This window comes from Arachis stenosperma, chromosome 9 (assembly GCF_014773155.1).
Source record: "Arachis stenosperma cultivar V10309 chromosome 9, arast.V10309.gnm1.PFL2, whole genome shotgun sequence".
Lineage (NCBI taxonomy): Eukaryota > Viridiplantae > Streptophyta > Magnoliopsida > Fabales > Fabaceae > Arachis > Arachis stenosperma.
In genome coordinates, this window is record NC_080385.1 from 128,812,167 (window position 1) to 128,873,114 (window position 60,948).

A 60,948-nucleotide genomic window follows, 5' to 3' on the forward strand; every position below is an offset into this window, starting at 1 on the left:
CCCAGAAAGGAACAAAGCTGGCGCTGAACGCCCAGACCATGCTCATTCCTGGCGTTCAACGCCAGAAACAAGCATGAATCCGGCGTTGAACGCCCAAAGGGAGCATGGTTCTGGCGTTCAAACGCCAGTAACAAACAAGGAAGTGGCGTCTAACGCCACTCCAGCTCCCACCACTGGCATTCAAATACCAGTGGGAAATCAGTCACATACAAGTGCTGATAACAACCTTTCTAAAAAGGCTTCCCAACCCATTTCTGTAGGTAATAAACCTGCAGCAACTAAGGTTGAGGAATACAAAGCCAAAATGCCTTATCCTCAAAAACTCCGCCAAGCGGAACAGGATAAGCAATTTGCCCGCTTTGCAGACTATCTCAGGACTCTTGAAATAAAGATTCCGTTTGCAGAAGCACTTGAGCAAATACCCTCTTATGCTAAGTTCATGAAAGAGATCTTAAGTCATAAGAAGGATTGGAGGGAAACTGAAAAAGTTTACCTCACTGAAGAATGCAGTGCAGTCATTCTGAAAAGCTTATCTGAGAAGCTTAAAGATCCTGGGAGCTTTATGATACCATGCACATTAGAGGGTACTTGTACCAAGCAAGCTTTATGTGATCTTGGGGCAAGTATCAACCTAATACCTGCATCTACTATCAGAAAGCTTGGCTTAACTGAAGAAATCAAACCAACCAGGATATGTCTTCAACTTGCTGATGGCTCCATTAAATACCCATCAGGAGTGATTGAAGACATGATTGTCAAGGTTGGGCCATTCGCCTTTCCTACTGACTTTGTGGTGCTGGAAATGGAGGAGCACAAGAGTGCAACTCTCATTCTAGGAAGACCTTTCCTAGCAACTGGCCGAACCCTCATTGATGTCCAAAAAGGGGAGGTAACCTTGAGAGTCAATGAGGAGGAGTTCAAATTGAATGTTGTCAAAGCCATGCAACATCCAGACACCCCAAATGACTGCATGAGTGTTGATATTATTGACTCTCTGGTAAGAGAGGTCAATATGGCTGAGAGTCCCGAATCAGAGCTAGAGGACATCTTTAAAGACGTCCAGCCTGATCTGGAGGAGTCAGAGAAAATAGTAGAACCTCTGAAAATCCCTCAGGAAGAGGAGAAACCTCCTAAACCCGAGCTCAAACCATTACCACCTTCCCTAAAATATGCATTTCTGGGAGAAGGTGATACCTTTCCTGTAATCATAAGCTCTACCTTAGAGCCACAGGAAGAGGAAGCACTAATTCAAGTGCTAAGGACACACAAGACAGCTCTTGGGTGGTCCATCAGTGATCTTAAGGGCATTAGCCCAGCTAGATGCATGCACAAGATCTTACTGGAGGGTGATGCCAAGCCAGTGGTTCAACCACAAAGGCGGCTGAACCCAGCCATGAAGGAAGTAGTGCAGAAAGAGGTCACTAAATTACTAGAGACTGGGATTATTTATCCTATTTCTGACAGCCCCTGGGTGAGCCCTGTCCAGGTCGTCCCTAAGAAAGGTGGCATGACAGTGGTTCATAATGAAAAAAATGAACTGGTTCCTACAAGAACAGTTACAGGGTGGCGTATGTGCATTGATTATAGAAGGCTTAATACAGCCACCAGAAAGGATCATTTTCCTTTACCATTCATAGACCAGATGCTAGAAAGACTAGCAGGTCATGAATACTACTGCTTCCTGGATGGATATTCAGGTTATAATCAAATTGCAGTAGACCCCCAGGATCAGGAGAAAACGGCGTTCACATGCCCATCTGGAGTATTTGCATACAGAAGGATGCCATTTGGCCTGTGCAATGCACCTGCAACCTTTCAGAGGTGCATGCTCTCAATTTTCTCTGATATGGTGGAAAAATTTCTGGAAGTCTTCATGGATGACTTTTCAGTGTTTGGAGACTCATTCAGCTCCTGCCTTAACCATTTAGCACTTGTTCTAAAGAGATGCCAAGAGACTAACCTGGTTTTAAACTGGGAGAAGTGTCACTTTATGGTGACTGAAGGAATTGTCCTTGGGCACAAAATCTCGAACAAGGGGATAGAGGTGGATCAAGCTAAGGTAGAGGTAATTGAAAAATTACCACCACCCACCAATGTTAAGGCAATCAGAAGCTTTCTGGGGCATGCAGGATTCTATAGGAGGTTTATAAAGGATTTTTCAAAAATTGCCAAACCTCTGAGCAACCTGCTAGCTGCTGACACGCCATTTATCTTTGATAAAGAGTGTCTGCAGGCATTTGAGACTCTGAAAGCTAAATTGGTTACAGCACCAATAATCTCTGCACCAGACTGGACATTACCATTTGAACTGATGTGTGATGCCAGTGACCATGCCATTGGTGCAGTGTTGGGACAAAGGCATGACAAGCTTCTGCACGTCATTTACTATGCCAGCCGTGTTCTAAATGATGCACAGAAGAATTACACAACCACAGAAAAAGAGCTACTTGCAGTGGTTTACGCCATTGACAAATTCAGATTTTATTTAGTAGGATCAAAAGTGATTGTATACACTGATCATGCTGCTCTTAAATATCTACTCACAAAGCAGGATTCAAAACCCAGACTCATCAGATGGGTGTTGCTTCTGCAAGAGTTTGATATAGAAATAAGAGACAGAAAAGGAACAGAGAATCAAGTGGCAGATCACCTGTCCCGAATAGAACCAGTGGAAGGGGCGTCCCTCCCTCTCACTGAGATCTCTGAAACTTTTCCGGATGAGCAACTCTTTGCCATCCAGGAAGTGCCATGGTTTGCAGACATTGCAAACTACAAGGCAGTGAGATTCATACCCAAAGAATACAGTAGGGTGCAATCAAAGAAATTAATCACAGATGCAAAGTACTATCTTTGGGATGAACCATATCTCTTCAAGAGATGTGCAGACGGAGTAATCCGTAGATGTGTGCCTAAGGAAGAAGCGCAAAAGATTTTATGGCACTGCCATGGATCACAGTATGGAGGACATTTTGGAAGTGAGCGAACAGCCACAAGGGTCCTACAAAGTGGCTTCTACTGGCCCACTCTCTATAAAGATTCCCGAGCATTTGTGCTTAATTGTGACAGTTGCCAAAGATCAGGCAACTTACCTCACAGTTATGCCATGCCTCAATAAGGAATCTTGGAGATTGAGTTGTTTGATGTATGGGGTATTGACTTCATGGGACCTTTCCCACCATCATACTCAAACACTTATATTCTGGTGGCAGTGGATTATGTATCCAAATGGGTGGAGGCTATTGCAACACCCACCAATGACACTAAAATAGTGTTAAAATTCCTCCAGAAACATATCTTTAGCAGATTTGGTATCCCTAGAGTGTTAATTAGTGATGGGGGCACTCATTTCTGCAATAAACAGCTTTATGCTGCTCTGGTCCGTTATGGAGTCAGCCACAGGGTAGCTACTCCATATCATCCACAAACTAATGGGCAAGCTGAAGTCTCAAATAGAGAACTCAAAAGAATCCTGGAACGTACTGTAATTAACCGTAGAAAGGACTGGGCAAGAAGCTTGGATGATGCTCTGTGGGCATACAGAACAGCATTCAAGACCCCTATAGGGACCTCTCCATACCAACTTGTGTATGTAAAGGCATGTCACTTGCCAGTGGAACTGGAACACAAGGCCTATTGGGCAACCAGATTCCTAAACCTTGACGCCAAGTTAGCCGGAGAAAAACGATTGCTCCAGTTAAATGAGCTAGAGGAATTTAGACTCAATGCTTTCGAAAATGCAAAGATCTACAAAGAGAAAGCGAAAAGATGGCATGATAAGAAATTGTCATCCAGAGTCTTTGAGCCGGGGCAGAAAGTTCTGCTATTTAATTCTAGGCTCAAATTATTTCCCGGGAAATTAAAATCCCGGTGGAGAGGTCCATATGTCATTACAAACGTGTCACCATATGGATACATAGAGCTTCAGGATAATGACTCTAACAAAAAGTTCATTGTTAATGGACAAAGAGTCAAACACTATCTTGAAGGAAATTTTGAGCAAGAGTGCTCAAAACTGAGACTTAATTAAAACTCAGTAATAGTCCAGCTAATGACATTAAAGAAGCGCTTGCTGGGAGGCAACCCAGCCAATCACAAAATCTAATTTTATTCGTATTAATTAATTAATTGAATTTTTTTTTCAGGTATATGTCAAGGTATCTTCAAGGTAAAATAGCAATTGGTTGGATTCACAGAGTTATAAAGGAAATTGGAAGCTCACTGGCGTGAAAAAGCCAGTAAGAAACATTTTGGGCGTTGAACGCCCAAAAGAAGCACCCACTGGGCGTTCAACGCCAGTAAGGGTAGCCTTCTGGGCGTTAAACGCCAGAAAGGAGCATCTTCTGGGCGTTAAATGCCAGAAAGAAGCACCTTCTGGGCGTTTAACGCCAGTTTGGCAGCATCCTGGGCGTTTAGAAAAACGCCCAGTAACAAAGGACTTCCTGGCGTTCAACGCGAGAAAGATGCATCAACTGGGCGTTGAACGCCCAGGAGAAGCAACATGTGGGCGTTCAACGCCAGGATGGTGGGGAGGAGGTAAAATTCGTTTTTCCTTACAAATTTTCTAATTTTTTATGTTCCAATTCATGATTTCTTGCATAAACACATTTTAAATCATCATCCCTCAATTCAAATTAGTGTTCTAAAAATCCTAATTTCTAAAATCCCTTTTTTTCAATTATATCAATTGTATCTTAATCCATAAAAACAAAATCTTTTCAATCCAATCCAACTCTTTTAAAATTTGTCTTCAAAACTCAATTATCTCTTTAAAAATATCTTTTTCAAAATTTAAAATTCAAATCTATCTTTTTAAATATGATTCATATCTTTCTCTTTTCAACTATATCTTTTTCTTATCATATCTATCTTTTATAAATCATATCTTCCATCTTATCTTTTTCTTATTTTCGAAAGTTCCCCACCCCCCTCCCCATATATTGTTCGGCGTCCCACTCTTCATCACATTGCCACACTTGCTCTCTTCCTATCCCTCTTCTTTCTTCTCTTTTGCTTGAGGACAAGCAAAGCTCTAAGTTTGGTGTGGTTATCCGTGATCACAAAAACATACTCATCAAATTCATGGCCCCTAGAGGAAAGCAACCCACCCAAAAGGGCAAGAAAGAAAGCAATCCAAAGCCACTTTGGAATCAAGGGAAGTTCTTAACTAAAGAACATTCAGACCATTACTACAAGATAATGAGTCACAGATCAGTGATCCCGGAAGTCAGATTTGATCTGAAAGAAGATGAATATCCAGAGATCCAAGAGCAAATCTGAAACAGGCATTGGGAAATTCTGGCCAATCCTGAAACAAAAGTGGGAAGAAATATGATCCAAGAGTTCTATGCTAATCTATGGCAGACAGACAGGCAAAGAATAATTGGAGCTGCTCTCTTTGACCATCGGACCTTAGTCAGAGGAAAGATCATTCATACCAATTCTGACAAGATCAGGGAGATATTTAAGCTTCCCCAACTGAAAGATGACCCAGACTCCTTCAATAGGAGAATGATGAGGGTCAATAAAGGGCTGGACAAAGTTCTGGAGGACATATGCATCCCTGGAGTCAAGTGGACTACCAGCACGACTGGCGTCCCGGTTCAACTCAAAAGGGAAGATCTAAAACCAGTAGCCAGAGGCTGGCTGGATTTCATTGGGCGTTCCATATTGCCCACCAGCAACCGTTCTGAAGTAACCATCAAAAGAGCTGTCATGATTCACTGCATCATGTTGGAAAAAGAGGTAGAAGTCCATCAGCTGATCTCATGTGAGCTATACAAAATAGCAAACAGGAATTCTAAGGACGCCAGATTGGCCTACCCAAGCTTAATTTCTATGCTCTGCAAAGATGCTGGAGTAAAGATGGGAATAACAGAATATATCCTAATTGAAAAGCCCATTACTGGAATATCAATGGTCAGACAACAGCAACAAGATGATCCAACCAAGAAGAGAGCACAAGAAGCACTCCCAGAACTACCTCAATTCGAATATTGGAAACATCTTGAGGCTTCTATTTCCAGATTGCAAGAGGCTATGGACCAAATAAAGGAAGAACAGAATAACCAAGGTAGCATGCTTTGCAAACTGCTTAAGGAACAAGAAGAGCAAGGGCGTGATCTAAGGGAGCTGAAGCGCCAGAAATTAATCCTTGAACAACACCCCAAGGATTAGAAGAGCATGCCCTCCTCAAAACAAAAGGTTGTTGAGTTCCAATTTTTTCTGCTTTAACTTAGTGATAGCGTTTTTTTTTAGGAATTCACCTTAGGAGATATATAGTAGTAGTAGTAATTAGTATGTCTATTTTGATTTTATTTCCAATTAAGCTATAATTTATTTTTCTCATCATCATCAGGCATGAATAAAGTAGTAGATTTTTTTTAGAATAAAGAAGTAATTTATATTTTCGAGTTCTTAATAATAAAAATTATAATTAATTATGTGGTGGCAATACTTTTTGTTCTCTGAATGAATGTTTGAACAGTGCATAAATTGTACTTTGAATTTGATGAATATTGGCTCCTGAAAGGATGAGGAACACGAAAAATATTATTGATGATCTGAAAAATCATGAAATTGATTCTTGAAGCAAGAAAAAGCAGTTCAAAAAAAAAAAAAAAACACAAGCCATGAGCCCTAGATAAGAGTAAAAAGGATCCAAGGCTTTGAGCATCACTGGATAGGAGGGCCCAAGGAAATAAAATCCAGGCCTAAGCGGCTAAACCAAGCTGTCCCTAACCATATGCTTGTGGCATGCAGGTCCAAGTTACAAACTTGAGACTGAGTGGTTAAAGTCGTGATCCAAGGCAAACAGAGTGTGCTTAAGAGCTCTGGACACCTCTGACTGGGGACTTTAGCAAAGCTAAGTCACAATCTGAAAAGGTTCACCTAGTCATGTGTCTGTGGCATTTGTGTATCTGGTGGTAATACTGGAAAACAAAGTGCTTAGGGCCACGGCCAAGACTCATAAAATAACTGTGTTCAAGAATCAACATACTACACTAGGAGAGTCAATAATACTATCTGAATTCTGAGTTCCTAAGGATGCCAATCATTCTGAAATTCAAAAGATACAGGGAGATGCCAAAACTGTTCAGAAACAAAAAGCTACAAGCCCCGCTCATCTAATAAGAATCTGAGCTTCATTTAAAACTCTAAAATATTATTACTTCTTAATTTCTGTTAGAACCTATTTTATTCATCTAGTTGCTTGAGGACAAGCAACAGTTTAAGTTTGGTGTTGTGATGAGCGGATATTTTATACGCTTTTTGGGGGTAATTTCTTGTAGATTTTAGTATGTTTCAATTAGTTTTTAATAGAATTTTATTAGTTTTTAAGCAAAAATCATATTTCTAGACTTTACTATGAGTGTGTGTATTTTTCTGTGATTTCAGGTATTTTCTGACTAAAATTGAGCGAGCTGAGCAAAAATCTGAGTTAGGCTGAAAAAGGACTGCTGATGCTGTTGGATCCTAACCTCCCTGTACTCAAAATGGATTTTCTGGAGCTACAGGAGTCCAATTGGCGCGCTCTCAACGGCGTTGGAAAGTAGACATCCAGGGCTTTCCAGCAATATATAATAGTCCATACTTTGCGCGAAGATAGACGACGTAACTTGGCGTTGAACGCCAAGTTCATGCTGCTGTCTGGAGTTAAACGCCAGAAAAACGTCATGATCCGGAGTTGAACGCCCAAAACACGTCATAACCTGGAGTTTAACGCCAAGAAAGGCCTCTACTCGTGGATAGCTTTAGTCTCAGCCCCAGCACACACCAAGTGGGCCCCAGAAGTGGATTTCTGCACCAATTATCTCTGTTTACTCATTTTCTGTAAACCTAGGTTACTAGTTTACTATTTAAACAACTTTTAGAGACATTTTCTTGTATCTCATGACATTTTCAGATCTGAATTACATACTTTTTGACGGCATGAGTCTCTAAACTCCATTGTTGGGGGTGAGGAGCTCTGCAGCGTCTCGATGATTTAATACAATTCCTTTGTTTTCCATTCAAACACGCTTGTTCTTATCTAAGATGTTTATTCGCGCTTAATTATGAAGAAGGTGATGATCCGTGATACTCATCACCTTCCTCAATCCATGAACGTGTGCCTGACAACCACCTCCGTTCTACATCAGATTGAATGAATATCTCTTAGATTCCTTCATCAGAATCTTCGTGGTATAAGCCGGATTGATGGCGGCATTCATGAGAATCCGGAAAGTCTAAATCTTGTCTATGGTATTCCGAGTAGGATTCCGGGATTGAATGACTGTGACGTGCTTCAAACTCCTGAGGGCTGGGCGTTAGTGACAGACGCAAAAGAATCAATGGATTCTATTCCAACCTGATTGAGAACCGACAGATGATTAGCCGTGCTGTGACAGAGCATAGGAACGTTTTCACTGAGAGGATGGGAAGTAGCCACTGACAACGGTGACACCCTACATAGAGCTTGCCATGGAAGGAGCCTTGCGTGTGTTGAAGGATTTCAAGGATGAGTTGAAGTCAAAGGATAAAGCATCTCCAAAACTCCAACATATTCCCCAGTACTGCACAACAAGTAACGCTATTATTCTCGTTTATCTTTCCAATCAAATCTAATAATTCCAACTTACAATTTTAAACACTTTGACTTCTTACAATTAAATCCAAATAACCTTGTTGACATCCTAACTAAGATTAATAAAATAAATATTGATTGCTTCAAACCAATAATCTCCGTGGGATCGACCCTTACTCACGTAAGGTATTACTTGGACGACCCAGTGCACTTGCTGGTTAGTTGTGCGAATCACAAATTCGTGCACCACTTTGTCAACCTCTGAGGTGGGAAGAACTTGTTTAGAAACTTAGTGACAAAGTCCTCTTATGTGGCTATTCTCTCCTTGTGTTAATTGTCTAGCCATTGCTTAGCCCGATTCCTTATAGCAAAAAGGAATAATAACAAATGATAAACTTCAGCTGGGACGCTAATGGTCTTGATAGTGTCACAGATTTGTAGAAAGTTAGAGATAAACAAGTTAGGATCTTCCTGCGGGCTTCCACTGAACTGATAGTTTTGTTGAACCCATGTGACAAGTTGAGGCTTTAGTTCAATATTGTTGGCATTAACAGTAGGTATCACAATGCTACTTCCACAACTTCCTGAATTGAGGATAGTGAAAGATCTAAGAGGAGCATTAGCATTGTTGTTTGCATTATCAGTAATGGTGTATTCAGGTTCTTCTTCAACGACCTCTTCAATTTCTTCAACTCTTTGATCTCTAGCTTGTTTCCTTTGTCGCCAAAGAGTTCTTCAATCCTAGGATTGTAGTGAAGAGGTTCTTTATCCCTGTTATTTTGCATAGACAAAAATAGAAAGAATATTAAATTGGAATTCCCTCCTTTACAGTGACGAAGGGAACTCCCAGGGAGGATGAATAATAAAAAGTAAATAACTAAAAGCTAAAAAGGTATAATTAAGGTAATCAACTGATTGGTAGTTTGTTAACCAATGGCACCAAAAACTTAATGCAAATTTTACAAAGCACAAACTATCTGCAAGTGCACCAGATCGTATCAAGTAATACTATGGGAGTGGATTATCGTTCCCATGAGGATTAACTGATTAAGCAAGTAATAGTCAATTGATTATTATTCTAGTTAGACAATTACAATTTAGGGTTTTAAAAAGCTTTAACAAAAACAATAAAGTAAATAAACGTAAACAGTGAGTATTGAAAATATGATATGATTCAAAGAGTCACGGTATTAGAGTTGTTGAGACTTCCGAACCAATATTTTCACTTTTCACCCTGATCATGCAAAGATATATCCATGGCAAATCAATAATAATCAAACCCCAATCTCTTGGTAATTCAATTTCTCTTTAACCTAATTAATCGCTAATTCCTTAGTCAATTACTTAAGAAAAGAGTTAAGGCACGTTCACTGATTAATAAGTTTTCAAGCTTAATTCAACTAATTAACTTTTTCAAGAAATTAAAGAAATTCAAGTTAGAGAGGAATTATTTTCCAACACATTCAAACCCTTTGGATGAAGAACGAAAACTTTTTCTTAAGAAGATATCAATGCATAAATCAATGGTGGAAAAACTAGAGTATTAGTTCATAGGAATACACAGAGCTCCTAACCTTAACCATGGAGATTAGTTGTTCATGTCTTTAGAGAAAACCTAAAATTATGAAAAGTGAAAAGTGCCGAAGAAGGGAGAGGAAGAGAAGTTGTCAGTGAATTCTCCCTTTAAATCCTAATCCTAAACAACTTGAAATTCAAAACCTAAAACAGAATCAAAATTCAAATAAATCAAATGTTCTTCATAATTGTTTTCCTTTAGCAAAGCTCTCAATCTTATCTCCTTGTAATCCTCAATTAATTAGGGAGTGTCTGCACATGCTTGTGTGTTTGCACCCCAGCCTTTTTCGCCCCCTATGCGTGCGCACACCCATGTGCACACGCTCATGTGATCCTTTTTCATGTTAAAAAAAATCTTAGTGTGCGTACGCACAAACCGATTTTCACCCTCTGCCGGGAGCGTCCACACATGCTTGTGCGTGTGTACAACCCTTGTTTTACACCTTTTGTGCATATGCACAACCTTGTATGCGTATGCACAATTGCTTTCTTACCACCACCCCACTTCTTCTCTTCTTCTTCCTTTTCTATTCTTTTTCTCCCATATTTCTCCTTCTCTTTTCTCCCACTTAATCATCACTCACCACCCACCACCCTCTCCATTTATTAGTTAGTTAGTTTAAATTTTTTATTTTTGGTAGATTAGGTTATTATTATAGGTTAGATTTTGGTGATAAGTGTTAGATTATTGATTTGATTTGTTGATTATGCTGAGATATTGCTGCTGATTACTGACATGATGCTATTTTAGCATCGTTGTTGTGAATGTTCATTGTTGGATATCCTTATTGAGGTCATACTTTGTTGCTTGGTATTGAGTTTTGAATGTTGGACATTGCTACATACCAAGTACTTATGACATTGCCTTCAAGAATATTTTTTGGATTTCTAAATTGCATGTTTTAGCTAGCCACCATGTAATTTGAATTCACTATCCATTATTAGGCAATTGTATGTAGTTGATGCATTTTTTGTTTAGGTGATACTTGTTTATAATTGATTTTTATTTACATCACCTAGTTGATACATGAAAGTGAGGAATTATGAAATTGGATCGTAAGCTCACTTAGTGACATTTTTTAGCTTTTTAAGCTTTGTAGGCCATGCTTGCTATGTGATTGATCTCATCTTATATCTCTCTTTTCCTAAATTGCATAGCAACCATGTTTCCTACTTCATGTTAATTAAGTGATGCAAACAAACTTTAAAGTGTCTCATTACTTGATGTGTGAGTCCTATATTTCATTTGGTTCATTGAATTTTCTTGCACATCAAGCAATTTTCATCTATCATCCTTTCACAATTGCTTGATTCTTGCGTGAATACTTTTATGCTCTTTTATTACATGTTTGTTTATCTTAACCTACAAGTTTCTTTTAAAGTATCTCAAGCACACTAGAATGAGTGAAGTGCATGCTTTCTTGGTGTAATTGTGACCTAGCTTTTCATGCTAGTGTGTGAGTTCTAGACCGTACACAACTTAGAATTCACACACTTGCTTTCTTCATATCATAACTTATTCACTCACTTCATTTTAGTGAACATCACCTTATTCCAATAATCTACGCTTCCTTGTTTTTGCATTTACTCATCTTACTGTGTTATTTTCTACTTTTTTATGGATGATTCACCATAAGAAAAAAAGGAAGCAGAACAAAGAACACGCGACAGCCGATTGATCCACCAGCTAAAGGTGGCAATTTGTGAAGTCGTCGTATCCCCCTTGCTCATCTCTGAATGCACCGAGGACGGTGCAAACCTTTAAGTGTGGGGAGGTCGTCCGACCAATCGACAATCTTTGGTGAAAATTTTTAATTCAAACTTTGACATATTATTTTTTCTTAGTTTGTATATATTTTAGAGCTTCAATTTCATTTTTTCTTAGTTTATTGCATTTCGTTGCATATATATAATAAGTTTAGTCAAAATAATAAAAATTTTTCAAGAAAAAATATTCTTAATAGGGAATTAATATCTTAATTGATTTGAGTTGATATTTGTTTCGTTGAAACTTTCTTGAAATATATTGTGGAACATGTTTTTGAGTTAAGAACACATAAGCATGTAGTTTTGAGCCTAATTGTGTGGTTACATCATATAACCACTATTTTCATTCTTGTGTGTGTTATTCTCTTTCTATGATTGCAATCCTTGATTTGTTTGATTCTTTATGTCCATTGTTTGATGTATATATGCATTTATATGATTGAGGCCTTTATTTCATTTGAGCTCACTTACCACTACAAGAAAAACACTCATTCAGCCACACTTTTTTTAAGCTACATTTGAAAAGCGTAGCCTATTCCTAGGAATAGGCTACGCTTTTCTCCGTGTTTCTTTTTTGTAGGAGAATAGGAAACACATTTGCAGCATCACTTGAAAAGTGTCTCCTTAGATATTATAAATATCACTTATAAAGCGTAGCCTTATCTTAAGAGCTAGGGGTTCACTTTTTACACTAAAGAGAGCGCTTTTAAAGAGCAGCTTATTTGTTATATTTTGGGTGCGTTTTTAAAGTGTTTCCTAATGTAAGAAACCAAATACATATACTACACTTAGTGAATATTTGTTTCCATTTCACGTTACCACCAAAATTAAACCCACGCCCTGCATCTTCTGAAACTCACACCCTTCTGCTTCAGAAAGTTCACCACCACCTTCGTCATTTTCACGCCCTCACCTTCTCTCACCACCACTCACCGGCCCCCTTCTCTTTCTTCTTCACCTTTTCTCACCACTCACCGTCGCAGCTCATCATCTTCTTCACTTTCACCTTTGATGCTCTGTACACCGCGTACCCAGACCGTAGCGCCGCTACCAGTGACGTTGTCAGTAGAATAATTCTCCCTCCGGCACTGCACTTCACTCTGGTCGTTGCCTCCACAAGAACACGTTTGGGTGTTCACAGCGATGATTTTGTTGAACGTCTCGATTGCGAGATAAATTATAATTTCTCGTCTGATTTCGCTAGAAGAGATGGTGAAGTTTGCTACTCGGTCATGGAGTGGGTTAATAGTTCAAATTTAAAGAATTAATTAGGTTTTTTGCAGGTTCAAAATTATTTAGAATTCTAGGGGTTTTGCTGGAGGAGAAGAAATAAAAGAACATGGAAAGAGAGTGGCAGTGAATTTGTTTGAAGTTATTTATTATGATGATGAATTGCTAATTTGCTATAGATTAAGCATTAAAATCCAGTTGCATCTGATGCATCCATGAATGGTAATCGCCAATGACTCAGATCGAGTCTCCATTTGGAACTGTGACCACCGACAGGTACAATTTTAGGATTGATTTGAAATATTAATCCGTTTGGAACTGAAAACTATTAATGATGTTCAAGTTTAGGATTGATTTGAATATTGATCCATTTGGACTATTTGTTATATATGATGCAATAAAGAGATGATAATATATGTGAATTGTTTGTCTTCACGTCCTACCTCTATGACATGCCTACATCCCACATTGATGTCTTCACATCCTACAACTATGCTTCTATGTCTCATGTTGAAGTGGGGGTCATGCGAATGAATGTAGCATGCGTACGCATGACTGAGCATATTTTGCAACTTGTGCATACGCATGGGATAAGCGTACGCATGGCTTCCGTTTTGGCGTTGGACGCCAATGCTCTTACGTCCCACGTTAAAGTGGTCTTGTGTCCCTAGGAGTGCATAGTTGGTTTGGCGTGGCACGCTTTCTCTCCCACATTGCACCTGAAGCTTAATTTCAACACTTTGGGCCTGTTTGGATAGGTTCATAAGTTACTTTTTTTTACTTTTAACATATGAAAAGGTGTAGTATTAATGCCTGGTACAATTTTCAAAACTAAATTGTAACTTTCTGAAAAACTATTTTAGTGCTTGCGGAGAAGTTAAAAAAATAACTTCTCTCATAATAAAAAGCTTTTTATCACTCTTCTCATAAAATAAGCACTTTTAGAATTAAAAAATCAAACACAAAATAACTTATTTATAAGTTACTTTTAATATAAGTATTTATTATTTAAGCTATGTTTTTAAAAGTAACTTAATTAAGCTATTTACCCAAACTGGACTTTTGTCTCCAGGGAGCTTTCTGTTTAGTCTAGAGAGCTCTCTGAGTTACTTCTCCATCTTGATCTTCTTTCTCAAAGTGATTCTTGGCCTCCTTTTCCTGTTTAATTTTTGTCAATTCTCTTCCAAATTCTCCTGTAATCAATGATTGCACACTAACTCAAAGTATTGCTTAATTAACCATAAAATCGCTACTTATCTTGCATAAATTCTTAGTTTATTGGATGAAATTCTAAGAAAAAAAAAACACCAAAGATGCAAACGTATCAAATATCTTAGAAGTTGTTCAAGAGGTGAATTTAGGATTACTTCGTGGAACATATATTTGTACGATCAAGACACGAGACTACAACGGATCTCCTTGTTTTGGTATAGGATCTTCATTTGGAATTTCCACAGAGGTTGGTTACTTGAAAATGGACTCCAATACTCAAGTCAGAAGAGTCTTTGAGGTAAAATAATAATATAAAAATGTGTGAGTGTGAGAATTGAACTTTGGGAAGCTAATAGATCCCAATTTATATTGTTATAGAAGGTGATGAATTTAGTTAATCATTCTTCATATTGTTAGGAAATTTTAGATAAGATAAGATATGATTAAAATATAAAGATATGATTTCATATTATTTGAAATATAAAAAGTCATTATTCAAGGTCCCAAAATCATGTTTGGTTTGGGCCATAGTTAAGTGATTTTATTAGGTCCAAGATATCACTTGAAAAGTGTCTCCTTAGATATTAAAGATATCACTTATAAAACGTAGCCTTATCTTAATATCTATAGATACAATTTTCTTATCAAAGAGACCGCTTTTGAAGAGTAGTTTAATTGTTAAGTGTTAGGTGTGCTTCATAAGCATTTCCTAATAAACACATATACACTTAATGAAACTTTTTTTCTTTTTCAGAAACCTGTGCCTCCTTCTCCTTCAGAAGCCTTAACCGATGCCTCCTTTTCCTTCAGAAAGCTTCACGCCATTTTTGCTCATCACCACCACTCATCATGGCCCTTCTCCTTCGTCTTCACCTTCCCAACCACTCATCATCGCTCACCACTCACCGTGCTACTCCTCATCTTCTTCACCTTCGCTCACTACTCACTGTCTCTGCTTCCCATCCTCTTCACCTTCGCTCATCACTCACCGAGACATTGAAATTCTTCCCTCTCTCAAAGAAAAATCCTAGCCTCAATCGCTGCTCTCATCTTCTAACTGTGCTGCCGTTGTCAAATCTAGTCCAACCACCGTCCCCTATTCCCCAGCCATCATCTATTCCAGTTCCGTTGTCTGTGCTCCACTGCTCCCTCTCCCTCATCTAGGTTTGAGTTTTAACCCACATCTGAGTTCAAATTCCATATGTTATTTTTGTTGTTGTTTTTATTGTGTTATTGTGATTTAATTGTTGGTGTTGTTGCTGTGTAACTTTTAATTGTTCCTGTTGGTGTTGTGAATCTGAATAACAGAAAGTGATTAAGAGAAAAGCAATAATTAGAGGACATGTATTGAAAAATTTATGTTAAATCTGAATAGTATTTATTCTAAATTTGAATAGTATTGATTCTAAATTTATGTTAAATTTAGTCTAATTGAGTGCAAACTGTGAAGCTAGATATAACTTTCCTGATGGTTTTCAGTGGCTAAGAGAAGGGGGGTTGAATCTTAGCCCCATTTTTGCTTGCTTACACTTGCTGGTCTTTGAAGAGACTTTTTAATTTTGTCTCTTCCCTAGCCATGAGAATTTTATTTTTGTCTCGTCACTTGGCACGAGATATTTTCAGTTTTAGCTCCTGTGTAGTAGAAACAGAAATGGAGTAGAAGAGAGAGAAAATTACACCCAGATATATCCTGGTTCAGCTGCTAAGTGCAGTGCAGCCTACATCCAGTATCCATCACAACAATGATGGAATTTCACTATAATCTTCTTGATTACAGGCTGTAAAGTGCTAACCCAACTTACAAGGGGATTCCCACAGAATCATGAAACACAACATAGATGAACAAAGGAACTCTAAGGACATCTATGGCTTTTTCTTTTGATTTTGCACTCTCTGCCTTTTTCCGCTCTATGGCTTTTTCATACAAACCTCACAGTTTGCCTTTTTCCATGAGACTCAAGACATGACAAAATTAAACAGAAAAATACAAAACAGAATACATTGAAGGAGAAGAGAAATCTGTTAGCTCAGGTAGCTCCGAGAACTCTGTGCCTTGCACTCTCACACTTTCTGCTTGCTTCAAACCTTGACTGTTCACTCTTTCTTATAGAGAGAAGCCTTCAAGGTTGAAACTAAACAAACCAAGCTAAACTTCTTCTTCTTCAAAAAATAAAACCGGTTCGGCCAGAGAGAGAGAAGAGATAATTCATGCAAAACCCAACATGCAATTACCTCTAGTCCTTCCTTGGTCATCAATCTTCATCAATCCGAGTGCTTCATCCTTGGCTTGCTGTCCAAAATGAATTTCTGGCCCTTGATGCTTCATGATGATGATAGCTTCATCTGTTCTAATCTCTGCCTCTTCCATCACGTAGCCGCCCTAGCTACTTCCTGTGGTGGTTGAGCAGAATCAAAAACAAGTCATCCCTCCAAGGATCTTCTCCTTACTGGCCGAAATCTTCTTCAACCATTTTTGGTATGGAGAAGTTAAGATCTCATCACCATATCTTACCATAAGTGATAAGAATCTCAGCCACTACATTTTTTATGTTTTCCTGCCATCATCATGATGGTCTTGATGTGTGCCTTTCCTTCTTTTTGGTAGCTCAATATAGCTTCTATGGCTTCCATAATTTCTATTGAAGTGACTGAAGAGAAGAAAGAGATGAGAGAGAAGAAAGAGCTAGAAGTAAAAGAAATTAAATGAATCAAATTAATTGAAATGGTATTGCTTTTACTTCCCTTGTAGATTAGTGTGTCTCATTATGCCATCAATCAAATCAATGATACTTTCTCTCTCATAGTTTCCATGCATGTATTAACTCTTCTCAATAAAATTTTGAGTTCCATCACATGAATAAAGAAGAGATCAGTTGGAAGTAATGGAACTTTCCTTTCTTTGCTTTGTGGATTCGGATCATGCATGAGGAACAATTTGGGCTTTGTAATAAAAAGTAAAACTGGCCCAACTGATAAAACCTTTTAGCCAACAATCACATAACAAGAATTTCATAAGGCTGAATATTGATTTTATTGGGTTTGGGATCTCTCTTTTTTATTTCGGCCCAAATAATCACAAATTGCTTCAGCCATATAATATAGAAAACATTGATCAAGGCTGATTGGTTTTAAGCATATTGGGTTTGCAATAATTTTGCTTTTCTGTTCGGCCCAATAAGAAAACCTGTATCACAAAATTGTTAATTATCATGTGTTGAAAATTAAACCAATAATTTTGTAATTTAATTATTCCAATAATGTTTGTTCATCATCATAATAGTTTTGAGTTTTCCAAACTCATCATTTCCTTTTATGTGTATATAACTATGTTACATTACTGTATATTTTTTGTTACTTGCTTATTTATGTCACACTCATGCTTATTTTAGTTTGCATTTTGTAGCTTACATTTGCCATTATGTCTTTTATTTTCTCTGTTCTTGTAGGTTATTGGGACAATATTCATTATATTTTCTTTATCCCCTCTATTAGCCCCACTTCTTGGTGTTCTGATTTGAGGTGATGCTCATTTTAGTCCTTAAAATTGGTTAGATGAATAAATTTGATCTCGAACTTGTTTAAATGACCTACTACACCATTAGCAAATCTTGCAAAGCTTCTTAATTATTGACTATAAGTTATTATTAAAACTATGTGAGAGTGGCAGAGAGATAATATTATCTGCATTTATTTCAGTTTTAATTTTTATATGAGCTTGCTTGAATTTAATATTTTTGGTTTAAGTATTTAAGTATTAGACTTTGATATCATTTTGAAAAAAATTATATGTTTTGTTTCTGAATAAGTTTCAGATTCTATCATTGTTTGTGTGCGTACTAAGGATGCCTGCTACACAGGGCTTCTTCCAAATATGGAAGTTTACTGTTAAGTGCCTTTGTGCTTCTATCTTCAGTGCCAAGCTAGACATTATTTTTATATGTCTCTTCATAATCTTTTATATCTTACATTTTGTTTGTGATTTGTTAGTTGGCATTGATGCTTATATTTGCAAGTTACTCCAAAAATGCAGGGTTAAGTCAACTGTGAGGAGCATAGCTATCTTGTTACCAATAATTACTTTAAAAAAATAAAATTATATGATTGAGATGGATTATTCAAAATTTAATTGTAGTTGTATATCATCATTTCAAGATGAGTGGGTTTTGTGCAAATGTCACTAAAATCTTTTCTATAAACTTCTATGCAGGATTTTGATCCAATTAAGCATGTTCTAGAGCACACTATAGCTGAAAATAATGAGCTTACATATTAAAAAAATTGGTATAGTTCATGTTTCCCAATCCTGTTATTGTGGGGTATGTTTCAACTCTTTCTTATCCTTAAGGGGGGAATCATTCTATGGGTTCTATGTTAAGTCATTCTTCTGCTCAATAAAAAGTCAAGGCATCCATCATATAATTATCAGCTCTGATGTATGAGCATCTTATGTATTTTTTTTTGTTTTTCTTAGGTGAAATTGATTACTTTTTGCTTAATAACTATGTGCTTTTATATGATATTCTATTAGTACTTTGACTGTTTGAATTTCTTATTAATTGTAGGTAAATGATAGCAAAAGGAGAGAAATGCATAAGCAAAAGAACACAACTAGCAAAGTACTCCCAAGAAATCACAGGAGAGGGTGTGCAACACGCCAAAAGGGAGGCATGCCACACCCCCAAGGAACCAAAGCAGAGCCTTGGCATGCTACACACTAATATGTGGGCGTGGCACGTTGGGTTGAAAGTCCATGGGTGATTTTTGTGCACAATTGAAGTACAACCTTGACCTCCTCATACTCCAATAAGGATTACTTGAGCTACAGAGGCAAATGAAATGCTTCTGACAGCATTGAAAAGCTAACATTCAGAGCTTTCCAACGATATATAATAGTTCATCGTGTTTGTCCAAAACAATGGGCGTGCAACACGCCAAAGACAGGGCGTGTCAGGCGCCAAAAAAGTGTGTAAGTGGCCAATGTTACTTGGCTCCCTTTGAATATATGAATTTCTCCTCCTTTCAAATTGTCACATGGCTCCCCCTTGATATATGCTGTTTTTACCAATGGGAAGCACTAACCTGTAACAATCTTAATCAAGCTTAAAGTAACAATGTTATTCAACATATTAATTTTGAAATGTTGAATGCTTGATTTATGGGCAGAGTTGGATTGATAATCAAAACTCATTTGTTATCATAAATTGATTTTCTTCTCAATCAATGATCAACTAAAAATCTTTTGAAAATAAATTGCTGTTTAAAATATTTTCTATTTAAATCAGAGCACCATACTTATGGTAAGAAAATATTCTTAATCACAGCATGATCACAGCAATTTTCAACATTTATTTTCATATCCAATGTTTAAAGGAACTGCCAAAAATAAAATATTCAGCAAACATGTTTACCAAGATGAATACCAAGATGAATCAGAATATTCCTATTCCACTAGTAGCAAACATATTCATCAAGATCAATTTATCACAAGAGTACATGTTAACAACCAATTAGCAACCAGGCAGCCATATATCAAAATAAATACATCACAATTATAATCAATCAAGCATTACTCGTATGCATTATCAAGCATCAGGTGTACCATTTTAACAAGGGTGATCATGAACTCTCAAAAAGAGAATTTTATCCCCTGTTTTCCAGTTTTAATTTTCAGCACTTTCTCAACCATTTCTCCCCCTTTTGGCATCAAGGGACACCTGCAGAGAGAATTTGACATAGCAAATAAAATATGCAAAATATTACCAAACAAAATAGAGTATCACAGAGTTATAGTACTAATAGTGTCCAACCCAACAAAACAGAGTATCAGATTGAGCCTACTTATGCCAATATCAAATACTAAACAGAGAATTAATCATCAGATAAATGAAGATCAGATTCCTCAGCCCCTTCCTCACTTGCATCTCCCAGTTCCTCCTCCAGATTTTCTAACATCAAACTGACCATGTCCTTGCATTTCATCCAGGCTCTTTCATTTTCATATGCTAGTTTGCGTGCCGCCTTATGAGATTGGACCATAAGTTCTGACATAGATGAAAATTCTGTGAGAATTTCTTTGATGGACTCGGTTGTCTTGGATGACTCAGGTCTGCTCTCATAGTCACTCTCCAAAGCCATGGATTTCTTACTCTTGGTTCCTTTAACAGTTCCACCTCCTTTGACCATCGACACTTTGTTTTCTACTACCTCATTCAAAAGGTCAACTTTAAAAAATTCAAAGATACTGGTTAAGAACATACCATAAGGCAGATTTGCCTTTTTAGTGTTCTTTACTGAGTCCCACATGTGGCGGATCATAAGATAACCAAAAGAGATAGGAGTAGATGTGATAAGTGCAAAAAGGATGAGAGAGTCAGAGTATGTTACTCTATTTTGAGAGCCGCTTTGAGGAGTCAAGACGTGGGTGATAATCCTGTGTAGTAGAGAGTTTATGGGACTGAGGGCTTTATGGGTAGGAGTAGTGCCATTCAAACCAGAGACATTCTCACAAATGCATTGAAGAACAACCTTATAGGTAATGCCGACTTGAGAATCCCATTTTTCGGCCATGTATGCTTTCGGCCCTTCCTCTTTGTAGCCCATGGCTGTCCCAATGGTTCCTGTATCAAGAGTGATATGAACCCTTTTCACATATGAGTGGATGGTGTTGTCAATGAGTCTCATATTGGCATAGAATTCTCAGACTAAACCAGGATAAACTGGTTTTGGATGTGGAGTAATGGAATCCATTGAAGCAATTCAAACAGAGGAGATACATTTATTCCTTTGTTGGTGAGAGTGTTAAGGTTGACAAGATAGGTTGGACAGAGATGACGCCTTTCCAGAACCTCTTTGTGGAATTCATATGAGGTACAGGAGTTGAATCTGGCAGGGTCATAGTGGGAGTGTGTTTTGCTGAACTTGTTCTTGAAGTCCAAGGATTCCAAGTTTGCGGGATCGGTGGTGTTGTGCAGCACAAATTCTTTTGTCTTTTGAGAACTTTTTTCCGGAGTGGCCTTCTTGGGTGATGAGTGTGGCGGTGATGGAATGGAGGATGTTTATGATTCTTCTTCTTCGACAGGATCCTTTCCTTTCTTTTTTCTTGAAGAGGTTTTCTTGGCCATGACTTTCCTTCTCATGGTGTCTGTGTGTTTGGAGGGAGGTGAGAGAGAAGATGATGTTGTGGAATGAATATGTATATGTGTATGAGATTGGAGTGTGGACGGTTTTTGAGAAAAGAGAATCCGTTCGCTTTTCCTAGGAGTAGTTTTCTTTTTCATGGTAGTGAAAATGGAGAAGTGGAATATGCGGGGGTTGAGTAGGAACTGAATGGAGTGAGGGAGGAGGGAAGATAGGGGAGCATTAAATGTGGATTGGAGAGAGAATTAGAGGGATTTAAATGACCATTAAGTGGCGGTTAATACCCAAGGTGTTTCCCTTTTATTTGAAATAAACTGAAAAAGTAGTTTTCTTGAATCAAGGGATTAGTTGAAAGGAAAGATTTGATTTGACACCATGCTTCTTCCAACAAGATTTGATGAGACAACAAAAAGATTTTTGATTTTTCAAAAAATGAGGAACTAACATAACGGTCAGCGTGGGGTCAAAGAAATTTAGTGGGGCCCATGAGACTTGATTTTGGCGCTGTCTCCCCCTTGATCACAGCCCTTCCAACACGCTTTTATTTTTATCTCGTCTATTCCTACGAGACAAAACTGAACAGAATTAGAATTTCACAAATTCTCAACAGAACTTAAATCAAACATTCCCAAGCTTTTTCTTAGTGAACAGAATCTGTCTTCACAAAGGGGTTTTGTAAAAATGTCAGCAAGTTGGTCTTTAGATTTTACAAATTGAATATCAATAGTACCCTTTTGCACATGTTTTCTAATGAAATGATATTTAATTTCAATGTGCTTGGTTCTTGAGTGCAGAACATGATTTTTTGAAATATTTATAGCACTCATATTATCACAAAATAAGGGTATACTATTGATCTTTAATTTGTAATCTTCCAACTGTGTTTTTAACCAAATTAATTGAGAACAACATGCAGATGCAGAAATATATTCAGCTTCAGCTGTGGATAGGGCCACGGTTGCTTGTTTTTTGCTTGACCACATGTTGAGTAATCTCCCAAGGAAGCAACACATGCCGGATGTGTTCCTTCTATCCACCATATCTCCCGTATAATTTGCATCACAAAATCCTACTGCACAAAAATCATCAGATTTTGGATACTGGTGCACGAAATTGCAATCACACTTTTGCAATTCCGCACAACTAACCAGCAAGTGCACTGGGTCGTCCAAGTAATATCTTACGTGAGTAAGGGTCGATCCCACGGAGATTGTCGGCTTGAAGCAAGCTATGGTTATCTTGTAACTCTTAGTCAGGATATCAATAATTCTCAGGTTTAATTGTGATGAGTAAAAGAACATGAAATAAATACTTGTTTTGCAGTAATGGAGAACAGGCTGAGGTTTTGGAGATGCTCTATCTTCTGAATCTCTGCTTTCCTACTGTCTTCTTCTTCAAGCACGCAAGGCTCCTTCCATGGCAAGCTGTATGTAGGGTTTCACCGTTGTCAATGGCTACCTCCCATCCTCTCAGTGAAAATGTTCAACGCGCTCTGTCACAGCACGGCTATTCATCTGTCGGTTCTCAATCAGGTTGGAATAGAATCCAGTGATTCTTTGCGCCTGTCACTACCACCCAGCCTTCAGGAGTTTGAAACTCGTCACAGTCATTCAATCCTTAAATCCTACTCAGAATACCACAGACAAGGTTTAGACCTTCCCGGATTCTCTTGAATGCCGCCATCAATTCTAGCTTATACCACGAAGATTCTGATTAAGGAATCCAAAAGATATCTACTCAATCTAAGGTAGAACGGAGGTGGTTGTCAGGCACACGTTCATAGGTGAGAATGATGATGAGTGTCACGGATCATCACATTCATCAAGTTTAGGAACAAGTGATATCTTAGAATAGAAGCAAGCGTGATTGAATGAAAAACAGTAGTAATTGCATTAATCTGTCAAGACACAGCAAAGCTCCTCACCCCCAACCATGGGGTTTAGAGACTCATGCCATAGAAGGTACAGTATGAAACGTGTAAAGTGTCATGGGGTAGAGATACAATGTCAAAAGGTCCTATTAATAGTGAACTAGTAACCTAGGATATAAAGAAATGAGTAAATGACGTAAAAATCCACTTTCGGGGTCCACTTGATGTGTGCTTGGACTGAGCATTGAAGCTTTCATGTGTAGAGACTTTTTCTGAAGTTAAACGCCAGCTTTTGTGCCAGTTTGGGCGTTTAACTCTAATTTTTGTGCCAGTTCCGGCGTTAAACGCGGGGAATTCTGAAGCTGCTCTGCAACGCCGGTTTGGGCCATCAAATCTCGGGCAAAGTATGAACTATTATACATTGCTGGAAAGCCCAGGATGTCTACTTTTCAACGCAATTAAGAGCGCGCCAATTGGGCTTCTGTAGCTCCAGAAAATCTACTTCGAGTGCAAGGAGGTCAGAATCCAACAGCATCTGTAGTTCTTTTCAGCCTCTGAATCAGATTTTTGCTCAGGTCCCTTAATTTCAGCCAGAAAATACCTGAAATCACAGAAAAACACACAAACTCATAGTAAAGCCCAGAAAAGTAAATTTAAAAAAAAAACTAATAAAAACATGCTAAAAACTAACTAAAATGTACTAAAAACATACTAAAAACAGTGCCAAAAAGCGTATAAATTATCCGCTCATCACAACACCAAACTTAAATTGTTGCTTGTCCCCAAGCAATTGAAAATCAAATAGAATAAAAAGAAGAGAATATACTATAGACTCCAAAATATCAATGAAACTTAGCTCCAATTAGATGAGCGGGACTAGTAGCTTCTTGCTTCTGAACAGTTTTGGCATCTCACTTTATCCTTTGAAGTTTAGAATGATTAGCATCTATAGGAACTCAAAATTCAGATAGTGTTATTGATTCTCCTAATTAAGTATGATGATTCTTGAACATAGCTACTTTATGAGTCTTGGCTGTGGCCCAAAGCACTCTGTCTTCCAGTATTACCACCGGATACATACATGCCACAGACACATAACTGGGTGAACCTTTTCAGATTGTGACTCAGCTTTGCTAGAGTCCCCAATCAAAGGTATCCAGGGTTCTTAAGCACACTTTTTTTTGCCTTGGATCACTTTTTATAAATTTTTTTCCACTGTTTTTTCTTGCTTCAAGAATCAATTTGATGATTTTTCGGATCCTCAATAACATTTCTCCTTTTCCATCATTCTTTCAAGAGCCAACAAGTTTAACATTCTTTAATCAACAAATTCAAAAGACATATGCACTGTTCAAGCATTCATTCAGAAAACAAAAAGTATTGTCACCACATCAAACTAATTCAACTAGTTTCAGAGATGAATTCAAAATCCTGTACTTCTTGTTCTTTTGTGATTAAAGCATTTTTCATTTGAGAGAGGTGATAGATTCCTAGGACATTCATAGCTTTAAGACATGAACCTTAAATTTTATTAATCATGAATTAAGAATAAGACTCAAAAATGGATATAAGATAGGACTAATAGTAATAGAAAACAAAATTTTAATTGACTCTAAAATAGACTCCTAATGATAGAGGTTATCACAGAGTTAGGACTCAACAACCTTGATCTTGAGAAGTGGATGCTCCCTCAACTTGTGGGGTATTTGACCCTTCAAGGGAGAGCTTCTGGCACTTCAGCTCCTGTAGCTCATGCCCCTGCTTCTCTTGTTCCTTCAGCAATTTGCAGAGCATGCAGTTTTGATTCTGCTGTTCTTCCTTAATTTGTTCCATAGCTTCTTGCAGCTGGCAACAGATGCTTCTAGGCAGGTCCAGTAGTCAATTTCAGGAAGTTCAGGGAGGAACTGCGCCCTCCTTTTGATAGAGTTATCTTGCATTTGTCCTTCCATGACTTTTGGTGATTGGGTGTTCAATTGGGATGAATTCATCTACTCCCATCCTTACCCAGCATCTTTACATAGCAAAGAGATTAAGCTTGGGTTAAGCCAGTTTGGCTTCAGTGGAGTTCTTATTTGCAATTGTGTAAATCTCACAAGCAATCAGATGATGAATCTCCACATCTTTTCCCAGCATAATGCAATGAATCATTATGCTCTCTTGATAGTAACATCAGAACGGTTACTAGTGGGCAAAATAGAACGCCCAATGAAGTCTAACCAACCTCTTGCAAACTGGTTTGAGATCTCCCTCTTGAGTTGGTTGGGACACCTTTTGAATTGGTCATCCACTTGGTTCCAGGGAGGCATGTCCCTAGAACTTGATCCAACCCTTATCTACTCTCACCATTCTCCTATTAAAGGATCAGGTCATCTTGTAGTTGAGGCAATTGAAGACCTCTTATTTTGTCTAGGTGGAAGTAAATAATTCCCCTGGACCATGGTTCTGTAGGTATGAAAAGCAGTTCCAGTCATTCTCTGCTATCTGTCAGCCACAGATTTGAGTAGAATTCCTGAACCATGTTTCTTCCAACCTTTGTCTCAGGGTTGGTTAGAACTTCCCATCCTCTGTTTCAAATTTGCTCTTGGATCTCCGGATATTTATCTTCTTTTAGATCAAATTTAACTTCCGGGATCATTGACCTTAGACCCATTATTTTGTGGTAATGGTCTGCATGTTCTTTGGTTAAGAACCTCTCTTGACTCCAAAGATCCTTTGGAGCATTCTCTTTTTTGCCTCTTGAATTGGTTTGTTTTCCTTTGGGAGCCATGATCTTGATGAGCCTTAGCTTAGTGATCACAGAAAAACACACCAAACTTAGAGGGTTGCTTGTCCTCAAGCAAAAGAAAAGAAAGAGGAGAGAGAGAAGGAGAGCAAATTCGAATGGTGGGGAAAGGGGGATGGCCGAACGTATATTTATAAGGGAGGGGGAGAGATTTCGAAAATTTTGAAGGAGATTTGAGAAGATATGGAAAGAATTTGAGAGGATATTTGAGTTTTTGAAGAAGATTTGGAAAGGATTTGAAAGAGATTTGAAGAATGATTTTAATTTTTGAAATTTGAAGGTGAATGATGAAAGTTTGAAATGTGTTTATGCAGAAAATTATGGATCAAAATAAGAAAGTTTGAAAAAAATTGAAGTGGAAAGCAAAATCTCTGTCCCCCACCTATCTAGCATTAAACGCGCAGAATGGTATCCATTCTGGTGTTTAACGCCCAAATGTTGGCCATTATGGGCATTTAACGCCCAGGCAGGTACCCTAGCTGGCGTTAAACGCCAGAAACCCCTTCATCACTGGGCGTTTTGCTAAACGCCCAGGATGCTGCACACCTGGCGTTAAACGCCCAGAACGGTGCCCATTCTGGCGTTTAACGCCCAAAATGGTACCTTTACTGGTGTTAAACGCCCAAAATGGTATCCATTCTGGCGTTTAACACCCAGAGTACCCCTTACTGGTGTTTTTTCGCCAGCAAGCTCCTTTTCTCTGCTTTTTGCACTGAATCCTTCTGTAACTCTGTAAATTCCTTCAATTTTGATGATCACCCTTTGAGAATATGTATCAAACTTTTATTAAATAAAACAGATAACCTGCTAATGACTGGGTTGCCTCCCAGCAAGCGCTTCTTTATTATCTTTAGCTGGACCTTTACTGAGATTCATTCAAGCCTCAGTTTTGAGCATTCTTGCTCAAAATTGCTTTCAAGATAATGTTTGATCCTCTGTCCATTAACAATAAACTTTTTGTCAAAATCAATATCCTGAAGCTCAACATATCCATATGGTGACACTCCTGTAATCACATACGGACCCCTCCACCGGGATTTAAGTTTTCCTGGGAATAGTCTGAGCCTAGAGTTGAAGAGCAGAACTTTTTGTCCTGGCTCAAAGACTCTGGATGACAACTTCTTGTCATGCCACTTCTTTGCCTTTTCCTTATAAAATTTTGCATTCTCAAAGGCACTGAGTCTAAATTCATCTAGATCATTTAGCTGGAGTAATCTTTTTTCACCAGCTAACTTAGCATCCAGGTTTAGGAATCTGGTTGCCCAGTAGGCTTTATGTTCCAGTTCCACGGGCAGATGACATGCCTTGCCATACACAAGTTGGTATGGAGAGGTTCCTATAGGAGTCTTGAATGCTGTTCTGTATGCCTACAGAGCATCATCCAAGCTCTTTACCCAATCCTTTCTACAGGCAATTACAGTCCGTTCTAGGATTCTTTTTAGCTCTCTGTTAGAGACTTCAGCTTACCCATTTGTCTGTGGATGATACGGAGTTGCTACTTTGTGGCTAATTCCATATCGGACCATAGCAGAGTATAGCTATTTATTGCAGAAATGAGTGCTCCCATCACTGATTAGTACTCTGGGAACACCAAACCTGCTGAAGATGTTTCTGGAGGAATTTCAGCACGGTCTTAGTATCATTATTGGGTGTGGCAATTGCTTCTACCCATTTAGATACATAGTCCACCGCCACCAGAATGTAAGTATTTGAGTATGATGGTGGGAATGGACCCATGAAGTCAATACCCCATACATCAAACAATTCAATCTCTAAGATCCCTTGTTGAGGCATGGCGTATCCATGAGGCAAGTTACCAGCTCTTTGGCAACTATCACAGTTACGCACAAACTCTCGGGCATCTCTATAGAGAGTAGGCCAGTAGAAGCCAAATTGGAGGACCTTAGTGGCTGTTCGCTCACTTCCGAAATGTCCCCCATACTGTGATCCATGGCAATGCCACAGGATCCTTTGTGCTTCCTCTCTAGGTACACATCTGCGGATCATTCCGTCTGCACATCTCTTAAAGAGATATGGCTCATCCCACAGGTAGTACTTGGCATCTGAAATTAATTTCTTTCTTTGCACCCTGCTGTACTCCTGGGGTATGAACCTCACAGCTTTATAATTTGCAATGTCTGCAAACCATGGAGCTTCCTGAATGGCAAAGAGTTGTTTATCCGAAAAGGTCTCAGAGATCTCAGTAGAAGGGAGGGACGCCCCAGCTACTGGTTCTATTCGGGGCAGATGATCAGCCACTTGGTTCTCTGTCCCTTTTCTGTCTCTTATTTCTATATCAAACTCTTGCAGAAGCAGCACCCACCTTATGAGCCTGGGTTTTGAATCCTGCTTTGTGAGTAAGTATTTAAGAGTAGCATGGTCAATGTACACAATCACTTTTAACCCTACTAAATAGGATCCAAACTTGTTAATGGCATAGACCACTGCAAGTAACTCTTTTTCTGTGGTTGTGTAATTCTTCTGTGCGTCATTTAGAACACGGCTAACATAATAAATGACGTGCAGAAGCTTGTTATGCCTCTGTCCCAACACTGCACCAATGGCATGGTCACTGGTATCACACATTAGTTCGAATGGCAATGTCCAGTCTGGTGCAGAGATGACTGGTGCTGTGACCAGCTTGGCTTTCAGGGTCTCAAACGCCTGCAAACACTGTGTGTCAAACACAAATGGTGTGTCAGCAGCTAGCAGGTTGCTTAGAGATTTTGCAATTTTTGAAAAATCCTTTATAAACCTTCTGTAGAATCTTGCATGTCCCAGAAAGCTTCTGATTGCCTTGACATTGGCAGGTGGTGGTAATTTTTCAATTACCTCTACCTTTGCTTGATCCACCTCTATTCCCTTGCTTGAAATTTTGTGCCCAAGGACAATTCCTTCAGTCACCATAAAGTGACATTTCTCCCAGTTTAAGACCAGGTTAGTCTCTTGGCATCTTTTCAGGACAAGTGCTAGATGATCAAGACAGGAGCTGAATGAGTCTCCAAATACTGAGAAGTCATCCATGAAGACTTCCAGGAACTTCTCTACCATATCAGAGAAGATGGAGAGCATGCACCTCTGAAAAGTTGCAGGTGCATTGCATAGACCAAAAGGCATTCTTCTGTAAGCAAACACGCCAGAAGGACAGGTGAATGCTGTTTTCTCTTGATCTTGAGGGTCCACTGCAATTTGATTATAGCCTGAGTAGCCATCCAAAAAGCAGTAATAATTGTGACCCGCTAGTCATTCTAGCATCTGGTCTATGAATGGTAAAGGAAAATGATCCTTCCTGGTGGCTGTATTGAGCCTTCTGTAGTCAATACACATACGCCACCCTGTAACTATTCTTGTAGGAATCAGTTCATTCTTTTCATTATGAACCACTGTCATGCCTCCCTTCCTGGGGACAACTTGGACAGGGCTTACCCAGGGACTATCAGAAATAGGATAAATAATCCCAGCATCTACTAATTTAGTGACCTCTTTCTGCACCACCTCCTTCATGGCTGGATTTAGCCGCCTTTGTGGTTGAACCACTGGTTTGGCATTATCCTCCAATAGGATCTTGTGCATGCATCTTGCTAGGCTAATGCCCTTAAGATCACTTATGGACCATCCAAGAGCTGTCTTGTGTGTCCTTAGCACTTGAATTAGTGATTCCTCTTCCTGTGAATTTAAAGCAGAGCTTATGATCACTGGAAAGTGTCACCCTCTCCCAGAAATACATACTTCAGGGATGGTGGTAGTGGTTTGAGCTCAGGTTTGGGAGGCTTATCCTCTTCCTGAGGAATTTTCAAGAATTCTTTTATTTTCTCTGGTCCCTCCTGATCAAGCTGAACATCCTTGAAGATGTCCTCTAGCTCTGATTCTAGACTTTCAGTCATATTGATCTCTTCCACCAAAGAGTCAATAATATCAGCGCTCATGCAATCATTTGATGTGTCTGGATGTTGCATAGCTTTGACAGCATTCAACTTGAACTCATCCTTATTGACTCTCAGGGTTACTTCCCCTTTTTGTACATTAATAAGAGTTCGTCTAGTTGCTAGGAAAGGTCTTCCTAGGATGAGAGTTACACTCTTGTCCTCCTCCATTTCCAGCACTACAAAGTCAGTTGGAAAGGCGAATGGCCCAACCTTGACAATCATGTCCTCAATTATGCCTGATGTATATTTAATGGAGCCATCAGCAAGTTGGAGACATATCCGGGTTGGTTTCACTTCTTCAGTCAACCCAAGCTTTCTGATAGTAGATGCATGTATTAGATTGATACTTGCTCCAAGGTCACATAGGGCTGTCTTGGTACAAGCACCTTCTAATGTGCATGGTATCATAAAGCTTCCTGGATCTTGAAGCTTTTCTGGTAAGCTTTTCAGAATGACTGCACTGCATTCTTCAGTGAGAAACACTTTTTCAGTTTCTCTCCAATCCTTCTTATGACTTAAGATCTCTTTCATGAACTTAGCATAAGAAGGTATTTGCTCAAGTGCCTCTGCAAACGGAATCTTTATTTCAAGAGTCCTTAGATAGTCTGCAAAGCGGGCAAATTGTTTATCCTGTTCCGCTTGGCGGAGTTTTTGAGGATAAGGCATCTTGGCTTTATATTCTTCAACCTTAGTTGCTGCAAGTTTATTCCCTACAGAGGTGGTTGGAGAAGCCTTTTTAGAGGGGTTACTGATGAGCGGATAATTTGTATACTTTTTGGCATTGTTTTTAGTATGTTTTTGATATGATATAGTTAGTTTTTAGTATATTTTTATTAGTTTTTAATTAAAAATCACTTTTCTGGACTTTACTATGAGTTTGTGTGTTTTTCTGTGATTTCAGGTATTTTCTGGCTGAAATTGAGGGACCTGAGCAAAAATCTGATCCAGAGACTCAAAAGGACTGCAGATGCTGTTGGATTCTGACCTCCCTGCACTCGAAGTGGATTTTCTGGAGCTACAGAAGCCCAATTGACGCGCTCTCAACGGCGTTGGAAAGTAGACATCCTGGACTTTCCAGCAATATATAATAGTCCATACTTTTCCCAAGATTTGATGGCCCAAACCGGCGTTCAAAGTCACCTCAAGAAATCCCAGCGTTAAACGCTGGAACTGGCACCCAAATGGGAGTTAAACGCCCAAACTGGCACCAAAGCTGGCGTTTAACTCCAAGAAGAGTCTCTACACGAAATTGCTTCATTGCTCAGCCCAAGCACACACCAAGTGGGCCCGGAAGAGGATTTTTATGTCATTTACTCATTTCTGTACACCCTAGGCTACTAGTTTCTTATAAGTAGGACCTTTTACTATTGTATAGAAATCTTTTGATCACTTTTAGATCTCTAGATCGTCTTTGGACATTTTTGTTCTTAGATCATTGGGAGGCTGGCCATTCGGCCATGCCTAGACCTTATGCTTATGTATTTTCAACGGTGGAGTTTCTACACACCATAGATTAAGGTGTGGAGCTCTGCTGTACCTCGAGTATTAATGCAATTACTATTGTTCTTCCATTCAAATTCCGCTTGTTCTTTATCCAAGATATCACTTGTTCTTCAACATGATGAAGGTGATGATTGACGCCCATCACCACTCTCACCCATGAACAAGGTGACTGACAACCATTCTTGTTCTACAAGCATCTGAGGCTTAGTGAATATCTCTTGGATTCCTGATTGCACGATGCATGGTTGATCGCCTGACAACCGAGTGCTCGCCTGACAAACGAGCCAGCCATTCCGTGAGATCAGAGTCTTCGTGGTATAGGCAAGAACTGATGGCAGCATTCAAGAGAATCCGGAAGGTCTAACCTTGTCTGTGGTGTCTGAGTAGGATTCAATGACTGAATGACTGTGACGTGCTTCAAACCTGTAACCTACTGGGCGTTAGTGACAGACGCAAAAGAGTTATTCTATTCCGGTAGGGGAGGGAACCAAACCGGTGATTGGCAGCACTGTGACAGAGTGTGTGCATTAGCTTTCACTGCGCGGATGGGAGGTAGCTGCTGACAACAGTGAGACCCTATACGAGCTTGCCATGGAAAGGAGTAAGAAGGGTTGGATGAAGACAGTAGGAAAGCAGAGAGACGGAAGGGAAGGCATCTTCATGCGCTTATCTGAAGTTCTACCAATGAATTACATAAGTATCACTATCTTTATCTTTTATGTTATTTCGTTCATCACCATATATATCTGAGTTTGCCTGACTAAGATTTACAGATGACCATAGCTTGCTTCAATACTAACAATCTCCGTGGGATCGACCCTTACTCACGTAAGGTTTATTACTTGGACGACCCAGTGCACTTGCTGGTTAGTTGTGCGAAGTTGTGTAATGCCATGGTATTGAGCGCACCAAGTTTTGGAGCCATTACCAGGGATTATGAGAGTTGTGAAAAAGTATAGTTCACAATTTCGCGCACCAAGTTTTGGCACCGTTGCCGGGGATTGTTCTAGTTTTGAGCAAGCTTTGGTAACATCAGTGCCAAGATCGGCAACAACATCAAATTTTTGGTGTTATGCCCGGGATTGTTCAGGCTGGACAACTGACGGTTCATCTTGTTGCTTAGATTAGGTATTTTTTTTCGAAATTCTTGAAGGTGAATTCTAGAGTTTCATGATGATTTGTTGAAATCTGGCTGGCTGAGAAGCCATGTCTAATCTGATTGGACCGAGGTTTCAACTTATCACCACAAGAGCTTGTTGATTTCGTATCAATCTTGCTTTTGGAGCAGTGTTTGCTAAGGCTTGGCTGACCTTTGGTCATGTCTAGTATTTTGGACCGAAGCTTTCTTTGGAAGCTTGGCTGGCTGTGAAGCCATGTCTAATTCCTGGACCGAAGTCTTAGACTAGCATGCACTGATTCCTGGAAATCTCATTGAGAATTTGATACCTTTTCCACTTAATTTTCGAAAAAATACAAAAAATTTACAAAATCATAAAAACCAAAAAAATATTGCTGTTTCTTGCTTAAGTCTAGTGTCTCATCTTAAGTTTGGTGTCAATTACATGCATTCATTCATGTGTTTTAAGGATCTTCAAGTAATTCTTGATGATTTCTTGCTCTGATCTTTGAATTCTATTGACTTGAGTATTTTGTGTGTCTCATATGCATTTTCAGTTCATTAGTGTCAGTTGTATACAAACTGCTAAGTTTGGTGTCTTGCATGCATTGTTATTTGATTCTTATTGCATTTTGATTATTAAAAATCCAAAAATATTTTTAATTTATGTCTTTTCAAGTCAATGATACAAAGAATTGAAGATTCAGAACATACTGCAGAGGAATTATACAGAAAAAGCTGAGCATTCAAAAATGCCCAGTGAAGAAGGCAGACTGGCGTTTAAACGCCAGCCAGGGTACCTGGTTGGGCGTTTAACGCCCAAAGAGGTAGCATTTTGGGCGTTAAACGCCAGAATGTATACCATTCTGGGCGTTTAACGCCAGGATGGTGCTAGGGGGAAGATTTTGCTCTCAAAATCAATTTTTTTTCAAGTTTTCAAAGCTTTTCAAAATCAAATCTTTTTCAAATCATATCTTTTCAATCAAATGTTTTCAAAATCAATTTCTTTCCTTTTTCAAAGATACTTACTGACAATTAATGATTTGATTGAACATTTTTTGCCTTTTCTATTAAGGAAGGTTTTATGTTGAAATCATATCTTTTCTTGTTAGGCAAGTCATCAATTTTCTAAATCATATCTTTTCAAATTGTTTTCAAATCATATCTTTTCAAATTGTTTTCAAATCATATCTTCTCAATCACATCTCTTTAAAACCATAACTTTTCAATCAAATCTTTTTAACCTCATTTTTTTAAAATAGTTTTCAATCAAATCTTTTTAATTTCAATCAAAAAATCACTTGATTTCTTTTTCACTTTGAATTTTCGAAAATTTTCAATCAAATTTTCAAAATGTTTTCAAAATCTTTTGATTGAATTTTCGAAAATTCCCTTCCCTCCTTCTCACATCCTTCTATTTTTGGAGTACCACTCCTTCTTAATGCACAATTCGAACCTTTATCTAATTAAAGTTCGAATTCTCCTTCTCCTTCTTCTTACTATTTCTCTTTTCCTCTGACACTTCAAGGAATCTCTATACTGTGACATAGAGGATTTCATATTTTCTTGTTCTCTTCTCTTTCATATGAGCAGGAGCAGAGACAAAGGCATTCTTGTTGAAGCTGACCCTGAACCTGAGAGAACCTTGAAGCGAAAGCTAAGAGAAGCCAAAGCACAACTCTCTTTAGAGCACCTGACCGAATTCTTCAAGGAAGAAGAACACATGGCAGCCAAAAACAACAACAATGCCAACAATGCAAGGAAGGTGCTGGGTGACTTCACTGCACCTACTCCTGATTTCTATGGGAGAAGCATCTCTATCCCTGCCATTGGAGCAAACAACTTTGAGCTTAAGCCTCAATTAGTTTCTCTAATGCAACAGAATTGCAAGTTCCATGGACTTCCAATGGAAGATCCTCATTAGTTTTTAGCTGAATTCTTGCAAATCTGTGACACAGTCAAGACTAATGGGGTTAACCCTGAGGTCTACAGACTGATGCTATTCCCTTTTGCTGTAAGAGACAGAGCTAGAATATGGTTGGATTCTCAACCTAAAGAAAGCCTGGACTCTTGGGAAAAGCTAGTCAATGCCTTCTTGGCAAAGTTCTTTCCACCACAAAGATGGAGTAAGCTTAGAGTGGAAGTCCAAACCTTCAGACAGAAGGATGGAGAATCCCTCTATGAAGCTTGGGAAAGATACAAACAATTAATCAGAAGATGTCCCTCAGACATGCTTTCTGAATGGAGCATCATAGGTATTTTCTATGATGGTCTCTCTGAACTATCCAAGATGTCTTTGGATAGCTCTGCTGGAGGATCTCTTCATCTGAAGAAGACGCCTGCAGAAGCTCAAGAATTGATTGAAATGGTTGCAAATAACCAATTCATGTATACTTCTGAAAGGAATCCTGTGAACAATGGGACTAGTCAGAAGAAAGGAGTTCTTGAGATTGATACTCTGAATGCCATATTGGCTCAGAACAAGATATTGACTCAACAAGTCAATTTGATTTCTCAAAGTCTGTCTGGAATGTAAAATGCACCTGGCAGTACTAAGGAAGCTTCATCTGAGGAAGAAGCTTATGATCCTGAGAACCCTTCAATGGAAGAGGTGAATTACCTAGGAGAACCCTATGGTAACACCTACAATTCTTCATGGAGAAATCACCCAAATCTCTCATGGAAGAATCAAGAGAGACCTCAACAAGGTTTCAATAACAATAATGGTGGAAGAAACAGGTTTAGCAATGGCAAGCCTTTTCCATCATCTTCTCAGCAACAGACAGAGAATTCTAAGCAGAATCCCTCTGACTTAGCAACCATGGTCTCTGATCTAATCAAAACCACTCAAAGTTTCATGACTGAAACAAGGTCCTCCATCAGAAATTTGGAAGGACAAGTGGGTCAGCTGAGCAAGAGAGTTACTGAACTCCCTCCTAGCACTCTCCCAAGTAATACAGAAGAAAATCCAAAAGGAGAGTGCAAAGCCATAACCATGGCCGAATGTGGAGAGGAAAGAGAGGAGGTGGACGCCACTGAGGAAGACCTCAATGGACGTGCACCAACCTCCTCTGAGTTCCTCAATGAGTTCCAATGGGAATCTGAGGCTCAAAATGAGACCATAGAGATTCCATTGGACTTACTTCTGCCATTCATGAGCTCTGAGGAGTATTCTTCCTCTGAAGAGGATGAGTATGTCACTGAAGAGCAAGTTGCTGAATATCTTGGAGCAATCATGAAGCTAAATGACAAGTTATTTGGAAATGAGACTTGGGAAGATGAACTTTCCTTGCTCACCAAAGAACTGGATGACTTGTCTAGGCATAAACTGCCTCAAAAGAGGCAGGATCCTGGGAAGTTTTCTATACCTTGTACCATAGGCACCATGACCTTCAAAAAGGCCTTGTGTGACTTAGGGTCAAGTGTAAACCTCATGCCCCTCTCTGTAATGGAGAAATTAGGGACCCTTGAGGTGCAAGCTGTAAAGATCTCACTAGAGATGGCAGACAATTCAAGAAAACAAGCTCATGGACTTGTAGAGAATGTTCTGGTGAAGATTGAAGACCATTACATCCCTACTGATTTCATAGTCCTAGAGACTGGGAGGTGCATGGATGAATCCATCATCCTTGGCAGACCCTTCCTAGCCACAGCAAAGGCTGTGATTGATGTTGATAGAGGAGAGTTGATCATTCAAGTGAATGAAGAATCCTTGGTGTTTAAGGCCCAAGGACATCCCTCTGTCATCAGGGAGAGGAAGCATGAAGAGCTTCTCTCAAAACAGAGCCAAACAGAGCCCCCACAGTCAAACTCTAAGTTTGGTGTTGGGAGGCCACAACCAAACTCTAAGTTTGGTGTTGAACCCCCACATTCAACTCTAAGTTTGGTGTTGGGAGGTTCCAACACGTTCTGAGCATTTCTGAGGCTCCATGAGAGCCCTCTGTCAAGCTAATGACTTTAAAGAAGCGCTTGTTGGGAGGCAACCCAATGTTTTTAATTAATTATTTTCTTTGTTATTTTTTTTTTTGTAGGTTGATGATCATAAGAAGTCACAAAAACAATGAAAAAAGCAAAACAGAATGAAAAACAGGAAGAAAAACAGCACACCCTGGAGGAGAAGAAGCTGGCGTTCAAACGCCAGTAATGCTAGCTGTTGGGCGTTTAACGCCCAGTCTGGCACCCTTCTGGGCGTTTAACGCCAGAAAGGGGCACCAGACTGGCGTTAAACGCCAGTAAAGGGCAAGAACCTGGCGTTAAACGCCAGGAATGGGCACCAGCCCGGCGTTTAACGCCAGAAATGGCTCAAAACGTGATTTTGAGCAGCATTTGGTGCAGGGATGACTTTTCCTTGACACCACAGGATCTGTGGACCCCACAGGACCCCACCATCACTCTCTCTCTTCTTCCCCCATTCACCAATCACCTCAATACCTCTTCCCCAAAAACCCTTCACCTATCAAATCCCATCTTTCTCTTCACCACTCACATCCATCCTTCATAAATCCCCACCAACCTCACCCTTCAAATTCAAACCACTTTCCCTCCCAAAACCCACCCCTAATGGCCGAACCTTTACCCCCTCTCTCCTATAAATACCCTTCTTCAACTCTTCATTTTCACACAACCTAAACACCCTTTCTTACCCTTCTTGGCCGAACACACTACCATCTCCCTTCTTCCTCATTTCTTCTTCTTCTACTCTCTTCTTTCTTCTTTTGCTCGAGGACGAGCAAACATTTTAAGTTTGGTGTGGTAAAAGTGTTGCTTTTTTGTTTTTCCATAACCATTATGGCATCCAAGGCCGGAGAAACCTCTAAAAAGAGGAAAGGGAAGGCAAAAGCTTCCACCTCCGAGTCATGGGAGATGGATAGATTCCTCTCAAGGGTGCATCAAGACCACTTCTATGAAGTTGTGGCCTTGAAGAAGGTGATCCCCGAAGTCCCCTTTTCACTCAAAAAGGGTGAATATCCGGAGATCCGCCATGAGATCCGAAGAAGAGGTTGGGAAGTTCTTACCAACCCCATTCAACAAGTCGGAATCTTGATGGTTCAAGAGTTCTATGCCAATGCATGGATCACAAAGAACCATGACCAAAGTGTGAACCCGAATCTAAAGAATTATCTCACTATGGTTCGGGGGAAATACTTGGATTTTAGTCCGGAGAGTGTGAGGGTGGCGTTCAACTTGCCTATGATGCAAGGAGATGAGCATCCTTACACTAGAAGGGTCAACTTTGATCAAAGGTTGGACCAAGTCCTCACAGTCATATGTGAAGAGGGCGCACAATGGAAGCAAGATTCAAGAGGAAAGCCGGTCCAATTGAGAAGGCATGACCTCAAGCCCGTGGCTAGAGGATGGTTAGAGTTCATACAACGCTCAATCATCCCCACTAGCAACCGGTCCGAAGTTACCATAGACCGGGCCATCATGATCCATAGTATCATGATTGGAGAAGAAATAGAGGTTCATGAGGTTATAGCCCAAGAACTCTATAAGGTGGCGGACAAGACCTCCACCTTGGCAAGGTTAGCCTTTCCTCATCTCATTTGTCACCTCTGTTATTCAGTTGGAGTTGACATAGAGGGAGACATTCCCATTGATGAGGATAAGCCCATCACCAAGAAAAGGATGGAGTACATAAGAGATCTCACTCATCATGAGATCCCTGAGATTCCTCAAGGGATGAATTTTCCTCCACAAAACTATTGGGAGCAACTAAACACCTCCCTAGGAGAACTAAGTTCCAACATGGGACAACTAAGGGTGGAGCATCAAGAACACTCCATCATCCTTCATGAAATTAGAGAAGATCAAAGAATCATGAGGAAGGAGCAACAAAGACAAGGAAGAGACATTGAGGAGCTCAAGCACTCCATAGGATCTTCAAGAGCAAGAAAGAGCCGCCATCACTAAGGTGGACCCGTTCTTTGATTTCCTTGTTATTTGTTCTTCTGTTTTTCGAATTTTTATGCTTATGGTTATCCATGTTTGTGTCTTGTGATCATTAGTGTCTTAGTGTCTATGCCTTAAAGTTATGAATGTCCTATGAATCCATCACCTTTCTTGAAAAAAAAAAAAAAAAACGTGCTTAATTGAAAAGGAAAGAATTGCATGAATTTTGAATTTTATAATAGTTTAATTATTTTGATGTGGTGGCAATATTTTTGTTCTCTGAATGTATGCTTAAACAGTGCATATATCTTTTGAATTTGTGGTTCATGAATGTTGGCTCTTGAAAGAATGATGAAAAAGGAGACATGTTACTGAGGATCTGAAAAATCAATAAAATGATTCTTGAAGCAAGAAAAAGCATTTCAAAAAAAAAAAAAAAACCGAAAAAGAAAAGAAAAAAAAAAGAAAGAAAAAGAAAGAATAAAGTTGTGATCCAAGGCAAATAAGAGTGTGCTTAAGAACCCTGGACACCTCTAATTGGGGACTTTAGCAAAGCTGAGTCACAATCTAAAAAGGTTCACCCAATTATGTGTCTGTGGCATGTATGTATCCGGTGGTAATACTGGAAGACAGAGTGCTTTGGGCCACAGCCAAGACTCAATAAATAGCTATGTTCAAGAATCATCATACTTTACTAAGAGAATCATTAACACTATCTGGATTCTAAGTTCCTAAAGAAGCCAACCATTCTGGATTTCAAAGGATAGAGTGAGATGCCAAAACTGTTCAGAGGCAAAAAGTTAAAAGCCCCGCTCATCTAATTAATACTGATCTTCATAGATGTTTTTGGAGTTCATTGCATATTCTCTTCTTTTTATCTTATTTGATTTTCAGTTGCTTGGGGACAAGCAACAATTTAAGTTTGGTGTTGTGATGAGCGGATAATTTGTATACTTTTTGGCATTGTTTTTAGTATGTTTTTGATATAATATAGTTAGTTTTTAGTATATTTTTATTAGTTTTTAATTAAAAATCACTTTTCTGGACTTTACTATGAGTTTGTGTGTTTTTCTGTGATTTCAGGTATTTTCTGGCTGAAATTGAGGGACCTGAGCAAAAATCTGATCCAGAGACTCAAAAGGACTGCAGATGCTGTTGGATTCTGACCTCCCTGCACTCTAAGTGGATTTTCTGGAGCTACAGAAGCCCAATTGACGCGCTCTCAACGGCGTTGGAAAGTAGACATCCTGGGCTTTCCAGCAATATATAATAGTCCATACTTTGCCCAAGATTTGATGGCCCAAACCGGCGTTCAAAGTCACCTCAAGAAATCCCAGCGTTAAACGCTGGAACTGGCACCCAAATGGGAGTTAAACGCCCAAACTGGCACCAAAGCTGGCGTTTAACTCCAAGAAGAGTCTCTACACGAAATTGCTTCATTGCTCAGCCCAAGCACACACCAAGTGGGCCCGGAAGAGGATTTTTATGTCATTTACTCATTTCTGTACACCCTAGGCTACTAGTTTCTTATAAGTAGGACCTTTTACTATTGTATAGAATCTTTTGATCACTTTTAGATCTCTAGATCGTCTTTGGACATTTTTGTTCTTAGATCATTGGGAGGCTGGCCATTCGGCCATGCCTAGACCTTATGCTTATGTATTTTCAACGGTGGAGTTTCTACACACCATAGATTAAGGTGTGGAGCTCTGCTGTACCTCGAGTATTAATGCAATTACTATTGTTCTTCCATTCAAATTCCGCTTGTTCTTTATCCAAGATATCACTTGTTCTTCAACATGATGAAGGTGATGATTGACGCCCATCACCACTCTCACCCATGAACAAGGTGACTGACAACCATTCTTGTTCTACAAGCATCTGAGGCTTAGTGAATATCTCTTGGATTCCTGATTGCACGATGCATGGTTGATCGCCTGACAACCGAGTGCTCGCCTGACAAACGAGCCAGCCATTCCGTGAGATCAGAGTCTTCGTGGTATAGGCAAGAACTGATGGCAGCATTCAAGAGAATCCGGAAGGTCTAACCTTGTCTGTGGTTCTGAGTAGGATTCAATGACTGAATGACTGTGACGTGCTTCAAACCTGTAACCTACTGGGCGTTAGTGACAGACGCAAAAGAGTTATTCTATTCCGGTAGGGGAGGGAACCAACCGGTGATGGCAAACTGTGACAGAGTGTGTGCATTAGCTTTCACTGCGCGGATGGGAGGTAGCTGCTGACAACAGTGAGACCCTATACGAGCTTGCCATGGAAAGGAGTAAGAAGGGTTGGATGAAGACAGTAGGAAAGCAGAGAGACGGAAGGGAAGGCATCTTCATGCGCTTATCTGAAGTTCCTACCAATGAATTACATAAGTATCACTATCTTTATCTTTTATGTTATTTTCGTTCATCACCATATATATCTGAGTTTGCCTGACTAAGATTTACAAGATGACCATAGCTTGCTTCAATACTAACAATCTCCGTGGGATCGACCCTTACTCACGTAAGGTTTATTACTTGGACGACCCAGTGCACTTGCTGGTTAGTTGTGCGAAGTTGTGTAATGCCATGGTATTGAGCGCACCAAGTTTTTGGAGCCATTACCAGGGATTATGAGAGTTGTGAAAAAGTATAGTTCACAATTTCGCGCACCAGTTACTATCAGCACTCTCAGGTGTCTGATTCCTTGTTGGCGTTTGAACGCCAGGATTGGGTGAGGAATGGGCGTTTAACGCCAATTTTTCCCCCCTTTCTGGCGTTTGAACGCCAGAATTGGGCAAGGAATGGGCGTTTAACGCTAACTTTTCCCCCTTTTCTGGCGTTTGAACGCCAGGAGTATTCCTCTCTGGGCTCTTACTGTCCTCAGAGGGATTTTGGATAGTGGTTTGGTTATCCTCTGTCAATTGTTCTTTTCTTGGCTTTTTGCCACTTTGAAAAGTGTTATTCAATGTCTTTCCACTCCTCAGTTGAACTGCTTGGCATTCTTCTGTTATCTGTTTAGATAACTGCTGTTTTGTCTGATTCAACTGTGATTCTATGTTCTTGTTAGCAATTTTAGTTTCTTGGAGCATCTCTTTAAATTCTGCTAACTGTTTTGTCATCAGGTGTAATTGCTGATTAAGCTCAACAATCTGTTCTTGAGGATTAGGATTAGTGGCTACTGCCATAGCTTCTTCTTTTGTAGAGGACTCATTGCTAGAGTACAAATGTTGATTTCTAGCAACAGTATCTATGAGTTCTTGAGCCTCTTCAATCGTTTTCCTCATGTGTATAGATCCACCAGCTGAGTGGTCTAAAGACATCTGAGCTTTTTCTGTAAGCCCATAGTAGAAGATGTCTAACTGTACCTACTCTGAAAACATTTCAGAGGGGCATTTCCTTAGCATACCTCTATACCTCTCCCAGGCATTATAAAGGGATTCATTATCCTCTTGTTTAAAGCCTTGGATGTCCAACCTTAGCTGTGTCATCCTTTTTGGAGGGTAAAATTGATTCAGGAATTTGTCTGATACTGTCTCCATGTTTTTATACTTGCTGTGGGTTGGTTATTCAACCACTTCTTAGCTTGATCTTTTACAACAAATGGAAACAGTAATAATCTGTAGACATCCTGATCCACCTCTTTATCATGTACTGTGTCAGCAATTTGTAAGAACTGTGCCAGAAACTCAGTAGGTTCTTCCTGTGGAAGACCAGAATACTGGCAATTTTGCTGAATGGTGGACGAAATTGTGATCACATTAATGTAGTATTCTTTGTTGTTGTATGGAATCATTATTATGGCACTTATGTGTGGACACAACTCCGTTCAACTAACCAGCAAGTGTACTGGGTCGTCCAAGTAATACCTTACGTGAGAAAGGGTCGATCCCACAGAGATTGTTGGTATGAAGCAAGCTATGGTCATCTTGTAAATCCCAGTCAGGAGGATAAAATTATGGAATTTAGAAAATCAAATATGATTAATAAAAATAAACAAAAAATAAAATAGGATAGAGATACTTATGTAAATCAATAGTGGGAATTTCAAATAGGCGTGTGGAGATGCTAGAATCCTCTTGAAACTCTACTTCACTACTCACTCTTCCTTCAATCCTTCTTACTCCTTTCCATGGCAAGCTGTATGTAGGGCATCACCGTTGTCAATGGCTACATCCCATCCTCTCAGTGAAAACGTTCCTATGCTCTGTCACAGCACGGCTAATCATCTGTCGGTTCTCAATCAGGTTGGAATAGAATCCCTTGATTCTTTTGCACTTGTCATCACGCCCATCCTTCAGAAGTTTGAAGCTCGTCACAGTCATTCAATCCCAGAATCTTACTCGGAATACCATAGACAAGGTTTAGACTTTTCGGATCCTCATGAATGCCGCCATCTATCTAGCTTATACCACGAAGATTCCGTTGGGGAATCTAAGAGATATGCGCCCGGCCTAAGGTAGAACGGAAGTGGTTGTCAATCACGCGCGTTCATAGGTGAGAATGATGATGAGTGTCACGGATCATCACATTCATCAAAGTGTTGTGCAACGTATATCTTGGAATAAGAATAAGAGGGAATTGAATAAAAAGTAATAGTAATTGTATTGAAACTTGAGGTACAGCAGAGCTCCACACCCTTAATCTATGGTGTGCAGAAACTCCACCGTTGAAAATACATAAGTGAAAGGTTCAGGCATGGCCGAATGGCCAGCCCCCTAAATGTGATCACAGGATTCAAAATACAATCCAGGATATGAATATGATAGTAAAAAGTTCTATTTATAATAAAGTAGCTCCTAGGGTTTACATGAGTAAGTAATTGATGCATAAATCCACTTCCGGGGCCCACTTGGTGTATGCTTGGGTTGAGCTTGATCTATCCACGAGCTGAGGCTTTTCTTGGAGTTGAACTCCAAGTTATAACGTGTTTTGGGCGTTCAACTCCGAATCATGACGTGTTTCTGGCGTTTAACTCCAGACAGCAGCATGTACTTGGCGTTCAACGCCAAGTTACGTCGTCAATTTCCGAATAAAGTATGGATTATTATATATTGATAGAAAGCTCTGGATGTCTACTTTCCAACGCCATTGAGAGCACGCCAATTGGAGTTCTGTAGCTCCAGAAAATCCATTTCGAGTGCAGGGAGGTCAGATTCCAACAGCATCAGCAGTCCTTTTGTCAGCCTTTTTCAGAGATTTGCTCAAGTCCCTCAATTTCAGCCAGAAATTACCTGAAATCACAGAAAAACACACAAACTCATAGTAAAGTCCAGAAATGTGAATTTAACATAAAAACTAATGAAAACATCCCTAAAAGTAGCTTAAACTTACTAAAAACTACCTAAAAACAATGCCAAAAAGCGTATAAATTATCCGCTCATCACAACACCAAACTTAAATTGTTGCTTGTCCCCAAGCAACTGAAAATCAATTAGGATAAAAGAAGAGAATATACTATAATTTCAAATATCAATGAATATTAATTCTAATTAGATGAGCGGGACTTGTAGCTTTTTGCTTCTGAACAGTTTTGGCATCTCACTTTTTCCTTTGAAGTTTAGAATGGTTGGCTTCTCTAGGAACTTAGAATTTCGGATAGTGTTATTGACTTTCCTAGTTAAGCATGTTGATTCTTGAACACAGCTACTTATGAGTCTTGGCCGTGGCCCTAAGCATTTTGTTTTCCAGTATTACCACCGATACACAAATGCCACAGACACATGACTGGGTGAACCTTTTCAGATTGTGACTCAGCTTTGCTAGAGTCCCCAGTTAGAGGTGTCCAGAGCTCTTAAGCACACTCTTTTTTGCTTTGGATCACGACTTTAACCACTCAGTCTCAAGCTTTTCACTTGGACCTTCATGACACAAGCACATGGTTAGGGACAGCTTGATTTAGCCGCTTAGGCCTGGATTTAATTTCCTTGGGCCCTCCTATCCATTGATGCTCAAAGCCTTGGATCCTTTTTACCCTTGCCTTTTGGTTTTAAGGGCTATTGGCTTTTTCTGCTTGCTTTTTCTTTTTTTTTTCGCCAATTTTTTTTTTCGCCATATACTGCTTTTTCTTGCTTCAAGAATCAATTTCATGATTTTTCAGATCATTAATAACATTTCTCTTTGTTCATCATTCTTTCAAGAGCCAACAATTTTAACATTCATGAACAACAAGATCAAAATTATGCACTGTTCAATCATTCATTCAGAAAACAAAAAGTATTGTCACCACATCAATATAATTAAATTAAATTCAAGGATAAATTCAAAATTCATGTACTTCTTGTTCTTTTGAATTAAAACATTTTTCTTTTAAGAGAGGTGAAGGATTAATGGAATTTATTCATAGCTTTAAGACATAGTTACTACATACTAATGATCATGAAGTAGAGACACAAAACATAGATAAACACAACATAAAAACCGAAAAGCAGAAAGAAATAAGAACAAGGAATGAATCCACCTGAGTGAAGGTGGCGCCTTCTTGAAGGTCCAATGGTGCTTTTTGAGCTCCTTTATGTCTCTTCCTTGCTTCTGTTGAATGATTCCTAGTAATTTTGGTGTTCCTATCCTTATTCCTGCTCATGTGACAAAGAAGAGAAAAAGAAAAAAGAAAGAGGAATCCTCTATGTCACAGTAAAGAGGATCCTTATTGTTAGTAGAAAAAGAAAGGGCAGAGTATTGAAGAAGAATAGTTGAGAAAAGAGGTAGTGATTTGAGATGAAGAGAGGTGAAGAGAAGTGTTAGTAAATAAATAAATAAATAGAGAAAGGGGAGAGATAGAATTCGAAAATAATTTTGAAAAAGTGGTTAGTAATTTTCAAAAATTAAAGATAAGATAAGATTAAAATTAAAATTTTAAAACAAAAAGAATTTTTGAAAAAGAGGTGAGATATTTTCGAAAATTAGAGAGGGAAAAGTAGTTAGGTGATTTTGAAAAAGATAAGAAACAAACAACAAGTTAGTTAGTTGATTGAAAAAGATTTGAAATCAAATTTGAAAAGATAAGAAGATAAGAAGTTTAGATAAGATATTTTGAAATCAAAAAAAGATAAGATAAAAAGATAAATTTTTTTTTATTTTTTTTTGAAAAAGATAAGATAAGAGATAAAAAAGATTTAATTTAAAAATTTGAAATTATTTACTTCACTAACAAGAAACTACAAGATAAGATTCTAGAACTTAAAGATTGAACCTTTCTTAGCAAGAAAGTAACAAACTTCAAATTTTTGAATCAAAACATTAATTATTGATTATATTTTCGAAAATATGATGTAAAAGATAAGAAAAATATTTTGAAAAATATTTTTAAAAAAAAAATTCGAAAATTATAAAAAAATGAAAAAGATGTGATTTTTGAAAAAGATTTTGAAAAGATAAGATTTTTAAAATTGAAAATTTGACTTGACTTGTAAGAAACAACTAATTTTTAAAATTTTTTGACCAAGTCAACCCAAAATTTCGAAAATTTGGAGAAAATTAAGGAAAAGATATTTTTTTGATTTTTTTGAATTTTTAATGATGAGAGAGAAAAACATAAAAATGACCCAAAACATGAAAATTTTGGATCAAAACACATGATGCATGCAAGAACACTATGAATGTCAAGATGAACACCAAGAACACTTTGAAGATCATGATGAACATCAAGAACATATTTTTGAAAAATTTTTGATGCAAAGAAAACAAGCAAGACACCAAATTTAGAAATTTTTAATGCTTGGAAAATATGAATGTAAAGATGCACATGAAAAACAACAAACAATACAAAACAAGAAATCATCAAGATCAACCAAGAGGACTTATCAAGAACAACTTGAAGATCATGAAGAACACTATGAATGCATGGATTTTCGAAAAAATGCAAGAAAAATTTTTAAAAGCATGCAATTGACACCAAACTTAAAGATTGACTCAAGACTCAAACAAGAACACAAAATATTTTTGATTTTTATGATTTTATGATTTTTTTTGGATTTTTATTAAATTTTTTTTTTCAAAAAAATATTTTAGAAAAACGAAAAAGAAAAGAAAAATTTTGAAAAAGATTTTTGAAAAGAAAATTACCTAATCTGAGCAACAAGATGAACCGTCAGTTGTCCATACTCGAACAATCCCCGGCAACGGCGCCAAAAACTTGGTGGACGAAATTGTGATCACATCAATGTAGTATTCTTTGTTGTTGTATGGAATCATTATTATGGCACTTATGTGTGGACACAACTCCGTTCAACTAACCAGCAAGTGTACTGGGTCGTCCAAGTAATACCTTACGTGAGTAAGGGTCGATCCCACAGAGATTGTTGGTATGAAGCAAGCTATGGTCATCTTGTAAATCCCAGTCAGGAGGATAAAATTATGGAATTTAGAAAATCAAATATGATTAATAAAAATAAACAAAAAATAAAATAGGATAGAGATACTTATGTAAATCAATAGTGGGAATTTCAGATAGGCGTGTGGAGATGCTAGAATCCTCTTGAAACTCTACTTCACTACTCACTCTTCCTTCAATCCTTCTTACTCCTTTCCATGGCAAGCTGTATGTAGGGCATCACCGTTGTCAATGGCTACATCCCATCCTCTCAGTGAAAACGTTCCTATGCTCTGTCACAGCACGGCTAATCATCTGTCGGTTCTCAATCAGGTTGGAATAGAATCCCTTGATTCTTTTGCGCTTGTCATCACGCCCAGCCTTCAGGAGTTTGAAGCTCGTCACAGTCATTCAATCCCAGAATCTTACTCAGAATACCATAGACAAGGTTTAGACTTTTCGGATCCTCATGAATGCCGCCATCTATCTAGCTTATACCACGAAGATTCTGTTGGGGAATCTAAGAGATATGCGCCCGGCCTAAGGTAGAACGGAAGTGGTTGTCAATCACGCGCGTTCATAGGTGAGAATGATGATGAGTGTCACGGATCATCACATTCATCAAAGTGTTGTGCAACGTATATCTTGGAATAAGAATAAGAGGGAATTGAATAAAAAGTAATAGTAATTGTATTGAAACTTGAGGTACAGCAGAGCTCCACACCCTTAATCTATGGTGTGCAGAAACTCCACCGTTGAAAATACATAAGTGAAAGGTTCAGGCATGGCCGAATGGCCAGCCCCCTAAATGTGATCACAGGATTCAAAATACAATCCAGGATATGAATATGATAGTAAAAAGTTCTATTTATAATAAACTAGCTCCTAGGGTTTACATGAGTAAGTAATTGATGCATAAATCCACTTCCGGGGCCCACTTGGTGTATGCTTGGGCTGAGCTTGATCTATCCACGAGCTGAGGCTTTTCTTGGAGTTGAACTCCAAGTTATAACGTGTTTTGGGCGTTCAACTCCGGATCATGACGTGTTTCTGGCGTTTAACTCCAGACAGCAGCATGTACTTGGCGTTCAACGCCAAGTTACGTCATCAATTTCCGAATAAAGTATGGACTATTATATATTGATAGAAAGCTCTGGATGTCTACTTTCCAACGCCGTTGAGAGCGCGCCAATTGGAGTTCTGTAGCTCCAGAAAATCCATTTCGAGTACAGGGAGGTCAGATTCCAATAGCATCAGCAGTCCTTTTGTCAGCCTTTTTCAGAGTTTTGCTCAAGTCCCTCAATTTCAGTCAGAAATTACCTGAAATCACAGAAAAATACACAAACTCATAGTAAAGTCCAGAAATGTGAATTTAACATAAAAACTAATGAAAACATCCCTAAAATTAGCTTGAACTTACTAAAAACTACCTAAAAACAATGCCAAAAAGCGTATAAATTATCCGCTCATCACTGCACCATGATAATGAGTTAAGGATTTAGCTCAAAGCTACTTGCTTTAATGGGAGGTATACAGATGCTACTCCCATATGCAGCTGTAATGGGGTTAGCATATGACCCCAGAGTCCTTCTGGACTGCTCACTTCCACTTAGGTCCATGATGGAGAAAGGGAGATGATGTGGATATTATTTTGTTTTATTATTATTATATATATAAAAATATATATTTTTTTTTAAAAATAACCGAAAATAGTAAAATAAATTAAATGGAAAATAAAATAAAGATTCGAAAACCAAAAGAGAATAAAATCAAAACAAATTGAAGACTAAATTAATTAATTAATCAAAAAGATTTTGGAATTAGCAATTAAAAAGATATGATTAATAATTATTTTGAAAAAGATTTGATTTTTTTGAAAAAAGGAAAGAGAAAAACAACAAAATGACACCAAACTTAAAATTTTTAGAAAATCAAGCACAAATTTTCGAAAATTTTAAAGGAAAACACAAAGAAGACACCAAACTTAGAATTTTTAAAGATCAAGAAAGGATTAAGAACATGCAATTGACACCAAACTTAAAATATGGAACTAAACTCAAATAAAAGACTCTAAACCAACAAAAATAAAACAGTCATAATCTAAGTAACAAGATAAACCGTCAGTTGTCCAAACTCGAACAATCCCCGGCAATGGCGCCAAAAACTTGGTGCACGAAATTGCAATCACACTTTTGCAATTCCGCACAACTAATCAGCAAGTGCACTGGGTCGTCCAAGTAATACCTTACGTGAGTAAGGGTCGATCCCACGGAGATTGTCGGCTTGAAGCAAGCTATGGTTATCTTGTAACTCTTAGTCAGGATATCAATAATTCTCAGGTTTAATTGTGATGAGTAAAAGAACATGAAATAAATACTTGTTTTGCAGTAATGGAGAATAGGCTGAGGTTTTGGAGATGCTCTATCTTCTGAATCTCTGCTTTCCTACTGTCTTCTTCTTCAAGTACGCAAGGCTCCTTCCATGGCAAGCTGTATGTAGGGTTTCACCGTTATCAATGGCTACCTCCCATCCTTTCAGTGAAAATGTTCAACGCGCTCTGTCACAGCACGGCTATTCATCTGTCGGTTCTCAATCAGGTTGGAATAGAATCCAGTGATTCTTTTGCGTCTGTCACTAACGCCCAGCCTTCAGGAGTTTGAAGCTCGTCACAGTCATTCAATCCTTGAATCCTACTCAGAATACCACAGACAAGGTTTAGACCTTCCGGATTCTCTTGAATGCCGCCATCAATTCTAGCTTATACCACGAAGATTCTGATTAAGGAATCCAAGAGATATCTACTCAATCTAAGGTAGAACGGAGGTGGCTGTCAGGCACATGTTCATAGGTGAGAATGATGATGAGTGTCACGGATCATCACATTCATCAAGTTTAGGAACAAGTGATATCTTAGAATAGAAGCAAGCGTGATTGAATGAAAAACGGTAGTAATTGCATTAATCCATCAAGACACAGCAGAGCTCCTCACCCCCAACCATGGGGTTTAGAGACTCATGCCGTAGAAGGTACAGTATGAAACGTGTAAAGTGTCATGAGGTAGAGATACAATGTCAAAAGGTCCTATTAATAGTGAACTAGTAACCTAGGATATACAGAAATGAGTAAATGACGTAAAAATCCACTTCCGGGGTCCACTTGGTGTGTGCTTGGACTGAGCATTGAAGCTTTCATGTGTAGAGACTTTTTCTGGAGTTAAACGCCAGCTTTTGTGCCAGTTTGGGCGTTTAACTCCAATTTTTGTGCCAGTTCCGGCGTTAAACGCCGGGAATTCTGAAGCTGATTTGAAACGCCGGTTTGGGCCATCAAATCTCGGGCAAAGTATAGACTATTATACATTTCTGGAAAGCCCAGGACGTCTACTTTCCAACGCAATTGAGAGCACGCCAATTGGGTTTCTGTAGCTCCAGAAAATCCACTTCGAGTGCAAGGAGGTCAGAATCCAACAGCATCTGCAGTCCTTTTCAGCCTCTGAATCAGATTTTTGCTCAGGTCCCTCAATTTCAGCCAGAAAATACCTGAAATCACAGAAAAACACACAAACTCATAGTAAAGCCCAGAAAAGTGAATTTTAAATAAAAACTAATAAAAACATGCTAAAAACTAACTAAAATGTACTAAAAACATACTAAAACAGTGCCAAAAAGCGTATAAATTATCCGCTCATCAGATACCATAAGCCATAATCACTAGTTTTCTTAATGTATCTAATGATGCGCTTAACGGCTAAAAGATGGGATTCTTTTGGGTGAGATTGAAACCTTGAGCATACACCCACACTTTGAACAATATCTGGTCTAGAAGAGGTAAGGTACATGAGTGAACCTATCATTCTTCTATACCTTGTTTCATCCACATCTTTGCCATCATCATCCTTTTCAAGTTTTGTGTTAGGATGCATTGGTGTTTCCATTGGTTTGGAACTTTCTAGGCCAAATATTTTAATAAGTTCTTTTGCATACTTTCCTTGGTGAATAAAAGTACCATTAGGGGTTTGTTTAATTTGGAGGCCAAGGAAGAAGGTAAGCTCTCCCATTAAACTCATCTCAAACTCACTAGTCATGAGTTTTCCAAACTCTTCACATAAGGATTCATTGGCCGAACCAAACACAATGTCATCAACATAAACTTGAACAAGGAGTAGATCATCATTAGATGCTTTAATGAATAAAGTTGTGTCCGTGGTACCCCTTTGAAATTGATTTTCTAATAGGAAGGCACTAAGCCTTTCATACCAAGCTCTTGGAGCTTGCCTAAGGCCATAAAGAGCCTTTGAAAGTTTAAAAACATGATTTGGAAAATCTTTATGTTCAAAACCGGAGGTTTAAGCCACATACACTTCTCTATCAATAAAGCCATTAAGGAAGGCACATTTAACATCCATTTGAAACATCTTGAAACCCTTATGGGCAGCATAGGCAAGAAGTAATCCAATTGCTTCCATTCTAGCCACCGGAGCAAGAAACTCATCAAAATCTATACCCTCTTCTTGATCGTAACCTTGGGCCACTAATCTAGCCTTGTTATGAACAACTTGTCCATCCTCACCAAGTTTATTTTTAAATACCCACTTAGTACCCGTAACTTTCTTACCATCCGAATGGAGTACTAGTGTCCAAACCTCATTCTTGTCGAATTGAGCAAGTTCTTCTTGCATGGCTTTGACCCATGATGGATCTTCAAGAGCTTGTTTGACATTGTTGGGCTCCATTTGTGACAAGAGTGCAAAGTTGCTTGGTTCGGATTGTCTTTTGGTTGAGGATCTTGTTGTTACTCCTTGAGAGGGATCACCAATGATGAAGTCATGAGGATAACCCCTCATGGACTTCCATCTCTAGGCTTCCTTTGTGGTGTTGAGCTTTGATGATTTTCTGTTGGTCTCACTGCTTCAGTTTCTCATCCTGGCTCAGGAGACAAAATGAAAATGTCTCCTCCAATCTGACGAGACAAAACTGGACTGGCAAATTCTTCATTTTGGGCAGACTTGGGATTTTCTTTGCTTATTCCAGCTTCTTCACAATCTGAATCAATATCTATCACAGTACTGGGAATTAAATTAGAATCACAAAAAGTGACATGTATGGATTCCTCTATAGTTCTATGATCTTTGAGGTAAATTCTATAGGCTTTGATAGTATTGGAGTATCCAACAAACATGCCCTCATATGATTTTAGATCAAATTTGCCAAGATTTTCTTTGTTATTAAGCACAAAACACTTGCATCCAAAAACGTGAAAATACTTAAGATTTGGAGGGGTTCCTTTCCATAGCTCATAAGGAGTTTTCTTTAACCCTTTTCTAATAATGGTCCTATTCAAAATATAACATGCTGTATTTACAGCTTCAGCCCATAGGAACTTTAATTTGGAACCTCATTCTCACATAACATAGCCCTAGTAATCTCTTGAAGGCTTCTATTCCTTCTTTCAACAACCCCATTTTGTTGAGGTGTTCTAGGGCATGAAAAATTATGAGTAATTTCAAAGTCATCACAGAATTTTTCAAAATCTTGGTTTTCAAATTCTTTTCCGTGATCACTTCTTAAATGGGCCACTTTTAAATCTTTTTCATTTTGAATTTTCTTGCAAAGGGTTGAGAGGGCATGAAAAGCATCATTTTTATGAGCAAGAAAGAGTACCCAACCGAATCTAGAGTAATCATCCAGCATGAAAAGCATCATTTTTATGAGCAAGAAAGAATACCCAACCGAATCTAGAGTAATCATCCACCACTACCAAACCATAGTGTTTACCTCCTAAACTTTGAGTTCATGTTGGACCAAAAATATCAATGTGTAACATCTCTAATGGCCTCTTGGTTAAAATTCCATCTTTTGGTTTAAAAGAGGATTTAACTTGTTTGCCTAATTGACAAGCATCACAAGTAAGATCCTTATCAAAATTGATTTTGGGAATTCCTCTAACCAAATTTTTCTTTACTAGCTTAGAAATTTGGTACATGCTAGCATGACCCAACTTTCTATGCCATAGCCATTTTTCAGATTCAAGAGAGGTAAAACATGTTACATTTTGTTCTTTCAAGTCCTCAAGAGTTAATCCATACACATTGTTGCATCTTTTAGCTTCAAACAAAATATCCCCAGTTTTTTCACAAACAACCAAACACACAAATTTTCTAAAAATAACTTCAAATCCCAAATCATACAATTGGCTTACACTAAGTAAGTTATGTTTCAAACCATTTACAAGAAGAACATCATTTATACAAGATAAAAAGCTTTTACCAACTTTACCAATGGCCACTATCTTTCCTTTACCATCATCACCAAAAGTGACAAGTCCTCCATCATATTCATCAAGCTTTATGAAGAAGGTTATCTTTCCGGTCATGTGCCTAGAGCATCCGCTGTCCATGTACCACATATTTTCCTTCCTCTTGGACGCTAGGCATACCTACAAAATGAGCTCAAGTGACCTTAGGTATCCAAATCTTCTTGGATCCTTTCATGTTAAACCATCTCCTATGTCCCTGGTGCGCGAAATTGTGAACAATACTTTTTCACAACTCAAATAATCCCCGGTAATGGCTCCAAGAACTTGGTGCGCCTAATACCATGGCATTACACAACTTCGCACAACTAACCAGCAAGTGTACTGGGTCGTCCAAGTAATAAAACCTTACGTGAGTAAGGGTCGATCCCACGGAGATTGTTAGTATTGAAGCAAGCTATGGTCATCTTGTAAATCTTAGTCAGGCAGACTCAAATGTATATGATGATGATGAACGAAAATAACAGAAAAGGTAAAGATAGAGATACTTATGTATATCATTGGTGTATGAGCTTCAGACAAGTGTATGAAGATGCCTTCCCTTCCGTCTCTCTGCTTTCCTACAGTCTTCATCCAATCCTTCTTACTCCTTTCCATGGCAAACTTGTGTAGGGTCTCACTGTTGTCAGCAGCTACCTCCCATCCGCGCAGTGAAAGCTAATGCAGAGCACTCTGTCACAGTGCCGCCAATCACCGGTTTGGTTCCCTCCCCTACCGGAATAGAATCACTCTTTTGCGTCTGTCACTAACGCCCAGTAGGTTACAGGTTTGAAGCACGTCACAGTCATTCAGTCATTGAATCCTACTCAGAACACCACAGACAAGGTTAGACCTTCCGGATTCTCTTGAATGCCGCCATCAGTTCTTGCCTATACCACGAAGACTCTGATCTCATGGAATGGCTGGCTCGTTTGTCAGACGAGCACTCGGTTGTCAGGCGATCAACCATGCATCATGCAATCAGAAATCCAAGAGATATTCACTAAAGCCTGAATGCTTGTAGAACAAGAATGGTTGTCAGTCATCTTGTTCATAGGTTGAAGAACAAGTGATATCTTAGATAAAGAACAAGCGGAGTTGAATGGAAGAACAATAGTAATTGCATTAATACTCGAGGTACAGCAGAGCTCCACACCCTTAATCTATGGTGTGTAGAAACTCCACCGTTGAAAATACATAAGAACAAAGGTTAGGCATGGCCGAATGGCCAGCCTCCCAAAGGTCTAAGATAGCATAAAACAAAGATAGCTACTCAGATGTCGTCTCCAGACTCTCTGACTCTCTCATACAATAGTAAAAGGTCCTACTTATAGAAAACTATTACATAGATGAGTAAATGACATAAAATCCACTTCCGGGCCCACTTGGTGTGTGCTTGGGCTGAGCAATCAAGGAAATTCGTGTAGAGACGTTTTCTGGAGTTAAACGCCAGCTCCCATGCCAGTTTGGGCGTTTAACTCCAACTTTTAATCCTGTTCCGGCGTTTAACGCTGGAATTTCTGAGGCCGGATTGCTTCGCGGGTTTGGGCCATCAAATCTTGGATAAAGTATGGACTATTATATATTGCTGGAAAGCCCTGGATGTCTACTTTCCAACGCCGTTGAGAGCGCGCCAATTGGGCTTCTGTAGCTCCAGAAAATCCACTTCGAGTGCAGGGAGGTCAGAATCCAACAGCATCTGCAGTCCTTTTGGTCTCTGAATCAGATTTTTGCTCAAGTCCCTCAATTTCAGCCAGAAAATACCTGAAATCACAGAAAAACACACAAACTCATAGTAAAGTCCAGAAAAGTGAATTTTAAATAAAACTAATAAAAATATACTAAAATCTAACTAAAAGATATCAAAAACATACTAAAAACAATGCCAAAAAGTATACAAATTATCCGCTCATCACAACACCAAACTTAAATTGTTGCTTGTCCTCAAGCAACTGAAAATCAAATAAGATAAAAAGAAGAGAATATGCAATGAATTCCAAAAACATCTGTGAAGATCAGTATTAATTAGATGAGCGGGGCTTTTAACTTTTTGCTTCTGAACAGTTTTGGCATCTCAATCTCTCCTTTAAAATCCAGAATGGTTGGCTTCTTTAGGAACTCAGAGTCCAGATAGTGTTAATGATTCTCCTAGTGAAGTATGATGATTCTTGAACATAGCTATTTATTGAGTCTTGGCTGTGGCCCAAAGCACTCTGTCTTCCAGTATTACCACCGGATACATACATGCCACAGACACATAATTGGGTGAACCTTTTCAGATTGTGACTCAGCTTTGCTAAAGTCCCCAATTAGAGGTGTCCAGGGTTCTTAAGCACACTCTTATTTACCTTGGATCACAACTCTTATTCTTTCTTTTTCTTTCTTTTTCTTTCTTTTTTCGATTTTTTTTTTTTTTTGAACAGCTTTTTCTTGCTTCAAGAATCATTTTATTGATTTTTCAGATCCTCAGTAACATGTCTCCTTTTTCATCATTCTTTCAAGAGCCAACATTCATGAACCATAAATTCAAGATACATATGCACTGTTTAAGCATACATTCAAAGAACAAAAATATTGCCACCACATCATCATAATTAAACTATTATAAAATTCAAAATTCATGCAATTCTTCCTTTTTCAATTAAGCACATTTTTATTCAAGAAAGGTGATGGATTCATAGGACATTCATAACTTTAAGGCATAGACACTAAGACACTAATGATCATAAGACACAAGCATGGATAGCATAAAGCATAGAATTCGAAAAACAGAGAGATAAAGAACAAGGAAATCAAGGAATGGGTCCACCTTAGTGATGGCGGCTCTTCCTTGCTTTTGAAGGTCCTATGGAGTGCTTGAGCTCCTCAATGTCTCTTCCTTGTCTTTGTTGTTCCTCCCTCATGATTCTTTGATCTTCTCTAATCTCATGAAGGATAATGGAGTGTTCTTGATGCTCCACCCTTAGTTGTCCCATGTTGGAACTCAATTCTCCTAGGGAGGTGTTCAGTTGCTCCCTTGTGTACTCCATCCTTTGTTTAGTGATGGGCTTGTCCTCATCAATGGGGGTGTCTCCCTCTATGTCAACTCCAACTGAATAACAGAGGTGACAAATGAGATGAGGAAAGGCTAATCTTGCCAAAGTGGAGGTCTTGTCCGCCACTTTATAGAGTTCTTGAGCTATAACCTCATGAACCTCTATTTCTTCTCCAATCATGATACTATGGATCATGATGGCCCGGTCTATGGTCACTTCGGACCGGTTGCTAGTGGGAATGATTGAGCGTTGTATGAACTCTAACCATCCTCTAGCTACGGGCTTGAGGTCATGCCTTCTTAATTGAACCGGCTTTCCTCTTGAGTCTTGCCTCCATTGTGCGCCCTCTTCACATATGACTGTGAGGACTTGGTCCAACCTTTGATCAAAGTTGACCCTTCTAGTGTAAGGATGCTCATCTCCTTGCATCATGGGCAAGTTGAACGCCATCCTCACACTCTCCGGACTGAAATCCAAGTATTTCCCCCGAACCATAGTAAGATAATTCTTTGGATTCGGGTTCACACTTTGGTCATGGTTCTTGGTGATCCATGCATTGGCATAGAACTCTTGAACCATCAAGATTCCGACTTGTTGAATGGGGTTGGTAAGTACTTCCCAACCTCTTCTTCGGATCTCATGGCGGATCTCCGGATATTCACCCTTTTTGAGTGAAAAAGGGACTTCGGGGATCACCTTCTTCAAGGCCACAACTTCATAGAAGTGGTCTTGATGCACCTTTGAGAGGAATCTATCCATCTCCCATGACTCGGAGGTGGAAGCCTTTGCCTTCCCTTTCCTCTTTTTAGAGGTTTCTCCGGCCTTGGATGCCATAATGGTTATGGAAAAACGAAAAAGCAACGCTTTTACCACACCAAACTTAAAATGTTTGCTCGTCCTCGAGCAAAAGAAGAAAGAAGGGAGTAGAAGAAGAAGAAATGAGGAAGAGGGAGATGGAGGTGTATTCGGCCAAAGGGGGAAAAAGTGGTGTTTAGGTTGTCTGGAAATGAAGGGTGTAAAGAGGGGTTTATATAGGAGAGAGGGGGATGAAAGTTCGGTCATTTGAGGGTGGGTTTGGGAGGGAAAGTGGTTTGAATTTGAAGTGTGAGGTTGGTGGGGTTTATGAAGGATGGATGTGAGTGGTGAAGAGAAAGATGGGATTTGATAGGTGTTGAGGTGATTGGTGAATGGGGGAAGAAGAGAGAGAGTGATGGTAGGGTCCTGTGGGGTCCACAGATCCTGTAGTAGGGTCCTGTGGGGTCCACAGATCCTGTAGTGTCAAGGAAAAGGCATCCCTGCACCAATTGGCACCAAAATCCACGTTTTGGGCCAATTCTGGCGTTAAACGCCGGGCTGGTGCCCATTCCTGGCGTTTAACGCCAGGTTTTATACCTTTACTGGCGTTTAACGCCAGTTTGGTGCCCCTTTCTGGCGTTAAACGCCCAGAAAGGTGCCAGACTGGGCGTTAAACGCCCATCTGCTAGGCTGACTGGCGTTTGAACGCCAGCAGCTTCTTCCTCCAGGGTGTGCTGTTTTTCTTCCTGTTTTTCATTCTGTTTTTGCTTTTTTCATTTTTTATGACTTCTTATGATCATCAACCTACAAAAAGATAAAATAACAAAAGAAAATAATTAATTATAAATCATTGGGTTGCCTCCCAACAAGCGCTTCTTTACTGTCACTAGCTTGACAGAGGTCTCTCATGGAGCCTCAGAAATGCTCAGAACCTTGTTGAAACCTCCCAACACCAAACTTAGAGTTTGAATGTGGGGTTTCAACACCAAACTTAGAGTTTGATTGTGGCCTCCCAACACCAAACTTAGAGTTTGACTGTGGGGGCTCTGTTTGGCTCTGTTTTGAGAGAAGCTCTTCATGCTTCTTCTCCATGATGATAGAGGGATATCCTTGGGCCTTAAACACCATGGATTCTTCATTCACTTGAATGATCAACTCTCCTCCATCAACATCAATCACAGCCTTTGCTGTGGCTAGGAATGGTCTGCCAAGGATGATGGATTCATCCATGCACTTCCCAGTCTCTAGGATTATGAAATCAGTAGGGATGTAATGGTCTTCAACCTTAACCAGAACATCCTCTACAAGTCCATAGGCTTGTTTTCTTGAGTTGTCTGCCATCTCTAGTGAGATTTTTGCAGCTTGCACCTCAAAGATCCCTAATTTCTCCATTACAGAGAGGGGCATGAGGTTTACACTTGACCCTAAGTCACACAAGGCCTTCTTGAAGGTCATGGTGCCTATGGTACAAGGTATAGAAAACTTCCCAGGATCCTGCCTCTTTTGAGGCAGTTTCTGCCTAGACAAGTTATCCAGTTCTTTGGTGAGCAAGGGAGGTTCATCTTCCCAAGTCTCATTTCCAAATAACTTGTCATTTAGCTCCATGATTGTTCCAAGGTATTTAGCAACTTGCTCTTCAGTGACATACTCATCCTCTTCAGAGGAAGAATACTCATCAGAGCTCATGAAAGGCAGTAGTAAGTCCAAGGGAATCTCTATGGTCTCAGTTTGAGCCTCAGATTCCCAAGGTTCCTCATTGGGGAACTCACTGGAGGCCAGTGCACGTCCATTGAGGTCTTCCTTAGTGGCGTTCACTGCCTCTTCTTCCTCCCAGAATTCGGCCATACTGATGGCTTTGCACTCTCCTTTTGGATTTTCTTCAGTGTTACTTGGGAGAGTGCTTGGAGGAAGTTCAGTAATTTTCTTGCTCAGCTGACCCACTTGTCCTTCCAAGTTTCTAATGGAGGATCTTGTTTCATTCATGAAACTTTGAGTGGTCTTTATTAGATCAGAGACCATGGTTGCTAAGTCAGAATTATTCTGCTTAGAACTCTCTGTCTGTTGCTGAGAAGATGATGGAAAAGGCTTGCTATTGCTAAGCCTGTTTCTTCCACCATTATTATTGAAACCTTGTTGAGGTCTCTCTTGATTCTTCCATGAGAGATTTGGGTTATTTCTCCATGAAGAATTATAGGTATTACCATAGGGTTCTCCTAGGTAATTCACCTCTTCCATGGAAGGGTTCTCAGGATCATAGGCTTCTTCCTCAGATGAAGCATCCTTAGTACTGTTTGGTGCATTTTGCATTCCAGACAGACTTTGAGAAATCAAATTGACTTGTTGAGTCAATATTTTGTTCTGAGCCAATATGGCATTCAGAGCATCAATCTCAAGAACTCCTTTCTTCTGACCAGTCCCATTGTTCACAGGATTCCTCTCAGAAGTGTACATGAATTGGTTATTTGCAACCATTTCAATCAGTTCTTGAGCTTCTGCAGGCGTCTTCTTCAAATGAAGAGATCCTCCTGCAGAGCTATCCAAAGACATCTTGGATAGTTCAGAGAGACCATCATAGAAAATACCTATGATGCTCCATTCAGAAAGCATGTCTGAAGGACATCTCCTGATTAATTGTTTGTATCTTTCCCAAGCTTCATAGAGGGATTCTCCATCCTTTTGTCTAAAGGTTTGGACTTCCACTCTAAGCTTACTCCATCTTTGTGGTGGAAAGAATTTTGCCAAGAAGGCATTGACTAGCTTTTCCCAAGAGTCCAGGCTTTCTTTAGGTTGAGAATCCAACCATATTCTAGCTCTGTCTCTCACAGAAAAAGGGAATAGCATCAGCCTATAGACCTCAGGGTTAACCCCATTAGTCTTGACTGTGTCACAGATTTGCAAGAACTCAGCTAAAAACTGATGAGGATCTTCCATTGGAAGTCCATGGAACTTGCAATTCTGTTGCATTAGAGAAACTAATTGAGGCTTTAGCTCAAAGTTGTTTGCTCCAATGGCAGGGATAGAGATGCTTCTCCCATAGAAACCAGGAGTAGGTGCAGTAAAGTCACCAAGCACCTTCCTTGCATTGTTGGCATTGTTGTTGTTTTCGGCTGCCATGTCTTCTCCCTTGAAGAATTCGGTCAAGCCCTCTAAAGAGAGTTGTGCTTTGGCTTCTCTTAGCTTTCTCTTCAAGGTCCTTTCAGGTTCAGGATCAGCTTCAACAAGAATGCCTTTGTCTCTGCTTCTGCTCATAAGAAATAGAAAAAGAAGAAGAGAATGTGGAATCCTCTATGTCACAGTATAGAGATTCCTTGAAATGTCAGAGGAAAAGAGAAATAGTAAGAAGAAGGAGAAGGAGAATTCGAATTTTAATAGATAAAATTCGAATTGTGCATTTAGAAGGAGTAGTACTCCATAAATAGAAGGATGTGGGAAGGAGGGAAGAGAATTTTCGAAAATTCAATTAAAAAAATTTGAAAACATTTTGAAAAATGTTAATTGATTTTCGAAAATCAAAGTGGAAAAGAGATAAAGTGATTTTTGAAAAAGATTTTGAAATTAGAAATTAAAAAGATTTGATTGAGAACTATTTTGAAAAAGATGTGGTTAAAAAGATTTAATTAAAAAGTTATGGGTTTAAAAAGATGTGATTGAGAAGATATGATTTGAAAACATTTTTAAAAGATATGATTTGAAAACAATTTGAAAAGATATGATTTTGAAAATTGATGACTTGCCTAACAAGAAAAGATATGATTGAAACATTTAAACCTCTCTCAACAGAAAAGGCAACAATCTTGTGATGTTCAATCAAATCATTAATTGTTGGTAAGTATCTTTTTAAAAGGAAAGAAATTGAATTTGAAAACATTTGATTGAAAAGATTTGATTTGAAAAAGATTTGATTTGAAAAACTAAGAAAAATTGATTTTGAAAACAAAATCTTCCCCCTGGCACCATC

General features: G+C 38.9%; 2 non-coding genes across 2 annotated transcripts; one reads left to right on the forward strand and one right to left on the reverse strand.

Annotated features, from left to right (window-relative positions):
• Nucleotides 1–34,810: 34,810 nt before the first annotated feature.
• Nucleotides 34,811–34,918, reverse strand: LOC130953185 (small nucleolar RNA R71). Its single transcript, XR_009075358.1, has one exon. It is a non-coding gene; the product is annotated as a small nucleolar RNA R71 (small nucleolar RNA).
• A 24,673-nt stretch (nucleotides 34,919–59,591) lies between these two features.
• LOC130953567 (small nucleolar RNA R71) lies at nucleotides 59,592–59,699 on the forward strand. Its single transcript, XR_009075737.1, has one exon. It is a non-coding gene; the product is annotated as a small nucleolar RNA R71 (small nucleolar RNA).
• Nucleotides 59,700–60,948: the final 1,249 nt, after the last annotated feature.